Source organism: Trachurus trachurus, assembly GCF_905171665.1.
Source record: "Trachurus trachurus genome assembly, chromosome: 5".
NCBI lineage: Eukaryota > Metazoa > Chordata > Actinopteri > Carangiformes > Carangidae > Trachurus > Trachurus trachurus.
Window position 1 is genome coordinate 8433402 of NC_139896.1, and position 54765 is coordinate 8488166.

Genomic DNA, 54765 nt, shown 5'->3' on the forward strand with positions numbered 1-54765 from the left:
GCAACGATGACTGAAGCTCTTGACATCATATTCATCATCATCATGTGAGACACCATGTTTGATGGCAGAGCAAGCTTGCATTAAGCTCCTTTAAGCAGTTTCAGTCTAATTCCTATTCCTAAGTGTGAGTGACACTGTAGAAGAGGGCTCATACTGGTTTCAGACCATGATCAGAGAAGAAAACGAATACTTGTGAAAACTGGATAAAAATGTGCATTTAATCTACTCTCTCTCTCTATTCCTATAGACCCCTCTGCCTCTGCCACCTGATCCGATTTTCCCCTCCAAAATCCCAAATTCAGTTTAAAATGTGGCACTGATTCAAAGAATACTGAGTCAGTGAAAACCTGATGCTCTTAACAAAAACTTTGAGGCTTGCATTATTTGAAAAAGTTTATGTCACTGCAGAGGGCAAATCTTACCCCACCCACCCCCCACCCAAAAAACAACTACAACCCCAAAACAAATCACATTGTGTGGTGTTAGTGAGGCTATGCAAGACTAATGGGATGTCACTTTCTATCAGATCAGCCTGGCTCATGACCCTGGGTCAAAAAACAAGAAGCTTTACAGGAAACACTGTCTCTTGTGCTTTCACAGCAGCTTTTAAGATTTACTGCCCCACTGTCTATAGGAACATGCTGGTTTTTAACAATCTAAATTGAAAACTGCTGGAGGGGAAAATGATAGTGTGTCACAGGCAGGGAGGTGCCAGCGGTGGCGGGGGCCGTAAAGAGGCAGTGACAGGCTCGCGTGTTGCTGTGGCACCCATCAGGGTAGAAATGATTACCTCAGTTAGGAGAAAACAGAGGAGCGGTGAGCCGAGATTGACACTTGCAGCTTCAAACTATTCAAGCTGAACCAGTTTTTTGAGATAACATATAGGCTATTATGCACTAAAATTAAGTATGCACAGTGATGGTTTGGAGAACTATGACGTAATCATGAATAGAGCAGACAGGGGTTTACTGATCTCTGCTCAGGGTGACAGCGGCGGGAAAAAGAAGGCCATCAGCCAAACCAGTGGTTGAGATGGTTCAAGCGTTTTTGTTTTTGTTTTCTGAGAAATGTCTCTATGATTTCTCCAAAAGTTCACAACATTGGCCCTAATTGGAATGTATATTGACTAAAAAAGTAATGTTATTCAGTCTCAGAACAAATATTTGTGTGTTTTTGGTGTTTGTTTAAAGGGACAACGAGGAGTTTCGAAAAGCAAAGTGTTTTCATACTACATTTACCATGAGCCTCCGCGCGCACGGTGAAATTCTTGGACCGGCGCAAGACGGACGCCTTGCCAAGAATGTTTTCATTCATCAAGAATGAAAGTCAGAGGTTCGAAGGCGATCAGATACCGTCGTAGTTCCGACCATAAACGGCGATACGGCGGCGTTATTATCATGACCCGCCGGGCAGCGTCCGCGAAACCGAAAGTAAGGAAACGCTGGTTGGAATGGAGCCATTAACAAGTGTGTGGGTAGCGTAGATTCATCCACATTAATGTGAGACTTTTTTATAACGAAATACAAACTCCTTGTTGTCCCCTGTCCAATAATTTGTGTCAGTTTAGGGGTCCTTGTTGAACTTTTCAAAAACATGAACACGTGAGAAAATAATGTTATAGCCTAATACACAGTCTTACTGTATTAATGCACAGAAACTAATGAGCACAAGGTGTTTGCAGCAGGTTTGCAGGCTGAAGGATCTCAAGGACAGTCAGGTGAACACCAGTCAGGAAAATCACTGAGGACACCTAGTGGACAGGTGCGGTACGTACAACCATGTCTAGATATTTAAATAGGCTTTATGCACAGCTCCACTACTTCCTGAACTTAGACAAGCTCCTTTATTAATAAATAAAGCCTATTCAGTGTGCTCTACTACTCAGTGCAGTTAACAAGGTCAATTAAACTACAACTTTAAAGTAAAACTGCCGATCAAACTTAAGAGCAAAATGTTTTTTTCCCCAAAATATTTAATACAGCAGCAGTGTTTTCTTTTTTCTCCTTTTCACCACCACCCACAACTTGTTCCCTCTCAATGCTTCATTTGACACTTTTCCAGTGTAAACATATTTTCCTCATATTTGTTTACATATTCAAAAACCTGCTTAAAATTATGGAAGTGGGGCACAGCAGGTTACATCCCACTTCCCTAAAAAATGTCTTTGCTCACATCCTTTCATATAACACCTTAGTTCTGCTTCTGCCAAATTAAGACACAAGGAAGAGGAGCAAACATTTAGTTAAGTGAGATATTTTCCATCCTACACTCTACTTTGTCTGAAACAATGGCTGCACATAGCTGCATCATCCATCAGTTGGTGCTTTAGCAGCTCTGTACGCAAAGATAATGTGGTTTAATGTTCAAACAATACGAATACAGTTCAAGCAGTGTCACAGAAACTAAACCTTTCTCTCTGACAAGCTCATAGAATAAGCAATTCCATTTACTTCTCATTAAAACCTCATTGCTAACTGCCCCATGGACTATAAAACATATACAATAAGAGAATATGTGACAGATTTAAAGGTCATTTAGTTGGACAGCCGCTCTATCAACACACTGTTCCTCCTCCACACAGTCTGCTCAGATCCACTGGGCTGCATTGAACTGCTCTGCTCCGTCTACAGGAACTGAGAGCTGCTTTGTGATCAGCAACAAATATAGAAAATTCATTTGTTCCCCCTCCAACCACACAGCATCAGTCATACAGACAGTCTCGGTCCACTGGGAGTTCATCAGCCTCTTTCGTGGAGGTCTCTACTTCAAGAAAGGTGTAAAAATAATTACACTTTCCCTCCACTTGTGCTGCAAGAGTGTGAAAGTGTGAGAACACTTGACTTTAGCCAAGAGTTGCATAAGAAAATCGAAAAAAACAAACAGAAATTGATGTTTGGTGACAAAGTTAACCTCAGATGAGCGTTAGCATCTGGGCTTACTGTACCCAGCGAGACACAAGCGCTTTGAGGCTACATACTTTCATATTTTCTTCCCTGTCACTTAAATCATTGTTTGAACTATTAATTATAACATTTTCAAACCGCTGCACGGTTGATTTAACGATATCTAATACAAAATCTAAATACAGTCAAGTGCAATACCCAAAACACTGTGGTGGTGCTACAGATAATGTCCAAACCCTCAAAATCTTATTCTCCTATGTAAAGAAACATGCTTGCTTGATACAAGCCCAGACTAAAATCACATCCTAGTGATTTTATCATTTAAAATACATTTAAACAACTAATTAAAATTTGTAATGATCAATAAATTTGCATTTTGAACAGAAACATCACAGTTGCAAAAATCTGCTAGAATGACTCTGATATGAATTTTTACTATCAATAATTCCCATTCAGACCAATTTTTTTTCAGCTAGCATTAGTTAGCAAACATTTTATACAAACTGGAGTTAGTCTCCACATATCAAAATAAACTCCTCCTAACAACCACAGATTCACTTTATCAAGCTTTATATGCATGGATAAAAATCCAGTTGGGTTTGGTCCCTCAATTGATGCAGTAGGTGAATAATGATTTTTAAAAAGTACAAACACACACACACATACTGTACTGTACAGCAAGGATAGTCATGTGTATTATTCAACGCTGACATATATTGACAAATTAGCCACAGAGGATTTGGTCCCCAGCATGTAACCTTGCCAGTGCAGCAAGCAATCTCCTCATCTCGCTCTCCACATAAAATGTCTTCCCACAGTCTGCTGAAGGACATGTCTATTTCATGGGTCAATTCATTTTAATTAGACCACATGCCAATATCACAGGCAAGAGGAGTTGGTATCTGACAGGTTAAAGGAATTCTAATTAAAAGGATAATAATCCTAATTAAGTCTGACTAGACTCAAGGTTCAGATCAAGTTTGAGGTGACTACACAGGAAACACACACACACATGGGATATTAAACATATTCTCTAAGATATGTATCTGGAACATGTTGAATATGTACCAGAGAGCCAATAAAGTTAAACTTCACCACAATCCTCCACACTTTTTGTTCAAAATCACTGTCCCTCCCTTCTCTACACAAATTAGCCCAGTGAGCCAGAGTAAAGGTAATTTGGCCCTGACTGATTTAGATTAATGCTGCGTGTTCTGCTGAACAGCTGCACGCAGTGGACCACTGCTTTACTGGTTCCACTCCCTGACACTCTGCATCTCAATGACACCCAGAGAGCTCACTCAATATTCAACAAATGGCAGCGAGAGACTGCTGCAGCTCGCAGGGACCCATCCCTGTGTGGCTTATTAATAGGGGCGACACAGAGCGCCCTAAGCATACAGTATGTCTTATGATGAATAACCTTTAACTGAAAAAGACAACATTTTAATTGCCGGGATGAGGATGAGTGTCCTTACTTCCTGTACAGGTCCGCTCTTGAATACAAATGCAATGCAGCACATCTTGGCGGTGTCATTGTCTCGCTGCTGTGACGCTGCACTGAAGCTTTCCACTGGAGCAACAGTATCATAATAAGTTAGTTAGTAGTAATAAGTATTTCTGGATTATTAATGCATGCAAGCTTGTTAGAATGAGTTAACTTTGCCCACCTAGGAATAGGGTTGGGCACCGAAAAACGGTTCCAAATAGGAACCGGTTCCTAACGTCCGGTTCCGGAATCGTTAAGAAGCCGTTTGCATTTCGATCCTTTTTATCGGTTCCTAAATGTCCGCACTAGTTTGTTTGTTTTACTCCGCTCGCACTAGTTTGAAGTAATTTGACCCGCGCCGCACCACCGCATCTATTTTCACAACCATCCCCGCCGCTATTAAACGTCAGACAGCGGCTTTTTACTTTGAAAGGGCAGACAGAGGCGCTGTGTTGCCGGTAGCTTGTCAGTGTGGAGCTCGTGAGGAGGAGAGTCACAGAGCAGCGAGTGCAGCAGCCGCGGCCGCCGCCGCCTCTCCCTCTCCCGGTCTGCGAGAGGGAGAGAGCAGAGAGCAGACCCCCCGCTCTGCTCTCAGTGAAACCAACCCCGCTCTGCTGATGCGCCCAGCCGCCGTCTCACCGGTTCCCTCACACCTCCGCCGGCTTTCCCGTCAACATCAGCGCGCCCCTGATAACACACTCTGGACTTCATCATCAGTGTTTTTAATGACCCGCCCCACCGCGCCCCGCACCGCAAATAAAGTAAACATTTCTTGACCCGCACCGCGCGTCACTAGTGTACAGACATGATTATCTTCTTAAACAAAAACAGTTTTTGATTTGTCATCATGACTGCTCCAGTGTTTGTTTTATTTTGTTGCATATACATTCACCTGTTCTGCATCTCTTTGTATGTTAGACTGCTTGCCAAGTGTCAGTTTTATAGTTACAGTTAGAGACCCTCCCTTTTAATTGAATACCAAGTTGGCAAAATCTATTTTTGGAGGCATTTTGGAGGTCTTACAAGCTGTGTAAGATGTATGTTTGAAGTCCAAGCATGCATGCAAAAATGGCCTGTGTGAAGAGTTTGTCAAATAAAAAAATATCCTGTGAAATAAGTTGTGACCTGTTGACCTGCACCTCAAAGAATCGGAATCGAGAATCGTTTAGAACCGGAATCGATATAGAGAATCGGAATCGGAATCGGAATCGCTAAAATCTAAACGATGCCCAACCCTACCTAGGAATAGTCTGACATTTTTGTTTAGTTATGGGGATACAAGACTGACATTTTTGTTTTGGTACTGAAAATAAAATGTGGCAGAGAAAATACAAAACTAGACTGAACTAAAAAAAAAAAAGAAAAAAAAAGGAAATAATAGAATAGAAAGGAATAGCCTACAACTTGTTCTGTTGACACTGAAATAGATAAGTTTGCTTCTTTTTGCCCCCTTTCATTCAGGAGTTGCAATATTGTTACTTTTTTTAGTTCTTTTCTTTTCTTTTTTCGATGAATAAACAAATCAAACAAAACAAAACACTGCCATATAATAGATTTTAAAGCCCCAGTATGTAGGAATTACCCCCATCTAGCGGTGCGGTTGCATATCCGAACGTATTCTTGATGTTGCATTCATGTGAAATCGGGCAGACCTCGGACAGACAACAGACGCAATATTTGATTTTTGCTAATAAAAAGCCAAATAACTTACATACTGGGGCTTTAAGTGAATGCACAAAGTACAATTTACAGTCCATACAACCTAACCTGCAACTCTATGGAACTCAAACCCACTAATCACTGAGCTCCAGTCCCGCATGTTGCAGAGCGACAAAAAAACAATTGATACAGTATGAAAAATGATTTTCTTTATCTGCGATCGATATAAAATTCCCATCACAGCGCTGTGATGCAGAGATTCAGTATCTCAAACTAAATGTGTAATCGCCTCTCTTAAATCGACCTCTCCAGTGAAAGCCGCCTTTCAGTGCATAATTTTATTCTTTTAGTGTTCCCACTTCCTTGGAGCATGAAGGATACCAGATTTAAATTATTCTAGTCCCATAGCCCATGATCCCTTCTTCCAGTGGTAATGGCCATGTCTCCAGGCAGCGTCGTCCCCATTAGTGACACTGATTAACCTTGTGGTATCTGGCTGTTCACTATTTGATGTGGCTGGACAGGCGATGGGTCTGAGAACGGCCCAGCTGAGGAGAGAGGTAGCCTGAGAGGACTTGTTAAAATGTATGAGTCTTATCACATCTTATTGAGGCTACTTCATTTGCTGATTGAAACGAAGATGTACAAGAAAGGAGCTGAATGAGATTCGGTATTGGATTTTCACCTAGGCGTTGACCAGCCTGTCAATTAGATATAATTTGAATGGTGCAGCACAGATTTGTTCTCTCTGCTGCTGGTAGCAGGCACAAGTTCATCTTCAAAACTCAAAGTGCTCTGGGCAAAGAGAAACAGTTTGCTTTGATGGCTAGTTGATGATATGAAAAAATTAAAATTGATAATAAATTGCATCTGCTGTTAAAAGCTAATTCATGCTTCCTCATTGTTCTGACTAATAATTCATCTGTGAACTCAGTTTGTGTTTAATTTTGTCAATAACGGGTCAAACCAGACCGAAAAAGAAAGCCGCAACCATGCAGCAGCTCTGTAAGCCTGTACTAGGCTTTAGGCCCAACCAACAGATTGACTGACAGTCCCATTCCTCGATCCACACTACTAGCATGACTAAAAATGTCACATTCATCATAAACAGCCATTATGAAATGTTAAACAGAAAGTCACATTCTCGTCATATGTCATAATGTCAACTTTACATTACTGCGTTAAATATGGACTGCGTACAGAATAATGCAACATAGCATTAAAGAAGACCTATTTCTACTTGCAAGAGCAGAGGTGAAACACTTTCCCATCTCTTTGATGTGAAATTTACAAAAGAAAGTAAATTTAAATACCAGTTTCATCTGAAGATGTCAAAAAAGTGCATGTGCAGGGTACTGGTAAGTGTAAACATACCAACCCCTTCTGTAACACTGAAACCAAGTGTAGGTGTCTTCATAGTGGTCACGTAGGCTTTTGGTGGTGGGAATCGATTCGGGCCACGTTTGGGCTATGGACCTACAGTCCATTTTAACGAGGGCATGGTTGGTGGAAATGCTCAGAAAATGTTAATAATGCCACCTTAATTGAATAGTATATCCTGGGAAAATGTTTCTCTCTTGAGGCATGTAGTTTCAGATAGAGAAAAGCCTTCATGGCTCGTTGGGGGTTCATCTCCAGAAACTGCCTTAATAATATCAGCCGAGTTTAAACACCAAAAACTGACAAAAAGCAAACAAAAAACACTATTTCCTGTAATATTCAGACGACCAACTTTAAAAGGTAGACGACGTCGACGTCACGTCATTACGTCGCTCAGTGGCGCCAACTTGCAAGATGGATGCGCACACCACAGACTGTACTATTACACTACACAACACAACCTAATACATCCATGAACACAACACAGAAGGCCAGGAATAGTTTTCTTAGTTTTGCAGCCAGTATGAGAAGACAAAGTTTTCTCTGAACAGTCTGGAAGCCCAGAGAAAATTACTTTCAATGCTTTGCCTAGAGGCTGAAATTCACAACCAGGTTATATCTTACTGTCCGAACATGGAGGAGAACTGCTCGGGAAAAAAAAACGGAGGACAGTTTGACAGTGGATTGATGCAACTGTTATTTGTAAAGGATGAGGCTGTCTGCACTTTATGTCGCCCAACGGCAAACTCAAGTCTCAGTACCTGTAAGTATTAATCATAGACTCCCTACCTTGACTCCTGAAGTTTGTCTGTTCTGTTCGTCCATTCCTCGTTTTTTTTAATTCCTTTCGTCCGCAAGAGTCTGTCGTTCATAAAAACCAAAAGAAGTTTCTTTAAAAGTGTCCCAAGTTGTGAATATGAAGTCCATTACAGATTTTGCGACGCCATTAAACTGCTGCAGCCATTGCAGGTGCACGACTGCTAGCAAGACACTTGGTTGCCAGGAGACTGGTAACGGCTCTGATTGGTCAGTTTCTGAGCGAGGAAAGGGGGGGGCGGGGCCTTAAAGAGCCCTCACCTCGTATTCAAAATAGATGCTGATTTATTCTGGACAATGTTATTTGTAGCTTTGAGCTTCTATTGGAAAATATATTATATTTGGCTTTTTAATTCTCAGCATTCAGCATATTTCATAATGAACCTCATTATATTTTTCGCCAAATTTTACATTCATAACTGTAAAAACACGACCTCACGTTCATGTTTTCATCTTCAAAAAACAAAGCTATAACATTGCGCTCCCGGTTTAATGTTTTCATTTTATGACAGAAATATTACTTCTTTTTCCTTACTAATATTGAAATTCATGTAGGCTACTTTTACTTTATTAGGCTATACAGTATGTATTGAACTGTTATACTACTTCCTCTTGTTTGTTTGGAAATGCAGTAGGCTATAACAGCATATAATGTAAAAAGAAAAATTACTAATGAAAATCCACTTCTGTTGTGAAATAAAGATAAAAATGAAAGATAAAATAAAAAGATGACTTTGACATAATGTGTTCTCTTGAAGAAGAAGGGACATGGTTAAATATCCACCAACAACTGGAAGTGAGAGGTTGCAAGGATTTTATGTGGATAGGAAATGAGACGGGCAGGAGAACAGGATTACATATGCTCCAGCTTTGCAGCTTCTTGAATCATGTATACAGTTTAGAGGAGGAGTGGATTAGGTGAGGGTAGCTGGATAAAATAAAAACAAGGTATTATAGAGGAGTGCCAGCTTTGGCAGAGGGATTAGGTGTTTGACGTACATGAGATTCAGGTAAAGGATGTTATAATTATCGTGCAGAAGAATAACAGGAAGCACCACTGTATATTGGCAGTATTGATTGCAGCAAAGGCTGAAGGATAATTGGTTAATTACTTAAAAGTCCACTGCAGTCATGTTGCAAACATTGCAAGTGACTGGATTACTGCAATACACTGCGCTATCAGTGCTTTATATGAAAGTTTGACACTGTATAGAGGCTCATCTTCGAGGAAGCTCTGCTGGCATTTGTTGTGCAATTAATTATCACTAAGTAGCAAAAGAAATTATGACATTGCAGCAGCTTCATTTTCACATTAGTTTAATTTCTTTACTCACTCAGTGGGAGAGTAAAAGTTTGCTCACTTGTGAGATTCTTCCTCCTTCTCCCTCTCATTGTGTCTTTGTTTTACCTTCAAGGTGAAGAGCAACAGGATTCGTGCTCGACTGATGGCGAGAGACAACCGCAGCAGGTACTCACTGTCGGCCCCAGACTCATAAACATTAGACATGCTTGAAAAAAGGGATGATTTTCCTGTCTGACAGCCGACTCGTTCCCTGCACCTGCAAATGAAAAAGAGCCTCATCTCCATGCTGCCAAGTTCAAATAAGACAGTGAAGGTAGATATCATTCTCTGAAGAAACCTTCTAAGGCTTTGTGTTTGGATTCATTTCCCATTGAAAACTTTTTAACTGTTCCAGATGGGAGAAAAATAATAATAATTCAAAGTCAGGCAGCATGATGCAGCCTCTGTAGAACAGACGCGAGTTGAAGATGCAGCAACAGTGATGCTTTAAAAAGAGTTGTCTCGCACTCCATGAATAGTGGATGAAGTGCGCTACTCTCAAACTGTGTTTTTCCTTTTTCCTTTTTCCCTTTTTTTTATAATCCAGGAGGAATCTATGTATAGATGGTGATATCTGACAGGAGGTTTCATCACAAAGGTTTTTAGTCAGTTTTGATACCAAACGCAATACGGAGCTATCATCAGGACTCTTTGACTCCTGGAAAACGTTTGAAACTTAACAATTTCAGTATTTCACGCTGGCTGTTGCAACCTCTTTTTAGGAGATTTCTCAGCTTGGCGACATAATAGTGACTAATGCTGGTTCAGTTGGTAAACTCAGCATTCATAATTACCAGCTCCATCACTGTCGAATAAAACTCGTACCCCGCAACCTCTCGCTGTGGATCAAGCCACAGAGAACAGAAGGAGACAAGTGGCAACAACTTGGGTTAAAAATACCAAAGAGAAAAAAATAGTTTTCAGTTATATTTTCTAAATCCACTAATCCTTTTATATGTCATTTAGGATTAAATAATCCTTACCATCTTAATCATAATAGCACTGATAAAACAAGACTTATTATTTGGCTTAGAAATAACCTTATCTTTAATTGCTCATCAATCACTATTTTCAGAGCGGTGATTGTTTTTCTTTTTCTGGTTGAATACATAATTTATCTTTGTAGATAATTCGGCTCATTCACTCTTGATGAATTGCTTTATAATGATTATGATTAACCATTTTTAGGATTAGTGTACTGTAGGAGCTCTTGGTTTTCCTCGTCTCTAGTTTCCCTTGACGTAGTCCTCCACTTTTCAAAGGTATAATATTCTGATGATTTCACATTCGAACGTTTGCATTATTCAGAGAGGGTCGCGCAACAAGAGATGTTCATTTGGTGTTTGCGTTAATATATCTTAGCCCTTTCCTGTGGTATTTTCTGAGATGCACTAACAGGAATTACATGGTGGGGAATTGAGAGGTGGAAGGTGTTAGCGCTCCTTAATGCCCCGGAGAGCTGGCCTGACTTCTTTTATCTCAAATGAGCAGATCAGAGGACTGCTGATGGATTGCTGTGTGTGTGTGTATGTGTGTGTGTGTGTGTGTGCGCACGCAAGAGAGATTTTCAGCTCTGCTGGGTGTACGCTGGATAACTCGTGTTGTGGATTTGTGCTTGCATACAAATTGGTCTTGCTTTTTATGTACAAGTCGTGGTCTTGAATCTTTTAAGACTGAAGCACAAATATACACCGAGCAAACGTTGAAGAGTGAACTGTCTGGGATATTTTAAGGCTGCATTCAGAAACCAAGTCATGAACAATGTGCAGAAGGCAGCGCTTTTTTTTACCTCATGTAAAGATGAATCCATCTGCTTCTGACAACAGCACAAGTTTTAAAGTGCCTTTGCTTTAAGAAGGAAATACTAGTAGTATCCACTTGTCATGCTTTTCACACCTTTGCACTTTTTGCTGGTCTTAATTGTGCACATAGTTTTTCATTATTGACCTGGCATCGGTCAGTGTTTGGTGCTTGGCACTGTGTGAAACACTGGACTGAAGCTCAGAGGAGGATGATCTATGAAATACTGTAGCAGCTGGATGACGCTGATAACAGCCCAGATAGCAGCTCTGGATAATTGAAAGACAAACAATGAATACATTTTTTTCCTGATAAGATTCAATAACACATCATAAATATTATTTCTATTCTAATCATGATATGTTTTTTGCCCTGTGGCCTCAGTACAGTCTAATATTATATCGCCTTAGATTTCAAAGGTGTCATAAATTCCTGTTGTCACACTCTCACATCGGCAGCTGCTCCGATGACGACAGGTCAACGTGTGATCGAATCGAAGTCTTCATGTGAGAGGATTCAGCAGAGCTCAGGCCGCAGAACGAGCTGTTTGGTATGCAGACAGACACACTGTATTCCAATTGAGGCATCACACTGTGATCCTCAGCCCCTAATCCGTGTTGTTCATGGTCACGACTGCGCAGGAATGTGATCCTCATAGCAACCAAGTGATTAGGGTTTTTTTTTTTTTTTTCCAAACATCTCAGAATTGTATTCTGTGTCACGGACAGACAAACTCTCCATTTTAATTACACTCTGGCTCTTTCCTTTTCTCCCACTTGTCAAGTTCTGGTCTGGTTTATTGCTGTGTTGACACTGCTACCGTATAGTTGTTTCTGTGTCTGTCTCATTCTGTGCTTATCTGTGCATTTCTTTTCTTGCTAAGTCTTCTGAAAGCTGTTGTTCCTTTGATGGCAGCGAGGCAAGAATTGTGCAAATCCATTTTGTAAAGGGATCACAAACAGATGCTCTGTGTCTACACTGGAGACTGTGTGTGTGTGTGTATCTCTCTCTAAACCTTGAGTCTATTGTCTGAAAAAACCTGGAAAGTAAATGATAAATGTTCACAATGAGACGCAGTCAGACTTCACGTTCAAGCTCTTGGGGTTGGAGAAATGGGATCAACCCTGCAACAATACATTATAAATGACACTGTGAATGAGCCGTTGTCTGTTGTCATAAAACTAAATGACGTGCAGGTGGTTCCGTGCATGAAGGCAGATTGGCTCAGCTCAGGTGAGAGGTAAAAGCAGGAAGTCCTTTTCCTCTGGTGCTCAGGTTTATATTTTCTCTATATTTCCACTCCTGTCCTCTATAAAGTCAGGCAGATTCATATTCACTCCATTTTCACTCGGAGCATAATCTAATTGTTATTTTAAAAGCTGTAAAATATGACTGTGAGGCTGGAGCCGCGGCCAGAATGGGCACAGGAGACTTATGTTACGGCGGTGGAGGGTGGGGGTGGGGGGATGTGGAGCTTTTACACTTTTATGAGCAAACCTGCGAAGTGTCACAGTGGCTGAAGGCTGGTGAAGCTCAACCCTGTCTGACCCCGATACAGTGTCGCCCCCCTGGGATTTATGAAACTTTATACTCTGTTCATGAGCGCAGATCAGATCTGGGCTTTGCCTCACAGAGGAGATATTGTGTATTATGTTTCCTGGTGCTCACACTACAATAGAGGAAACTTAAAGGATTGGAAACTTTTAGGGGTCGTCTAAGGCAATCGTGTAAATCACAGTAGAGCTGTGATTAATGTTTTTAGTCACACTTAATGCTTTTCCTGCTACAACAACTCAAAACATCCTCTTAAGTAAAGTAACTGCAGTAGTTATTGTGATTATACTCAAGTCAGTAAATTGTATTATGATATTAGATGAGTCTATATGCAATTTAAAGGTCCAGTGTGTAATACAGTGTGGGGGTAAAGCGTTCAGATTCTAGTTTGCAGCGCTCACTCACTCGCTCGCACTCGCCCCTCCCGTCGGCAAAGTGACGGTGGCCTCCGAGGACAAAAAAACGTGTTTACCAGGACTGGGACGACTGGGAGTATTTCAGGAGCATGGGGCGATGAGGTGAAGATCTAAACAGATTTACGATATGTCTGCTGTTTTCTACTCCTTTCTACTCTCTCTATCGTTATAAAAGAAGAATTATAAGGCTACGAAAACCAAACAAATTTTATTTTTATACACTTAGGTTAATATATTCATTTTTTCATTTGACCAGTGAGTCCACTAGTCCACCAAAACATTTTTTCCACTGTTTTCTTTGGAAAATGAGGCCAATCCCTTTACCAGAAAACAACTATTATTGCTTCATTTTCAAATATACAGTATACTTCACTGTGGTCACTTAAAGAAAAAAAGTAAAGAGTTAAGGTTTTGTATAATAACAGGGCAGGTCACTGAGCGCCGGTGCTGCTCAGTGACCTGTGGGACGTCTGGGGTCAGTGACTTGAGTTTTGTCCGTGTTGAACTGTGAGACGCCCTTTTTTGTAAATCCTCCTCTGGACAGATAACCTTTTGTGTTTAGGAACAAATATGTGGAGCAGAGTTTAAACCCACTGAACTCAGGCTGATATTTAGTCCTTTTATTTAATAGTGTTTATTTAAAAGGGATGATGTTTGTTCCAAGTTTGTTCCATTACAAAACATTAAACTAATGTGTTGCACAGTTTATAGCTGCTAATTTTCAGCTCTTGCTCAGTCGTGCTTTTGAATATTTTACGATGCAATTAAAATATTCAATTCTCATTATCATAAAATCACAATATGAAAGTTGGATAGAATATGATATTGAAACGACAACAGCAAAAACAAAACAAAAGATCCCTCTGCCAGTTATCATTCAGTGTTTTTTTAAATTATTGTTGTTTGAGCTTTAATTACAGAGATATATTACACTGGTCCAACAACCTTAAAATTCAAAGCCTGATCTATGAATATATCTCAATAAAAATGCATATTAATGTTGGATTTGACTTCTTGATTTGCAGTAAATAGGAAATCACCATCAGCTGTGCCTTTGTTTCATAGCTCCATATAATTTTTTAGAGATTGTCCACAGACGGTTTCTCCAACGCCACAGTGCTGCATCGTGTGACGAGTCGACCCTTGTTTCTAGCAGTAATTGGACAGAGGATGAGGTTTCCCTCGGTGCACTGACGTTCTCTTCACTATCTCACCACTACAGTATAGTATACACACCAGTCACTCTGAGGCTTAATATAACCTTCAAAGAGCACTTTCCTCAGTCTGGATATATCCTTCAATGAGCTTCACAGCTTGATCACTTTCTCCTCTATCTCATGTGTTTGTCAATGTTTGCACTCCCTCCACCATTTGTTACTATTGTCTCAGCAGCTGCTTTCCTCTCCCTCCCCATCTCTCTCCCTCTTTCTCTCTCCCTACCTTCCTCCCCAGCGCCTCATCAATCTCTATTCTGCAGGACTATCTCTGAATCTGCTCCAGTGCTTCTTCCCCTCTCCTCCTCTGGCCTCTCTCCACACTTTCACCACAGCACAGCACTCTGGTGTTCCCTCGAGGAAACCCACTTGAAGTGATGTTTTATTACAACTTCCAGCTGGCAGACTTTCCCGCAGCTGCTCTTTCCTGACAACATTTAGCCCATGTAAGGACCAACGTTTTATATATTTTCTGTGGCGATATTTCATCTTTTAAAATTACATTTTTATGCATTTCTATGCAACAGCGCCTCAAATCTAGTCTAATTCAACTATTGTATTTTTAATGTAACATTTTTACGTTTAAGTCAAGTTTCTGTTGAACATGAATGTGATTATTCTTTTAATTATTGGAACAAATATATAATTAAAAACACAAAGTACGTCCTCACTTTATTTAGAAACAGGGCTGATGGAAAACTGCCTTAATGCTTGAGAGGATCACAGAGTGACATTTAACTTTCCCCATTCACATTCACAGCAAGTCACATACTGCAGAATAAGAAAATGTACTGATATTGTAATTGTAATATTATATAATAACGATAATAAGGTCATGTAAAGGTTTTCCAAGAGAGAAGTAACATGGCCTTAACTTTATGCAACGTTAAGATAATGTTCTGTCGGCACGATTTCAATTACTGCATTCAATTAATTTAGTAAGCCTAAGGCAAAATACACTTGAGGTATAAAGTTTACAGTGACAAATGGATATATTATTTTATTTTGCTTCTTGTTAACATTAGAAAAAAGTGAATGCAGTGCATGTTTGCAGGGGCTGTAGCATTCACATCACACCAGCTTTAACATAAAAAGATTAGTTTCACCCCTCAAAATACGTGTCACGTACATTTCTACCCATAACTTTACCACCAACATCCACATTATTCCTGTGTTTAATCTAAACAGAGGTCTTCCCGGGGTCAGAGAGGAAGAGGAGGAGGAGGAGGAGGAGGGTGTGCCTCTGCCTTTTCTGTGCGATGGATTAGCAGCAGTGGCAGGTCATTACATACCTGGAAGCTGTGGCTAATCACAGCGTCGTCAGAGCAGCAGGCCTCCTGAAATGATCACCTCTGTTTTACCTTTCAACCCTCATCTGTACTAACGGCGTTGTCACAGCCGTGGCATTTTTATGGCCACCTATACCACACTCCCAATGCAAACACTGTGACAAGGTGTGTGCTTAACTCAAGGGTTGTAAGATTCTTGCATAATAAGGCCCATAAATTGAGCGCACAAGGACAGGGGGAAGTGAGAGCAAATCTTTCAAGCACAAAAAAAAAGAAGAAAAAGAAGAAAACGATCTTGCTTCTGCAGGAAAAGCGAAAGGTGCATAGCTGAGCAACGTAACATGATGATGGGATTATAATGTATAGCATTTAATGCTTCTTGGCATCCTGTAAAGCTGCTCTCCCTGTGCAAGGCTAAGTCTGCAAACTGGTAGTGTCAATAAGAGAGCGCCGCAATTTAGATATACACAAACATTTTCCATTGAACTACTTGTATGTATAATACAAACATACTGCGCCTGCTCAAATGCATTCTGCCCGTTTTCATTGTGAGAGATTCACTTACAGTAAACATGGGGTAAATATTGAATCATAAGTGCCAGTGTAATTACTTTGTGATTCATCTCAGGCTTCTTGTGTGAAGAGGCTTTAATATTATGGTCTAATTAGTGTCCGTTGCTGGGGCGTGCTTCTGGTTCAGGTCACCATGTTTGCTGTATAGAAAAAACATCATGTCATGGTGAAAACGTCAAACCGTTTATGTCATTGAACAAGATTCATATAGCTTACACAAAATCATGTACTGTACTGAGTTTTATTATGATGCAAGTTAATTAAATGAAATATCAACATGTTCAATATAAATGTGAATAAAGGCTTTTTGGCTAAAATAAAGTAAATGTATAAGTTAGATATTGTGCACCTTTTATCAACAAACAAAATTTCAGCGTCAGCTCAGAATGAAATTACATGGATCTATTAAAGGAGAGCAAATATTAAAGGGATAGTTCACCCAAAATTCAAATTTCACTCATTATCTACTCACCCTCATGTCGATTAAGGGCTGGGAGAAGTTTCAGAGTCCTCCGTGTCTTCTCTGAGTTACAGCGAGGCTCCGTGCAGCACTGCATGTCCATATGACGGTTGCGAACGGGGCTCACTTTTCTTCGTCCAAAAAGACACACCAGAAAACATCCAAATACCTCCATACTGCTCGTCTGTAATGTCCCTCTTGTATTGAAGCCCCGACATGAGAAATTGTTCTGAAAAAAATTAAATAAGTCTATCTTTCAAGCTTGTTTGTAGCGGAAGCTCCTCTTCCTGGTCCGTCCAAATCTCGCGCGATTTGCGCCGGCGTCAGTGCGATTACTGACGCCAAAACGACCGGATCGCTTACTTCTGCTTTAATTTTTTTCGGAACAATTTCTCATGTTGGGGCTTCAATACAAGAGGGACATTACAGACGAGCACAATGGAGGTATTTGGATGTTTTTTGGTGTGTCTTTTTGGACTAAGAAAAGTGAGCTCCATTCGCAACCGTCAAATGGACATGCAGTGCTGCACGGAGCCCCGCTGTAACTCCGAGAAGGCACGGAGGACTCTGAAACTTCTCCCAGCCCTTAGTCGACATGAGGGTGAGTAGATAATGAGTGAAATTTGAATTTTGGGTGAACTATCCCTTTAATATTTGCTCTCTGTTAAGATGAGTTCAGTGGATCTTTATTCATGATACTCTTCACTGCTTTTCTACAGTAGCTGCTTTGGGGAAGGAATTAAAGACATTTTGGTCGGAATCAGTTTTATGATGAAGGATGAGAGAAGAAAACAGGGTTCAGGTCAGACGTGGTGAGAGTGAAGCTTTCAGCTACCGTATATATGAGCCTAATAAGTTCCCCTGGGCTGAGTTTACTTTCTACTAAGACATCTTAGAGAGGCTTTTGAAAGTTTTCCTAATGAATTTAATACTTTCAAGTCCTAATGCATTATTTATCTTTAGGGGTCATGCACGGGTACGAATCTTTTACCTGTAAATGAAAGCAAAGATGTGTTTTTCTCTGGTCTTATAGGTTGTAACAATCCCACGCTGAAATTTCATCAAAACATTTATATTTCTTCTATGCATTATGAAGTTTTACCGCCTGCTCTCTGCTCTCCTTCTGTCGAGTCCCAGCGGTTCCACTTAGCACATATTGCACCATTTATTTTCATTATACTCTGACATTGTGGCTACAGCCTAAAACCAGCAGCTCATCATCTCACTGCTTTCGTTTGTTTTTGTTCTCGGTGGGCCGCAAAACTTTCCAACAAGTCTCCGCTGATTTATTGCTCCTTGATGTTTTCTTTTTCGGAGAGTCACAACATGCCATTTTGAATAGTAATAATGATAATTAAAAAAAAAAACATCTTTAGCATGTCAAAGGAATAGTATCAGTGTTAAGCTTTAATTACACATAGCTTTATTAATTAATTATATTAACTGCTGCAAAGATAAGCAGCAAGCAAAGATAGTCTTTGTCCTTGAAGAATTGTTTTTACGTCACTTTAAAGTTTATACATTTGGTTTTTTATGACCAGGGTATGCATGAAACGAACTGAGCTCCAAACGAATCTTACAATCTGACAATGAATTATTCATCCAATCTCCCCAAGGCGTGCATGTAATCCTGCATGTATGAGTATGATTTCTTGCTCAGTATGAATGAAATGTAGGTTTTTCAGTTAATGCACTGCAGCAGTCTGCAGCTGCATTGTACCTGGAGAGCCGAGCCCAAACCCACAGAAAAACTCTGAAGCAGCGTTTACAGTCAGGGACCGTCCTCAATGCAGCGCTGTTCGACTGAAACCACTTCTACTCTTCACACTGGGCTCTGTTACTGCCCAGTGTTTCCAGATCTGAGGAAAGAATTGACCAGTTGCCCAAAGAAGTGATCATTCAAAGTGATCATACAGTAGTTTAGGAACCAAAGGTATACCTGTAATGCATAAATAAAAATATAACAAAATATAACAAATATAACAGTATTGCCTCTCACCCATCATTTCACGACTGACAGTGAAGCTGAGTGACAACAACCGGGAGTCGCTACAATTATGTGGATAGACGGTTACTGCAGAATCGGTTGTCTTTGTGTCACTTTGCATCAAAGCATCTGAGCGAGTGCCTCAGAGCAGCAGCCATCGTACAACTCCTCCTGTGTAAGTGTGTGATAGGTTATCACCAGGTGCAGGACTCTGCTCTTCATCTTTATATTTTCCACATGTCGTGTTAGATATACTGAGGTCTAACTGAGAGCTTTATCTGCTTTAGTGTAAACTGCCTGATGTTAGCATGTCCACCTTATGACAGATAAGACTACACAGACACAAATACACACATAACATCGTATATATGATATATGACGTTACCACTCTGTTGATTGCTTTCTCGCCAGCTTCGTTGTAAACAAATGCACATTGCCAGGAGGAGGGTTAGCAAAACAGCACCTCTGGACCCCTGTTCCTTCCAAGGATGAGGCCATAGGTTAAGGATAATAGAGCCAGAGCCTTTATGTCTTTTGCTTTTGTCTTTGTCAGACGCGTTAGTGAACCTGCTTCACAATGAACTGATTTAAAGCTGCAGACTGTTTTAGAGTCCCATCACAGATTTTTAAGCTGTGTTACTGGACACTTCCTGTTAACACGTTCCCCCCAGTTTTTCTTTTTTTTTTTTTTTTATCCAAACAAGATTTTTCATTACAGCTCTTAATCTTTTTACTGGTGATTTCACTGGGAGAGTTTCATGTGAGTTCAAGGAGAAGCACCAACATCCTTGTGTCCTCTGGAAAAGCAGACGGCACCAACAGACCTCTTTCTCTCTCTCTCTCCCTCTCCCTCTCTCTCTCCAGTCATCAAATGACCACAGTGGTTATCATCGGCAGCTAAGGAGCTCAGCCAGAGAAATTACAAAACCATCGACTTTCAGACTTGGAACAAAACAGCTTGGCTGTCAACAGCCCCCCCTCTGTGCCTGAGTCTGCGTTTTATCATCACTATAAAGTTGGAGCCGTACCGATCGCCTCTCTGCCCTGCTGTTAAGCTGATTTTTTTTTTTTTACAGCTTGACACTCTGCACCAGAGCTCTTGTTGTTCATAAGACACATGAATTCGCCAGAGGGGCACATGCCTGTTCGTTGGGTGAGTTTGGCAAGGCTGCACTTGAAACTGTAATAAAAACCCATCTGTTAGAGGCTGAAGCTGAGCCAGTGAACGTGTGTTCTTGTGCTGAAGTGTCTGGGTGCGTTAGTGTAGGGCAGGCTATGTGTGTGTGTGTGTACACACTTGAGGATTTGGCTGACGGTATCAAAGGGGGATTGTGATTTTCAGATGTTTTTTTTTTTTCTTCTAAAATCAGAAGCACACTATTTCAGTTTAGACACAAACACACACACACAGCTACTGAAAATACAGACAGGAAAAAAAAAAACACACAGACACGATCCATGTCATCCTCACACAGACACACACACACTGTTGAGCTGCGTACCCAATGCATTTCAGCAACTGTGAACGCTCAGTGTCGAACCTCTCATTTCCTTTTGGCAATGTATAATAGTGTTGTCATGACAACAGGGTATAGTGATGGAATTAAGTAGCTGCGCACACAAGCAAACGCAAAATTGATTGACTCTGCATAATGCGCCCCGAATCTCCCTCTCTCCCTCTCTCCCTCTCTCTCTCTCTCTCTCTCTCTGCTGATGAACACAGGAGGAGTCTCATCTGAGAACAAACACACTGCAGGATCATCTCACACATTCTGGAAATCCCATCATCTTACAAATGAAGTAATACATATTTTTTCAGTTTGCCAGGGCCAGGTGGACTCAGCGACGACACCTTTTACATTTCTTTTCTGCAGCAGGAAGATTTTATTTATTTTATTTTTTGTGAAATTCGAGATTTAATACATTTTACCCATCTTGATAATGTGTGACAGCGACAAAAGGTGTTGCCACCACAGTACCTGGACTTATTTCCCATGGTAATCTCTCTCGCACCGAGGACAGGTTGTTTCAGAAGGGAAATTGAATGTTATTTTCAGTCATGTACTGCACGTTCACATGATTTAAACGCGGCAGTGAAGTGCTCTATATACAGCAAATGCATAAAGATAGTCAGGCAGTACAACGTGTCAGTGTGGTAAAATGTTATCAAAGGCCTCACATGTCACAGAGCTGCTGCTGCTGCTGCTGCTGCTGCTGCTGCTGCTGCTGCTGCTGCTGCTGCTGCTGCTGCTGCTGCTGCTGCTGCTGCTGCTGCTGCAGAAGACGGGTTTGCTTTACATTTGCTGGTTCGAGTTGGACAAGAAACATCTTCCCCAAGCCGGGGGGATTTTCAAGTACAAGCTCAGGTGCAGAAATCCATTGTTTCTTTTTTTTCCCCTGACATATGAAGGGATAATAAGTGAAAACACAGCATCAAGGATTGTTTTAAAGATGGACACTCACCATCAAAAACAGGCCTATGAGGAACCTGCTAGAGTGAATAATTGTACAATTTTACTGCCACTACTACTCAAGGGCATTATAAATTCTCCAGGATATTGTATGAGAAGAAAATCCATTATAATCTAGTGGGGAATTTACTTAATAGGCCTACTGAAGAATTTATAACTTCATGTGACAGTACTAATAATTTTTTTTTCCTTGACCGTGTGTTGATATTGATATTAATGTAGCTTTACTGTCTGTAGGGTAAATATGAAGCTGCAGCCTCAGGTTGGTTTGTCCAAGTTAGACCGAAGACCATGAGACCAGGAGGACACAGCTGGATGGCCTCCTGCGTCCACAGCTGGAAATAGAAAAATCAGATTGACCATTCAAACCAAAGACTTTGCTAATGGGAACACTTAAAAGCTGGGATTGTGTTGGCATTGGATGTTTCGAAGATGCTAGATTGGGGTTACTCATACAGTAAGAACAACTTAAAACCAAACATTGACCAGATGTTGTCCTCTGGTGACACAATGTCACAACCAAACCTTAAAAATTACTACTATTATAATGTTTATATAATTCTCACTCAATCTGAGTTAGTTACAATTTTGCTAGAGTTGATATTTAACTCTTTAATACTGTTACATTACAAACACTTACATTGTTATAATGAAAGTGCATTTTTAACTCCAATCATTTTCACCAGTAGTTACCTGATATTCACACAATTAAGTGTGTTTTCACCTCCAAACTAAGTTAATCTCTTTCACTGGTAGAGCCTTGCAGTTTTTACAAACTTTTTCTTCCATTTTTAGACTCGAGGCATAATATCAATTAATTTACAATACAAGTGTTTACCATCATTTTAACCACATGTACTCCCTCATTAAAATCTGTGAACTCTTTTTGACTCATTAAGACTGCAAAAAGCACAATAACAATCTCATTAAATCCTCTTTACTGTGTCTTTACACACAAACATTGACATTTGGCAAGAAAAAAACAAACTATCACTTTATTAATCCTTTTATTGTATGAATGTGAAACCTATTTACGAAGAAAAAAAGCAGGCAATGCAAAGATTTTGTGACAACAGGGTCCATGGGTTTTTATGTAGAACCTAATATATTGATATTTTAAGAATAACGCATCTAGGTGATGAGTTCATAAACATCTAAAAATGGGTCAGCACACAGCAGATGTAAAATGTTTGGGGCTCTTGTGTGTGATGAAAACACTGGTCACTGAGGCGGCCACTGGGAAACTGAAGTGGATCCGACCCTGCAGACAAAAAAATTGGTAGAAGATTAAAGAGCAGTTGACTGCAATCTGTACCCCACTGTGTTGAAATGCCAAGGGCTGCTGAGAGTGAGCACACACGCACAAGATTGCATCACCTCCTGAGCCACAAGCCTGCACTAATGAGGGAGAGTGCATTAACACTTCACCATTAAATAGCCAGAATAGATCTTGCTTGTCCAGCTCCCCATAGACTGACAGGCTCCGAGTCCACAGAGGGAGAAACTGACGTGATCATCACACCGCGTAGCTACTGTATGGCTGTTGAATCCTTTGGTTATATAGAGAAATTATAAAGGGAATCTAGATTGTGTTTGTATAATCACACAATATCTGATAATAATGATTATTAATTGTCACACTAATTTTATTGCTTCACATCTCTTCACCTAAACCCTCCTGTTGTCCTTCTGGGTCAAATTGACCCAATCTGTTCCCTTCCTCCATCCTTCCTTCTTTCCTTCCTTCCTTCCTTCCTTCCTTCCTTCCTTCCTTCCTTCCTTCCTTCCTTCCTTCCTTCCTTCCTTCCTTCCTTCCTTCCTTCCTTCCTTCCTTCCTTCCCTCTTTCCACAATCCTTTTTCCCTTCCTTCCTTCCTTCCTTCTTTCCTTCCTTCGTCCGTCCTTCTGCTTCCTTCCTTGACCTAATCTGTTCCTTCCCTCCATATTTCTTTCCTTCCTTTTCCCCTTCCTTCAGTCCTTCCTTCCTTTGTTCCCTTCGTCCTTACTTCTTCTTCCTTCCTTTTTGACCCAATCTGTTCCCTCCCTCCATCTATCGTACCTTCCTATTTCCCTTCCTTCTTTCCTCCCATCTCTCACTTCGTCCTTCCTTCCTTCCCTTTGTCCTTCTTTCCTTCCTTCCTTCTTTCCCTTTGTCCTTCCTGCCTGCCTTCCTTCCTTTTTCCCTTCCTTCCTTCCTTCTTTCCTTCTTTCCCTTTGTCCTTCCTGCCTTCTTTTCTTCCTTCCTTCCCTTCATCCTTCTTTCCTTCCTTCCTTTTTTCCCTTCATCCTTCCTTCCTCCCTTCCTTCTTTCCTCCTATCTCTCACTTCGTCCTTCCTTCCTTCCCTTTGTCCTTCTTTCCTTCCTTCCTTCTTTCCCTTCGTCCTTCCTGCCTGCCTTCCTTCCCTTTTCCCTTCCTTCCTTCCTTCCTTCCTTCCCTTCGTCTTTCTTTCCTTCCTTCCTTTTTTCCCTTCCTTCCTTCCTTCCTTCCTTCCTTCCTTCCTTCCTTCCTTCCTTCCTTCCTTCCTTCCTTCCTTCCTTCCTTCCTTCCTTCCTTTTTCCCCTTCATCCTTCCTTCCTTCCTTCCTTCTTTCCCTTTGTCCTTCCTTCCTTGACCCAGAAGGACAACAGGGTTAATATTCAGCTCTGTTTCATTCACATTCACTCATCACCACAACACCCTGATCCATCTTTATTCATTGCATGTTTCTCTGTCAAGCCACATTAGCCTCACAGGGAAGGAAGGCGGTAAACGGAGAGGTGGTTAATGTGCCGCACCTGCCGCCGCTGCTGCCAGGATGCTAGTTGACATCTTTCACCTCCTCAGCGGCAAAGCCAGTTAAAAATCATACCAGAAATGAGCAGCAAAGATTTACTGGAGCGCGAAGGTCTATCTATCTGTCCTCTGTTTCTTGCCATCATATAATTTTTCCAGGGGGCCGGTCGGTCGGTCGGTCGGTCGGTTGGTTTGTGAGATGACAGGTCGAGACAGAGGAGAGAGGCCGGTCAGCGATCCGCCTGACTGGAACCTGATGAATCCCGTGGAGTGTGAAAACACTTTCCTCCTGTTGAGAAACCAGTGTCACGGCGTAATGTTCATGAAGGATCTTGTGTTGGGCAAATGACACGACGGCATCAGTCGGTGCTGCAGATAGAAGATGGGTTTGAACATTTATGGCCCGCCGGTTTTGGCAGCTGTAAAATGAGGAACCATTTCTCAACCACACACCGAGTCCTCCTGTGTATGTGATGCCTTTCATTTTTCAAAAATTGTTGTATAAATGTTTTCCACTGCAGAACATCCTGCAGTGTCGAACCAAGGCTGTTATTGTTGCATATGAAGTAGTAGAGCAACAGGAGAGGGATTAGCACAAGAACGCTTTAGTTAAATGTCTTCAAAATCAAAGCGTATCTTCTTCCCTGTTGGTACGTTTGATGCACAGCGACTCCTGAGGCTCCACAGAGGTTCATCCCTCTGAAGACGAAGGTTTCAACTCGGCTTTCTCCTCCACTTGACTCCCACTTCTCACAGCATGCAGGCCCTATGCTCATCTTCACCACGGTCGTGCAACATTTTCCCCAACATCTGACTCACAAAACAGCCATGCTTTTAGAGGTAACACCTGCCCCCGTCTACTAGTACAGTACATGCTTTAAAAAAAAGGCTCGGCCTCTGCAAAGAAGATGTGCCCGAGGAGTCGGACGTGTGCGCCGTGTGTAGTTAAATCAACCAAGAATTATGTAAAAGATTGAAAACAGCCTTGAAGAACAATAATGGCCACAAGTGTGAGCAGCTGCACCCACATTTTAAGACCTCACCTTGTGCATTAAATCCGCAGTTATATGCGCTTCCAAAGCTCGGAGCTCGATTTTATTATTCATGAAGTCCTGAGATCTCTGCCCCCTCAAGAGCCCAAAGAGATATTGTTATTTGATGTAGTAAACAGAGCACTGGAGAGTGCAGAGTGGCCATTGCTACACACACATTTCCTTAGCCTTTGGAGAATAACATTACATTAGACGTCTCACAGTTAAAAAAAAAAACTAAGGTTAAAGGTTATAGACAGAAATTATGTAATCATGCAAGGCTACAACTCACATGACCCCTGGGGGCATCGGGGAACATGAACTAGTCTGTGATTCCTCAAGATGCAACATGAAAAAGAATAAATATGTAGGAAATACAAAGACAAACAAACAGAGGAAGAAGAATGAAGCAGCCAGATAAGACAGTACGACTAAACTTGTCATTTTGTTTTTGCTTAATCCATCCAGACTGAGTTTATATCGGTGCCAACTTTCTTGTTTGGTGGGAAGGGGAGGGGGGGTGGGGCTTGAACTAATCAGTAGTCAGTCGAAAACAAACAGAGCACAGAAGAACAACACAAAACAGCAACAGTCTGTACACTGTTAAAAACAGTTGCGTTCAAAAGCAGAGAGATTGTTCGTCATATTTTCAAACTATAGCCCAAATTACCAATTATGTTGAGTTTGAGTTTATGTTAATTAAATTGTTCCTGGTCGATTCAGCAGAGAAAATATGTTGAGTAATTGCAGTTTAGATGCAGTGGCTTGTTGTTGCCCTTTAAGACTTTATAAACAAAAAGGTACCAGTGCAACAGATCTGACCTTTTTTATATAAAATGTAGAGATGTGAAGCAGCTTAATCAGTTGGAGGAGGTAAAGGAATATTATTATTTCTTCACTCACAAATGTATATAACTACACCAGGCTCATTCACACCTGTTGCTGTTTCCATACATAACAGCTCTGAACGCCTACACTGCCATTTAAATGTAATATTTACAGTGATTCAGACATGTTACATCCTCTACATGTCTAACAACCACACACATGTATAGCTACATGCATGGTATGTTTGTTTGTACAGTCTACTCTGTACCCTGTAAATGACCAGTGCACTGAACACAACATAGCTACTGTATGTGAACCCTGAGGCGAGATCATTCAGCCTAAATTAATTAAGCCCTCCCACCCCCTCCCCTTTGCTTTTTTCTAACTGACTCATTTGTATGATGACAGTCCAATGATGTCCAGGGAGAATATTAAAAATGGATGAATATTTAAATGATTTATCTCAGCACTTCATATGAAAAGTGCTGCAACATCTCTGCATGCGCTGCTGCAATTTGCATCATCTGATCTTTGTCTATAGGGAACATAATGATAATGGAAATCATCCCCAAAGGGATTTTTTTTCTGCTAAGGCCACATAATGGTTACTTAATAAGATGATGCACGAAATCAGCCTCCCTGTTTCTATAAACACACATTTAAATAAAAATACAAAGAAAGAGTATTCTTGGTTTATTGTCGTGTTTGAGCGTGACTATTGTGTGCTGCACTGCACTCTCTCTGCTGATTGCATCAGTTTGCTGTGATGGAGGAGCTGCTCTGCTCTGCTCTGTTCTTCTGTCTGAAAAAAGCAGCAGGTAAAAGAAGCGTCTGAATGTGTCAAAGAGAAACTTAATAAATAATGGATGTCATGAAGAAGCTTCAGTGGAAGCTGTCGGCTTTGAAATCCACTCCCTGGTTGAGTCACACTCCCAGTTCGCTCCTTTCATTTTACATTTAACGGGCCCTGGTGCTGTATAACCATCATCTCCACACACACACATAGACACACACACACAGAGATACCTCATGGGGCTGGGGCTGTCTGAGGCGGTTAGTGCTGGGGAGGTGCTGAGCTCGGAGCTATATACCAGGCAGGTGTTGTGTCCGTCTTTGGGGCTCACGTCTGCATACATCAGCTTCAATTTCACCCTCAGCTCTCTGGGTTTGAGAGCCCGTGGTTGACGTCCACACAGGAAGGCAGCAGCAGCAGCAGACAGCAGCACCAGCCAAGAGGAGGAGGGAAAAAAGAATAAACAGCTGCATGCATGAGCCTCTCTTACTCTCTTTCTCTCTTTTGGACGTGGGGTTTCTCAAAGCCCTCGAAGGTTAACTGGTTTTTCTTTTGTAGTTGTGTGGTGATCTCTCTCTCTCTCTCTCTCATGTGGATGGGAGGAGGAGCTGCGGATGCCCCAAAAAAAAAAAATGTTTAAACCCCCTAAACAAAAACTGTAATTTATCCAATATTGCTGACACCAACAAAACAGCAGCAGGTGCCATGGAATCAAAGACCTCATTAAAAGCCGGAGCAAACAAATTGATTTCACAGCCCCTCAGTAGTTCACAATAACATATTTTTTTTTAATGTGCTCAGACTTTAATTTTCAACAAAAAATATTCTTCACCCCCCCGCCCCCTTCCTCCTCCCACTAGAAAATCTTAAATGCATGCTGTGAGCTCCACATGTCAGGCTGCTGCTGCACAGAGAGATCAAAGTCAGCAGCAGGATGAATGGCTAATAATTCATAATTAATCACATACTCAAAGTAAAAAAAAAACAAATGCATATGCAGGCTTAGTCTCTGAATTAAACTCTGTGACATAACTTGACCTCTCTATATCTTATAATCATTTTCTTACCATGTGTTTTTTTTTTTTTATAGATGGCTAAAGGGAGATGAAAGAAAAGAGAAAACGCATAGATGTGAGAGAATTGCTTGAAATGTAAAAACCTTCCTCTGTGCAGCGCCTGGAGGTAATGAATGTTGTGATGAGATCCTTTATAAATAAAACTGAACTGAAAATTGAATCGCTACAGCATGATGTGCAAAGTTACCATGGAATTGCAATTTGTGCTCATTATGCAGTGGTGCAAAACGTATGTAAAAATGTAAACGTTTGCAGACACGAGGAGAGAGAGAGAGAGTGAGAGAAAGAGAGACAGCAGAGAATATAGTATGAGTCCGTCGTCCTTCAGCTATAATGTGAATCTTCTGGCTGTCAAACTGGGAGAGAAAGAACATTGGCTAAAGGCCACTTGTCCTCTCACGGAGCCCAGATCGTCGTGTTCACATTGTCAGAGCTGGGCAGCTCAACACACAAGACTCCAATCTACCCCACCACTGTCTGCTGGTGTGAAGGTGAATCTAAATATACATACACACTCAGACACATGCAGCAGATATGAGTGGGTGGGTGCAGGTGGGTTTGGATTTTTATGAGTTTATGAAGTTTCTGTATAAGGCTCTGTGGCAAAAAAAAACCCATTGAAATGCAACATTATACACTGCCACCACTTGGATTTAACTAAGCTATAGGTAAGAGCCTCCCATTGGATAATTACTGCATGGATGATTATGTTTCAGCTGGCAACAACTTATTTAATACATGCATTTGATGCAGTCTCATTTCCTGAACAACCATGTCGGAAGACACATCCTGTGGTTGTGGAGAAGATGTTAATCTGTTTCATAAGGGTCAAATTATTGGCATCAAGCAAATAAAACATCCAATAAGATTGCTGAGACTAAAATTGGGTTAAGCATTATTAAAAACTGGAAGGACAGTGGGGAACCATCATCTTCAAGGAAGAAATGTGATCCAATGTGACCACAGAGTCCAGACCTGAACCCCATTGAGAATCTTTGAAAAATTAATGCAACTCTCTATGGAAATAAATGTGACATTGCAGAAGCTGAAAACTGAAATGATGCCACAGCAAATGCATGCCGTAATCAAAGCTAAAGGCGGTCCATCAAAATGTTAGAGTGTGTGTGACTTTTTATTTTGGACAGGCAGTGTGTCCTAATATAATAACAATTTTAATTTCCAGGACGATTAGACTCCAAACACCTGGGACACCAACAATCCTTTTTATTTCCATACTGTTATTATAGTGGTCAGCAGTATTCAGTTTATTACAGCTATTGTACATTTTTAATCACACAGCAGTTGTCTTAGATAACAGCTGCTCATGTCATACTCGTGATGTATTTGTAGATCAAGTTTATTACAAGTAGCTGCTTGTTAGATTAGCATAGCATAAGACTGAAAACAAAGGAGGAAATGGTGAAAAGCCGTTCTCCATCTGTCAGAGTGTCTCATAAAGTCTGAGAAATCATAGTGTAAAAGTCGTGATTACTGATTTTGCACAAGATCATTTCATGGCCAGGACCAGCTAAACCGAGTCACAGCTCCTCGCCAAGAAATAGTACCGGGGGCGCCTGACAGGATTTGTGCTAAGCTAAACTAAAACACTTTCTCTTACAACTTTCAACAAGAAACTGAATGGGTTCATTTCTCATGTTGCAACAAGTCCTTTAATTTAAACTATAGGTCCTAGTCTCTAAAGGGAAAACTACGGTGGCCCTAAGGGCTCAACAAACTGCAACCTCAGTCACAAAGGCAACAAACAAACCTGAAACAAACATACAACAAATTCAGAAAACAGCTTTAGGCTACCTATCAATTTTACCAGGAACGTGCTGCAAATAGGCCAACTCACAATAGTAGCTACATGTGTTTGCAGGGACACTAAAAAGTGACTTTCAAATATCTGAATCATGTGATATTGGCGGCGTTACAATAAACAAAACAAACACCTTATTTTCCCTAACACCTTCCTCACGATTCCTCACTTTTTTTTGCGTCCACAGAAACAATTCAGCTTCTGTGTCGTCAAAATGATGAAGCTGTTTTCTGTCTGTGAAGATTCTCAGTCATCCAGGTCGTCTACTTGTGAAGGCAGCTGGTTTTTCGCCTCTCATCCAACAAGCTGTTTCAGTTCTGAAAACCAGTGTGGAAAATGTGGGACTGTGTTTGATTGACTATAGCCATCATGTGAGTGCTAGTGATGATGACGGCTATAGTCAACGACTCTCAGGAAATGTCTTGAAAAATCAAAAGAAATCCAGTTGCCTTCAACTTCTTCAGCACTTAACAAAGTTGTTTTCTCCATTTGTGGCACGTTTGTGTTTTTGCAAGTGTTTTCTCACACTGCAGTGCATTGAGCCTCCAGGGCCACTGTAAGAAACACTTGGAGAATGTATGTGATGATACTTAGCCTAGTCTCTTGTAGGCTACATAGACCTGTAGCCATGTTTTAAAGGGATAGTTCACCCAAAATTCAAATTTCATGCATGTCCATATGATGGTTGCGAACGGACACCACTTTTCTTCGTCCAAAAAGACACACCAGCTCCCAGTGTTGCTCTGCTGGAATCCCGTGCGATTTGCGGAGCCGTGAACTGGGTGTCACTGTCAATGCAAATCGCGCGAGATTGGGACGGACCAGGAAGAGCAGTGCTGGGAGCTTCCGCTACAATCAAGCTTAAAACATAGACTTATTTAATTTTTTTCGGAACAATTTCTCATGTTTGGGGCTTCAATACAAGAGGGACATTACAGACGAGCACTATGGAGGTATTTGGATGTTTTTTGGTGTGTCTTTTTGGACGAAGAAACGTGAGCTCTGTTCGCAACTGTCATATGGACATGCAGTGCTGTGCCGAGCCCCGCTGTAACTCAGAGAAGGCACGGAGGACTCTGAAACTTCTCCCAGCCCTTAGTCCACATGAGGGTGAGTAGATAATGAGTGAAATTTCAATTTTGGGTGAACTATCCCTTCAAAAGACTTGCCACATGTGGAACATATACAATCTATTTAAATCATTTATAAGACAGTTTATATCTGTGGCCACCTTCCTCCATAACAGTTGCGCAACCATCAAAGTTAAATTGACACTATCACCGCCCATGTGAGATCACTCCGCGTCTAATTGACTCTAGTGTGTGTGTATGTGCCGCCGCGCCACCTGTCTCTCTACGCTGCTTCGCCGTCCGCCTCCGCCTCCTCCGGCCGCATCATCACCTCCTCCTTCTCCTCCTCCTCCTGCAGATCCGAGCGGAGCAGCAGCAGCAGCAGCAGCAGCAGCTTCATCACCATCATCTCTCCGGCTCCAGCTGCATGTGTGCGAGGTGCTGCCCGCCGCCCAGCGCCCTGTGTGGATCTGGGGATCTTTCATCGATGCTCTCCTCCACCTAATGTGACAATTTCTTTTTTTTAACCAGTGACAGAGAAAGAGAAAGAGAGACAGACAGACCGGCTGAAGCCACGATGGGAGCTTTTGGAGTGTTAGTGGGGATTTTACAGTACGCGGGACTTTACATTCAACTTAACGCAGCTCTGAACGTCGGCCACGGCGAGGTGGACAACCTGGTCTCTGGTAATGGTGAGTTACCAAACACACACACACACACACACACCCTCAACCCCGTGTGTTTGTGTGTTTGTGTGGTGGTTTGAGCCTGAATGGAAGAGGAGGCGGATGATGATGATATGTTCTCCACTCTGGGTGGGGTTCAGTGAAGATTGTGCAGATAATCTGACTGTTTGTTTGTAGGTTTTATCTGTATTATTTTGAATATTAACTTTTATCATGTTTGAATGTTTTTATATGAGAATGGCCGAGGGGGAAATAGAGCAACTTTAATTCTGCCTGATATTGACAAATCACTTTTAATAACTTGTTCAGAGCTTCTTACTCCACATGCAGACTGAACCTATTCTGTTTGACTTAAGGGGAATTTTAAATCAGCGCACAATGAGCTTGTAGCTGCCGACTGTCTGAGGTGTCGGTGTTTAATGTTTCTGCATAAAATCATTTTAAGGGAGAAGAAAAACTGATGTGAAACTAACATAGTGTCTATATTCTAATCTAATCAGAGCTGCAGCTTCACTATGAACTAAATGCTGCTAGAGGGATCAGGATAGACATTTAAATCTGCTGTTATTTCACCTGCAGCAGGTGAAAGTATCCTGATATTAGAATAAGTAAAACTATTATGTTTTATTGACCTTATGAACTCAACTGTTACCCCAAGGCCCAGTTCATAACCAGCTCCAATATTTGAGAGTATTAATTGATCTAAGTCATCAGCTCTTAATTGTGGCACAATATTCAGATGATGTAGGCTAATAACAGAAATATTTAATTAACACTTTTTGGGGGCTTTTTCGTCTTAATTTAATAGTCCCCAGTTGAAATCAAACTGGGAATATTGCGATTACCTAATTATTGTTACCTAGTAGCTGTGTATGTGAAGTTGCAGATCATTATGGTTCAGTAAATAAGTAAAACTGCATCAAAAGTGAATGTTACATCAACAGTTTCTCAGCTGTTACAATAAACACAGTTTTACCTGAGGAGTTTATGATAAGAAGCGGGCCAGGGAGGAGGAGGAGGAGGAGGAGCTCTAGTAGACATGAAAAAGCAACTTGTATGGTAACACGAGCCAAGGTGAACCATAAAAAAAAAATAAATAAATAAAAAGCACAAGGGCACGTGCCTCCAGTGTTCTTGAGACAAATTACATCTCCTGTAGTCGAAGGGAGCGAGGGGCTTTTTATGGAGGTGGTGGGTGAAGGCAGGTGTTGGACGCCTTGTTCCTGTAGTTTATCATGATTCATGTTCACACACCTGGGTGTTGAAAAACAAGACTCTGTGGGGTTGGTGCCTGACCGCACTCGAATACTGTATCTCCCTCTGCTGCTGCTGCTTTCTACTTGTTTATGTGTTTATTTGTGAGGATCCCCATCATCCCCATTATCTGTAGCTCTAGAGCACCACTAGTCTTACATACATTTACAATCACGGCATGAACAAGACAAGACAAGACGACAAAAATTTACATTAAATCTTTACAATAGGTATGAATCATCATCCTAAATCAAAAAACTTATAGAAGATGCTCCAATGCACAGTGGAGGAAAATCAAATCAAAGTGGAAACAAAAAGAAAACCTTCAGTACATAAGCCTACATGAAATATGTGTAGCCTATGCGCATGTGTGCATGCGTGTGTGCATGTGTATGTGCGCATATGTTATCTTACAGGTATGAAATTCCAAAATGTTTTTTTTATTTGCTTTTTAAATATTGATTTGTGCATAAGTTTGATTATTGGCAGTGGTAAGGGGTGCCTCTGTTAGTAGTACACTAACAATGCACTGAAAGAGGAGCTCTATGAAACATGCAGTAAAAGTGTTTTTGTTTAATTAAACCAGTGGCTGTCATCATGCAGAACCATGATGTTATAGTGTCTATACTAGTCTGATAATGATAGCTGGAGTAGAGACAGTTTGATGCTGTACAGGTCGTCCTCATCCTTTATACAGTACGTGTTTGTTTGCTCAAGTCAAGTGATCAGACGGCTGCTGCTGAAAATAACTTTTATTTTTAGCTCAGATTAACGTCCAACAGTCCAACTGTTTCACGTGGGAGAGGGAGAAAAAAAAAGCAAATTATTTGTACCAGTGTCAGTGTTTTGTTTTTTGTTTTTTCTTAAACCATAATTGACAGTTTTACCTACTACTAATTTCACCCTCCCTGCAGCGGCACCAATGGATTTACTGTTAACTAATTTGATTCGATAATCACTTCATCACGGTGTCTCACTCACTGTCCCCCGAGTCCTTCCCTGCATAGCATGTTAGCTTTAGTTTGATTACTATAGATGAGTGCAGCCGGTCCAAATGGATTGACTGTCTTGGGGCAGGTTAGAAAATCAATCAGTAGCATTTTCTCCGTAGGGAGTTAATTAGACTTGGCTATAATCGCCGTGCCCTGTTTCCCACTCTACTGTGACTCAGACTGGACGTGAACATGAAGAGGAAGAGGAAGGAGAAATGCCTCGGGGGTGTGGAGCCGTCAATTTTTTCACTTTCAAACAACAGCACCTCCAGTAGCAGGAAGGAAAAAAAACAGAATAGAGAGTTGTGTTACCCCTTTGTGTGGTTAAATCCTCCTCAGAAGATCTGGTTCTTGTATGAATTGGTCAAACCGAGAGGAGCAGAGAGGCTGCATGCTCTGCTCTGAAGAGTGCTTGTTAGATTCAGTCCTGGCTCATTTGTTCCAGATCTGGTTTGTCCCCGTTTTCCCTCTTGAGCTGAAGTGGAGATTGTGTGTCACCTGCGATGGAAAAAAAAACATGAGACATGACATGCATTGATTGCACACACAAACAATCACTGCTGCCATTGTGTCAAAGCGTGACTCTCCAGAAGGGAATTTGATGACTTCCTGTTCCTTTTTAGTAGATGACATACTGTATAATAGAAAGCGATGAAGACAATGATGGTGATGATGATGGATCCACATGTGGTTTCATCATAGATTCCCCAAACCTTTTTCCATTTTTTCCATTTCATTTCCAGTGCAGGCCCCCGTTCTCAGCAGCATCGGTGCTCATCCTGTTATCCATCGCGAGCATACCGGCGCTTTCACAGTGTGGGAGCGTGTACCAATTCATTAGACTTCCAAAGTGCCGGGGATCCTCTGCCAGTCCTCTCCTCCTTGGTGTCCCCTTAATGAGGATGGCCAGCCCAGGCAGTTTGCATTGGCTTTCAATTTAATGGAGCTCTGACTGTGCAGGAAGGAGGGGGGAGATGGTGGTGGTGGATGGTGGTGGTGGTGGGGGGCAACAGATTGTACAGTCATGCTGTCACAGTGGAGGGTGCTGGCAGAGGCTCGGTGGGAGAGAGAGAGAGAGAGGATGGTTGATGCGACGCTCACCTCGAGAGGCAGGTAGATTTTAACATGTCATGTTCATCGAGGGGGGCGGTGAAAAAACACAACGATCTGCCTGTGAAACGAGAAATACTGTAAAATCACATTTTCTAAAGAGATGAATTCGCATTTGAACATCTTGATTAAATTCGGTTTCCAGATGCATTCATTGTTGATTAACTCTTTCAGAAAACATTAATTTTTGCTGAAGGTTTATCTAATTAAAAAGAGCAACCAAAACAACAAACGCTTCCTTTGGACGACTTGGGCTGCCTGTAACGGGCTGATTATTATTTTCTACTATTAGCAATTAATAACTGATTAATATTTTCACATCTTAGAGGCTGGAAGATTTAATAGTTTACAGCATGAACCGGCTTTTTAAAATTTGCTCTGCACCAACCAGAGCGAGGACGATTGTCTGCTGCTTTTGTTTTGGGACTGAAGAAAGAAAAATATCAGAGAAGTTAGAAAACCACAGGCGGAGACGACAGCGTTCCCAAACTGTGGCATCTTTGTGGGGAGTCTTATCTTTATTAGAGCTTTAAAGAGGAACTATACTATATATAAGGGTTTTTACCTTAATTTAACAGCTTTGAGTTATTGTAATGGTTAAATGACTTGTTTCGGGGAGAATGGAGGCTCTTTGACTGTGTCTTGCAAGATCAGGGCCTCCGACTCCCAGATCTCGTCTCTCGACAAACATGGACTGCTTAACGGCGCTACGGCACAAATCCGTAATCTCTTGTTTGTGACAGATAAGACTAGCTACAGAAATAAACACATCGTAAAACTTATAATACCTCGGTAGATATCGCTCCATGGATTGCCTTCTCGCCGGCTATGTTGAATACAAATGCATATGGCTGGGGCAGGGTGGAGAATGGTTAGCTGTGAGTTTATTCAACAGCGTTGTTAAAGGGATACTTCACCCAAAATCGATAATTCACCAATTTTCTATACTCACCGTCATGCCAAGGAAGGGTTTGGAGAACTTTCTGAGTCATCAAAAACGCTTTAGGAGTTCCAGGGGGGGTTCGGCTGGCAACAGACTTTCATATAATGGCGGCGGATAGAGCTCATTTTTGAATCGTCCACAACACACACTATTAAACAGCCAGATACCTCCATACTGCTCGTCTGTACTGACCCAAGTGTCCTGAAGCCGCCACATGAAAAAGTTGTTCGGAAATTTTTTTTTTTTATCTCTGTTTTTAGCCTTGTTGTAGCAGTAGCTCCCAGTGGCTCTGTTGATGTTTGTGCGCATGTTCTTCCATGTTTACGTCATACATCCAATGGTTGACAATGACAAACGGACCTGTAGGCGGAGCTCTGTAGAGAAAAAAAGCGACCAAAACAGCCAAAAAGTGACCAGATTTGCATAGATTCCTCAACAGAAACAAGACGCCACACAACAAGTCTGTTTGCTGTATCTGTGTCATCAGCCTGCGCCTATAGGAGACCAGCAGCAGCAGCAGGTCTTGACTCTGTTGACTCCAATGACAGAAGTAAATGTGAGCACAGTTTATGGTTGATTCTTTCGCCCCCATAGTCAGTGAAGTAAATATTGGACTCATTTTTCACAAGCCACATCTCTTCTGAACATTTTGACATGAAAATGGCAAATTTAATTAGAAGACCTGTCTCTGTCTCAACAACACATTCTCGCAAGATTTGGCACAGATCTCCTAGGTAACGTGAACCAACGTTTTCAAACACCTGCGCCAAGGCATTTTCGTAATGCTAAATATGATTGTTATGACTGTACCAATATTTAATGTAGCTCACTTTCCTCTACCGACAACTTTTATCCATCCACACGTTCACAGCACAAGGAGCAGCAGGTACAGTACACAGCTTGTTTTGAGCCATCTTGTCATAGTGAAGTATCTTTGGTTCCCTTTAATATTCAAGGTGCAGTGATTGTAAACCGTTCTCTTGGTTTTTGAACGAGGAGGAAGGTGGATCGACTGGTTGTCTATTTATTTATGTATTGGTTTATTTCATAGGGACAGTGCACCACTAATCAACAGAGTTAAAAGAAAAACTGTAAGTGGGCCAGAGTTAGCCAACAAGGCTAGTTTTCGTCCGTTGTCCCTGGCCAGATGTTAAAGGCAACCTAAAAGCCAAAAAAAGGGGCAACAATTAAGTACTTTCAAAATACAACTTACCTAACAATCTACCTAGTAAAAGCTAATTTCTGAGCTCACTAAGACCCATTTGAATTGAAATATTATCTTGTCATTACATTTCGTTAAACTGCATCGCCACAAAGGTAAAACTGAAACCCTGACTACTTCAGCCGTCCCATCTCATGAAAACACACGTCACTTACAGTAAAGGTCCTCAAGGACGACTCACAGGAACAGGACATAATGTTGTCGGTCGTCTCGGGGGAGTCCAGATGGAGTACAGTGGGCATTCTCGAAAAAAAAAGAAGAAAAAATGCCTCGGAGCTCGGGCCATGTGTTGTCATCAACACGTGCGACTGTGTGTTGTGTTGCCTCACACTTGGGGGGGGGGAGCAAAAAAAAAAATAGCCTCCGAGTCCCGCGTCCCAAGGGCCATGAAAAATTCACTCCGCAGGCCCAGAGTTGTCTGCGGCAACAGGCGGACAGCTGCTGGCTTGATTACCAGCTCCATTCTTATTTCATTATTTCACCGTCCACCTTGAATTCAGGTTGAAGGTCTCTCAGCAAGTAAATATTTCCCAAAGGAGACTGCTGAGTGTTTGCCCCTGAATCAAATACAGCGTTATTGACTTTCTGGCAAAAAAACGAAACGACTCACTTTGTTTGCCATCGTTGTGTTTAGTTGTGTTGGGGTTTTTTTTTGTTATTCCTCCCCGCACACATTTGTTTATTATAGTTTTTCACTACTTGTACAGTAACTGTGTTGTGCAGAAGTCCCCTGACACTGTAAGTCAGGGTGAACATTATCAACATTAATGAAATTGACTTCACTGGGCTGTAAAATAGAGTAAAATAGATTAAAATAGATTAAAATAAAATAAAATATCATCTTTGGCACTGGGTGAAAATTGAGCAAATGTGTTTCTAAACCAATGCAAAAGTTGCAGCTCCTCATGCACGAGCTCTCCCCATCCGGTTGGTTACCCACATGCAGGATTAAAGCTTTTTAAGATCAAGATAAATATCTGCAGCAGGTCTTTTTATTACAGGAGTTTCCTGTTGTTTCATCCACTGTTCCCTCAGGGCTTCCCCGATTATTAAAGCCATTCATCAAATTAGTGAAATACCTCCTCCCACAGGGACCCTGTTCACGGGCTATTTACATGCACCTTGGTGGAAGTTACGACGTTAAGCTGGATTTTTATGTCTGGGTATTTACTGTGTCTGATTTCTTCTTCCCTCTCTCGATGAATCATTTCTTCTCCCGGGCGCCCTGCGGATCTCTGACTCAAATAGAGGTATTGAGTTAATGAACCTGAGCTGTCCCTGTGAGGTGGCACCTTTTCAGATGAAAAATGTTTGCACTTAACTTAGAGGAGGATGTCCACATTTCTCCCCAGGTACCAGGGCATCATTTCAAACGGCTATTTCTGTCTTATTCTCTCAATACCTTTAGACGACTGTAAGGTACAAACCAGAGTTTATAGTGAAGTCCCAGATTTCTTCTGTTGTAAATACATGCACGTTTTGAATCTATTATTTCCACTAGCGCCACTCGGCTTGATTGACTTTTTTTTTTGCTTTTCCACTAGGGATAGCACCTGTTAGATGGTAATTTTTTTGGTAACACCTCAGCTGAGGTTTCAAGCAAGTCGAGCCAATACTAAAAGGTGATGTCAACCGACTGCCGGTCACTGATTGGCACAGAGAATAATAACCACTATTTTTAAAAACACACCAGCAACAGCGTCCACTGATCTATAATGAGACTGTTGTTATTCTTTCACACAATTTAAACGGCTGCTGTGTGGAAAACCACAGCATGGTCCGTCAACAAGGTTAATTTTAAAGGGGAACTATGCAAGTCTGCAACCCTCCTCTCAGCCATGTGCATTTGTTTACAACGAAGCCAGCGAAAAATCATTACATGGAGCGGTGGATAATGTTAAATAACATGTACGATGTTACGACATGTATATCTGTGTAGTCTTAACCGTCATAAACAAAAGATTACAGAGCACGCTGTGTTGCGGTGTGCACAGACGAGAGCTGGGAGGCCAGGTACTGCACTAATGTTGCAAGGTTGGTTTTCAGCCGTGAGACGCCAGGTGAAGACAGAGAGCCTCCATTCTCACTCGTAACAAGTTACAAGTCATGTAGTTAACTATCACAATTACTCCGGAGCTTTTTAATTAAGGTAAAAATGTAGCAAAACCATGGGAGAAATCCTGTTTAGTTTCTCTTTAAACGTATTCATACTATTACAGTAGCTGAGCCTTGCCTCTGTTGCTTTGTATTGGCAAGAAGCTACATTTCCCGAAATGGGAGAAAGGGAATATGATATACTGGGACATTATACTGTAAGTGAGGCCATATACATGTATTGCGATTTTTTTTTTCCCCAAAAGTCTATTTTTGGAGAAACTCATAGTATAAAGAACACACACAATGTTTTCTGCACAAACAAATACAGTTCATATGAATGCATTCAGACTCACAACAAGTATACTACTGTGTATACTGTATATATATATAAAAAAAACTTAATCAACAAATTAATTAACATCTGCCTCAATCAGGAAAAAAACTCAAAAAAGTGCATATAGGAAGGATCAAATAAACATAAAGAAATGCTATTTTCAAACAGTGTTATTAATATAACACATGGTCGCTGACAACATCCAACATTACACTACAGTATTTTTCATGCAACACAAAACCACTGTCACCATGCAAACTACTGATAAAATATTGATAAAGCACTTTAGATCATCAATACAGTATCCGGTCATAAAATACTGCGATATTTTACAGTAGTGTATCGATATTTCCTCACTAGCTCCCAGTGTTTGTACCGACTCTGTCCATCGACTTCTCTTGTGTTGTGTTTCTTGCTCCAGGTGTTTGGTTCCTTCGGACACAGGCTGATCAGGTCTGGGCCGTTAGCGTCGCCACACTGAACCACTGGGTGACATGTTTTATACATGACACTGACCAACAGTGTTGGTGTGGTGTGTCTCCAGAATAACCCCACATATGTTGTTGTGGTTTAGCTGCATATGTTAAACTAGAGCGCCATATGTGTGCAGATGTTTGTTTCCCCATCAGTGACAGTGACTTCTCCCAGCTGCTTTACTGTACTGTACTGTAGGTCATTATTTAGTCCTTAAGGAGTGGAGAGATGCTGTATATATTTGTGATGAGGAAGGAACATCTTTGACCTTGGGAAAGTGTTGATAGACGCCGGACCGACTCACTGTTGGGTTCGGTCTCATGTGATTTGGGTACAACAAGCTTCACTTTTTAATGGTCAGACAAAAAAAAAACGACCAAAAAGCTCACAGGGTGGGTGACAAGTTTATGCCTCCCTGACTCTGACTCTTTCTCTTGCACACACACACACACACACACACACACATGGACATGGAAGATATGGATGCCACCCTCGCCTCTCGCCCATGCTAATAAGCCCTCGGTAATTTAGTCATCCTCAACCAGCTCCAGCTCCGACCACAGCGAGGTTGAATCCCTCTGCACCTGCCTGGTACCTGACATGAAAATATATTTAGGAGGGGGGGAAGGGGGGGGGTCCCTGTTGGGCCCGAGCATGCGTGCACATGCATTTATTTATATATTTACCTCCTCCACAAGGCGCTGCTTTCTTTCATTATTTTCCTCCCTTTTCATTTTTAATGAGTCGTTGCAGGATATAGCGGGTTGGCTCCTCGCGGTCTCGCCTCTATCATCGCTCCCCGAGCAAATATATAGTGTAAAAAATGCCAAGGAAGGCCGTTTTAAAAAATGCATGTACTGTACTTGCATCTTCAAAACAAAGGTCCCCCAGCTCAGCTGCCTCGGCTGGAGGACGCCTCTGACAGTGTATACCGCCTTTATGAAAATCTATACTTAGAAAAGGCCAAGCCAAGCAAACTCATTGTGAGCCGGCTCTATAGCGGTATAAATCAAACAAACCGGCGAGCTGCTTCACGTTTCCCTAGAAGTCAATATTCACCTCATACAACCACATGTTTTCACCCCCCTCTCTCTCTCTCTGCCAGTTTGGGCATTGAAATTTAGGAGCAGAGTCAGCTTTTGTGTTGATTTAGCGTTTTCCACCAAGGTTATTATGGGATTGATCTCCGGTGATGCCGCTCTGCCGTGATTAAAAGCCAGGAAACAGTTGGACGTCGTCTGCTGAGCACTCACACTGCGAGCGCGTGTTTGTCAACAAGTCGTGTCTCACGGGCAGCGAGAAGATGCTGCATCGCGAACAGAAAGTCAATTCGACAACAACGACCGGGTCGATAAAGCTGTGAGGAGGAAGAGGAGGAGGAGGAGGAGGAGGAAGGTGGGGCGTTTATTTGGGAACAGCGTGGTGAAGGTGTTGGTCATTTTTTGGGATGTGTAGATGAAACTTAAGGAGAGTATCTGTTGTAAAGGTTAGAGCATTTTTGGAGTTGTGGCATTTTCTGTGTGTTACCTGAAGGATCAATCAATTATTAACTATCAACCGCCAAGTCGCTTTTGGTGTGAACGCACGGTAATTCAACATTTTCATATTTTAAAACAGCAATTATAATAAAAATTTAATGAATTATTTGATTGATTAAATATTAATTCTCAATAAATGGTTTAAATTTTAAAGTAGTTTTACAAAAACAACATACAGTCAATAAGTATGGATTTTAAAAGTGTATTTAAAGGGACTACGAGGACTTTTGGAAAGCAAAGTGTTTTCACACTACATTTCCCATGAGCCTCTGCGCACGCACGCACTGTGAAATTCTTGGACCGGCGCAAGATGGACAAAAGCGAAAACATTTGCCAAGAATGTTTTCATTAATCAAGAATGAAAGTCAGAGTTTGAAGACGATCAGATACCATCGTAGTTCCGACTATAAACTGCGATTCGGTGGCGTTATTCCCATGACCAACGCAAATGTTAATCCTTTTTCCATTTTTTTCTGAGATACAGTATGTACATGTAGGCTACAGATCAGTTGTGATGGGTGTTACTCCACAGTCGAGGGGAAACTATGTTGAGTTTGGTGAATAAAACACATGTAACACAGTTTCTGACAGTGAGTTCTGTTGCTTTGGTTCAAACAGGAACGAAGGGAAATTTCATTTTTACACAGAGATTCAGTTCAAGTCATATTTTCTCTCTATTAGAACAAATTGTCTTCAGCTCCAGTTCTCTGTAGAGTTTATTGTCGTTATTAACCAAACGTCTCTGCAGTCAGTGTGGCGCCAGTCTTGGTATAATAAACGCTCTTCAGAGATGTTCATTATGTTGCAAAGTTGTAGAAATAAACAGTTAAATCAGAGCAGAGACAGATTTTAACCCAGATGTCAAATACTCACAGAATTTATTATAGAGTTATGAAAATAAGAGTGATTACATGTTTTAAAAATCTACATTTCCATATAATAATGGGTTTAGAATCAGATTAGAAGCAGATCTGCTGCTTAAATAGTAATGTTTTACTGAATAATACAACACCTGGATGTATCTCAAGGCCGAGAGCATGAATGATGTAGTGAAAAGGTTTTTTTTTTCTGCCATGACATAAAAAGCAATAAAAGCTCTGATGCATACTTGAGACAGAAACCCTGAAAGTTTCATTGTTAATATGTCAAAGTCCCATCAGAAGAAACTTAAACAGAAAAAAAAGGAAGAACCCACATCCATTAGTGAAGACAGGCATATTATATAACTCCATATTTGAGCTCGGAGACAGATGGGCCACAGGGTTACTGCCGACTGTAATTTATCACAGGGGATGATTGACCTTGTGTCATCTTGAAATCATAGTGAAGACATTTTCCTTCCAGCTTCAAGTCAAAAAGTCACAGATAAAATCACAGGATGTATTTTCATTTTCTTCAAATTGTTACCTAGAGAGATAACGGTGAACTTTCTTTACAAAATGTGGGATCAAAAATGTGACAAAGTTTTGCAAAGCCTGAGGTGATTCACAACGACTCATTTGGCCGAAGCTTTTTACAATAATTAAGCTCATCAATAAGTGCACCAGAAGTTCATATAAGTGCTCGTTAGGAGAGGAGGTGTGGACAACCTGACTCTGAGGTAGCTTAATCCAACCTCAGGGAACCACAGATGAGATCAATCTGGACTAAAGTGATCAATGAGGAACCCAGGAGTAGAACGACCTTTTATTTCCAAGAATCTCCTGTCTTTATCTCTCCTTTTCCTAAAACACTGACACTTACTGTGATTTTTTTTGGAGCATTTTCCTAGAGCGAACCCCCTGCACTTATCAAATGAATTTAGTTCTGACATTTAATATTTACCTGAAGGTTAATACAACTCTGAAGCATCCTGATGGATACAAGCGTCTGTCAAATGTTTAAATGTAAATGTAAAGAAACATGATAAACTTACGCAACTGCAAAAAAAAAGAAAAAAGCTGCAATTTTCTACCAGTGTTATGTTTAATTGACCGAGAATTATTTGGATTACACCCTCATTAGCAGGCTGGAGGAGGTGGGTTTTGTTGTACCTGCAGGAGGGACAAGTGTTGTATCAATCGCTAATGAAAATTTAGCTAATTTAATGATTGCTCATTAATCACGCTTCCTCTCTTCTTTTCTCTCTTCTCTCTCGGCCTGGTGACACCACACGTCTCCACTTTAAATCAAAAACTCTCTGCAGATTCATATAATTTCCTCTTTTTTTGTCACTTACGTTTCACCAATGCCAAATGTATAGAAAGACAACAGTGCTGGGACCGTTAATATACGCGATATGTTGCATCAGAAGCTCTGTACTTGGTCCAAACCATGCACTTCAGACTCATGGATAAACCGATTAGACTTTAAGATCAAAGGTCAAGCTCATTCTGACCTCACAAAAACTCATTTATGGCCACAATTCAAGGATTCATTAAGTTATTATAATAAATTAAAAAAATACACCTAAGAACTCATTAATTGCAGCAGAGAGATAAAAACTGCAAAGCTGTTGATGAATTAATATCTCACAAATGTCTTTTCATCTCTCTCTCTCTCTCTGCTGTGTCGACATTACATTTTTTGTTAAATAAGTTTAATGCATGAGGGGCTCAAAGAGAATAACAATCATTACATTTCATCTGTGTGAAGAAAGAAACACAGAAGTAAAAAACTGCGGATGTATGACTTTTTTTTTTTTTTTTTTAATGCTTCCATAATGTATTTTAATTTTCCATCTGTTGGGGAGAAGAGTTTTCACTTTGTGCTTTGATTCCTTTTTTTGAATTGTTGTGGTTCACTGTGCTTTTGTTGTGTGGTTGAAAGACATTGATCCACCTGTGTGTGTGAGTATGTGTGTGTGTGTGTGTTGCAGAAAAGTAATTGTCGAGGTTTTTTTCCTGCCTCCAACACTTACTGTAAAGACACCTTGTGCATTCATTCATTACGGTTCATTTGTGAGAGGCAAATGTTTCACCAACAAGCACTTCACATCCACACGGTTACAGTACATAAATGCATATATAGCACTGTGTGTGTGTGTGCGTGTGCATGCTGTGTACAAGCCATAGGGCACCACACACACACACACACACATGCTGGGTAAGTCTCCCAGGATGCTGAACACCTGCCAACGCCATTGGGCAAAGCTCCAGGAGATGTAGTGAGCCACTCTGAGTGTGTTGGAAGTTTCTCTTTATGCTTCAGAGCCAGCAGACAGAGACTGCCCACTCAGCGAGAGAGGAGGAAGAGAGGAGGGAAAGTGAATGAAAGGGAGGGAGGTGAGAGTAAGAGGCTTGAGTGAAAGAAATGAGGTATAAGGATATAGAAGTGGGAATGAAAGTGCAATAGAAAAAAAAGAGAGAGAGAAAGACGCAGGGGTAAAAAAAAAATACAGAGTGTTTTCAACAACAAGAGGGAGAGATTTATGGGAAATGTTTCTGAGCTGGTGAGAGGGAGAGACAGAAAGAAAAAAAGAGCTAAGAGAGGATTTAAACAAGAGAAAGAAAATTGAGTGGAGAAAAAAAAGGATGCGTTTGCAGAATCGGGGGTCTTATTGGCTGGCTGGCTGTGGGAAACGTATGGGGAAGTGCAGGAATTACCTTGCAGCTATAAGCCAGAGTCGGTCCTGCAGTATAGCTGTGGACTCCCGAGTATATGTCAGGACTCCCTCCCTGTGCTGCTCTCTCCTTCACTTGACTTTGACTTCACACACTGGTTTCAAATGACCACGGAGACTCAGCGATCTGCATTAACTCCACTCTCCCTCATACTATAGCTACTTTGATTTGAAGTTGCATGAACATTGTGTCTGGTACTGTATATATTTCTTGGAATATAATTATATACTGTGCATATTATGGCTGGTTATTGGCAAGATGTGAAGATATGATGCATATCCTGAAGGGAGGTGTCTGTATGATTTAGTGCAATATGCTGGGATATATTAGGAAAGGTGATATATTGCATTTTTTTTACTTTGTTAGTCTATTTTTAGAAATAAAACTAATATAAAGATCATACAATGGTATATGCACAACAAGTACGTCTTATTTTCATGCATTCTCTGAACAACTCAGATTATCTACTTTATAACACCTTGATGGACCAAGAAAACAGCAGTGGTGGACAGAGAGTGATATACTGTACAGAAGATCCTTTGTACCTGCACTCATCACATCAGGCTTTTTAAATCTTCTGCAAATGGTCGATGAGCTGCCAGACAAATAAATTTCCCTTTTGGGGATTAATAAAGTAATTTGTATTCATATTCAGAGCAGTTGCATCTGCATTTATATTTTACACTTCCTATTACATCCTTCAAAATAGTAATAAAAAAAAACATAGGAGGCTCAAATACGACACTAAATCACTGTCACCATGTAAGACAACAGATGCACCAATTAGTAGCAACTTTCAAAACAGTAGGTTCTTGGTTTCAGATGTTTTGCAGCTTGAATGACAACTATATGATTTTATCAGCTGTAGCTAACTGCACAATCAAGCTATCATGAGAGATGGTTGAAAACAGTGTCCATCTTATATTATGAAAGTGGTTTGTATAACTGATATTGTCCCAGAGTACATAATCAGTGGCTAAGGTTCCAGATGTAGAAGACATTTAATTGAAAAGACGCCATACTTTTGTTTCACAGGTGGTTTGTCCTAAAAGTTTAATATAGAACAGATTAATAGGAGGAAGAAGATTCTTATTTCACTTGAATTTAACCAGAGTTTAGCTGCTTAACAGACTGTAGCTGTGGTCCGATTGAGAGGCTGGATCTTTCAGAGGACGCAGCCTACAGTACGTGGTCTGCAGAGACAACAGCTTGGGAGGAGGAATCTCTGACGGCCGCGTAAATGTGACGGTCTAGCCAGCGTCCAAATGCAATCACTTGGACAAGATTAGCTAAACTTAACCTCCTAGATGAGATAGTTACCTTTCACCTTGTTAACAGCTGTTGAATCCATTTCTCACACTTTTGGTTTCCTTTGAAACTCTTTTTATTCTTCTCTCTGTTCGGTCTCGGCCTCGAGTTCATGTACGTCCAAATCCTGACAGGTCTGTTCTGCAGAGTGAAGCTGCTAAACTACAATTAGACAGTTTTTGTTGAGGGTTTTTTAAGGGGCAGTCAGCTGATCTTCCCCTGAGATTAATAAACTCTGCATTACTTTAATCTATTAAGTAAAATTATATGTTTTTTCACACCACCCTCACTGACTTACTTTTTAGCCGTGCACTCGACATACATCTTTTCTTTTTTTTTTGTCTGCAGGAACACAGTCTCTTCAAAGTGACAGATGTTGCTGTCTGCTCTCTGCCGTCGTGTCGGCTGTTGATACTGTATCTTGAGGACACACACACACAAAAAGTGCCAACACCTGCATCAAATACTAAAGAAAACTCATGATTGAAACGCCACCCGTTGTTGTGTTTCGCTCACATATTTTATGCAGAGCGAAGTTCTCTGCTATTCCAGGCTGCAGCTCTGGCACCATATGTTCAAAACACATTATTACAAGACGTAATGATGAGTAGTCACACCTTCTTGTCATCAGACATTCAAGAGACGCATTGTTACTCATGAATAATAAGATACAAAGCGGAAGATAAGAAGTGAGCAAAGACTAAAGAGATGACTAAATCATAATGTGAAAGTTTTTTTTTTTTTCAATTTACTCATGCAGCGCCTTTTAAAACACTCAAGTCTGACTCCTTTTTCAAACGTAACATTAAAACTGTTACAGGAACAAAAATGATTGCATGAAAGTACAAAGAAAATCTCCTTTCTCAGAAATATAAAACACAGAAAGACATCAAATCCACATTTTTACCTCCCACTTCTTCCTTTACAGAGTTTGTGCTAATCAGTTGATTGAGTCTCCGGACTTAAAGAAATAATTGGCTGCTTAAAAACTAAAGCACAGCCTGTGTCGTGGCTTCTAAAATAACTCCTTTTGCATGTTTTTTTAAATTTTTTTTAAGGTTATAGGTGGTTACATTAGAGTTTCATTTCTGAATCCTTTATGCTAAATGCTAAATGCTTGCTATTTTTGAATCTCCTGGCCCGGCTCGGTACAGATTGGATTGCTTTGTTATCCTGACGTGCTGATTTTCCTGCCATCAGGAAAGCCACACATCATCAGATGAAAGTGAATCATTACGCCAGCTGTGATTACAGTCTGCAACTGGCATCGGAGGAATAGTTTAGCGCCACAGGAAATTGTCCCAGAAAATGCGTCCCACAGTGCAGCAGAGACACAGGGAATCAGTGCAGGAGCATTTAATGTCGGTTTGTTTTTTTGTTTTTCTGTCTCCACAGAACTGCACAGAAATCAGGAATCATCCCCAGCTTCATTGTCTAGTTATCTTTTGTGTCTTTCTGTTTTTGCTGTCTTAGAGGGCTGGTACGATCTGGTGATAGTTTGGCAATTTAAAATGAAACAGTCGTATCAGTAAAATGACTGTTTTTCTATTTGTTTCACCTTTGGCTTTTTGTTTTTCAATCCAGCACAGTGGAACCAAAACAGCAATCCTCGTAATTTGTAGATGATAAAACAAGACTCAATGATATGATTACATATTTAAATGAAGTCCTGTGCTGTCTGTAATATGTAGAAATAATGTTCTTTTACTTACGTGGCACATAAAAGATGAATATACATAATATATAACATTGTGCTTGCATGAACTCAGTCTGTATATCATAACTGTGATATAGACCTTATGTGCTTCACTGTAATCTTCATTTTGTACCATTAGCAACTACAGTAAATCAGTGTCTTTTTATACATATTTGGAGAAATCATTAAGTTCTATTTTAGAGTCTTAAAGGGATAGTTCAACATTTTGGCAAATTGGCCCATTGCCATAATCCCTATAGTTTTAGGAGTAGGTTCGTTACCTTTAATTGTCGATGCAAGCTATTTTTAGAACGGCGGAGCTGCTCAGAGCTACGCTACGGAGGCTCATGGGATTTCTTGGTTTCCCTCATCAAACTCATCAAATACACAATCCAACAACTCCAAAACGCTCTCGTGGACAAGTTGTGACCTGCACATTCACCACGCTATGAGATAATAACAGAACGTTACGAGACAGAGTTGTTTTCGAGGTAAATTCATGCAAAACAGCTGATGTGCGCTCTCGTCAGGGGCAGTTTTTCAGCAAGCAGTCTCCGCATTTGCCTCGAAAACAACTCTGTCTCGTAACGCTCCGTTATTATCTCATAGCGTGGTGAATGTGCAGGTCACAACTTGTCCACCAGAGTGTTTTGAAGTTGCTGGATTGTGTATTTGATGAGTTTGATGAGGGAAACCGAGAAATCCCATTAGCCTCCGTAGCGTAGCTCTGAGCAGCTCACGGCTCTGCTCCGCTGTTCTAAAAATAGCTTGCACCTACAATTAAAGGTAACGAACCTACTGCTATGACTATAGGGATTATGGCAATGGGCCAGTTTCCCCAAAATGTTGAACTATTCCTCTAACTGCATCTTCAATCATCAATATATGGAGTTGAGAAGACCACCATATTGTGGCTGAGAGCTCCAGAAAAAGGTTAAAAATGAACTATATGTTCTCACCTAACACCCTGCTGTTTCACTCTAATAGTCACTCTCACCACAGCGTCAGTGTCTTTCTACTCCTCCATACTGTATCTTAGCTTCAGGCCATGTGTTGTATATAGCGCCTCCCTCTCTCTCTCTCTCTCACTTGTAGCTGACAGGTCTGACAGTTGTGCACTCTCTGTTCTTGTTGAGGTCTGCGTCCTTACATGAGAACCCAGGAAGAGAAGTGTGTTATCTTGCCCTTGTTATCCATCAACATCTTCATCTGGATTCAGTCGTCTGAAAGATGGAGATGGAGCCGGAGCGCAGAGGAAGACGGGATGTGACAGAGACGTGTCCTTATCTCACCTGTTATTTTTCAATCAGAGGAGAATTTGCATAATAGAGGGAAGCTGGAGAAGAAAGGGAAGAGGAGGAGTTATCCTCATGCGGCTTGAGTTTGCTCCTACAACAAATGCTGCCTATACTCATACGTTATAGACCTTCATGTGGCCATGACAAAACCATGTGCACATAATCAGGAAAATACATTTTAAATCCTAAGTATGGAGACGCTCTGCCTGGATTGTACCTGCAGCTGAAGAGTTGAACATGTACAAGCTTTTAAATGCTTTTAAAAAGACGACTGCTGTGTCTTAACGCACATTTGCAGGTTTTTTCATTCTGTTTGTATGTAACACTCTGCATAATAAGTGAAAATCTGTGTTATTGCTGCAAAACGTATCGCTACAGTAAGTCAACAGTCTGGACTCTTTTCATCTCCTCTCGCTGGAGCCTTTCCCCCACTTTTCCATCTATCTCTCTCAGCTCTTTCTTCTCACTTCACCTCTGCCCTCATCCTTCTTTTTTCTCGTTCCCTCTCTTTCCTCTTCCTCGACCGGTCTCTCTGTACGGCTCCATCCCTACATTTTTCGTCTTCCTCCTGACAAATGAGGCCGCTGCCCGGCCGCCGGCAGCGGTGCATCAAGGGCACAGCTCCTGAGGGCCCAGTCAGTCAAACCACACCAAAGCTCAAATCTCAACCCATTCCTCTATTCTCAGTCCTTTTTTTATTCCTCCACTTTTTCCTCCTATCTTCGTCTTCATCCCCAGGGATCGGCTCTGTACTGAGCACTCGGCCGAGTCGACGTCAATTACTGATACGGTGACTAACTTCTCTCTTTGCTCACCTGGTCTAAAGACTCTCGGTTCATCTGAAAACCCTTTTGGAGGATTTGTCTTGATGGACGGTTACTAGAGGAGAGATATTACCCACAGACAGAGCTGACATTTTATTCTGTGATCACACTTCAATTGCAACAAGGGGCTTCAAATGAATCATTTCACTGTTTTACTTAAGAGTTGGTTTCACATCTATCACATCTTTCATGCATGAGTGAGTGGATAATGAGAGGGAGAAAACTGGGAACTGGTTCTAGGAGCAGAAGGTGGCATATTAAAAACCTGGAATAATACAAATTACATGAACATTATGCTTCACAGGAACATTGTTAGAGCTCAATAATGCTGTATTTAGTGGGGTTGGTCCATTGAATTTTGCTGTTGCAGGAACATAAACACCTCATTTACATTAGTGGGGATTTTTTTTTAACAATCATCTATTCTTCATCAAGGTTTTTGTATCTTTGAACTTAGTGTTTTGTTGCCTGTGCTCAGAAAAAAAGTAGTGAGCACAGCAAAAGTTTTTAGCAACTGCATAACCAGATATTTCTCTACTGAGTTGGCTGCAAAACGTAAGCTAAAAAAATAAAAATAAATAAATATTGGACCTGACCTTCTGAAAAACAAGCTAAACACAGCATCCCTCTGCTCATAGTGCACGCTGAGTCAGATGAGCTGTGATGCATAATGTGCTGCAGAGTTGACCTATTATTGTCCATTATGGGAAAACTTATCCATAGGGAATCGGGTCCTCGATGTAGGTGGTTTTGGTCGTGTGTGTGTGTGTGTGTGTGGGTTTGCAACAACTCCCTTTATCTTTATATCTGTACAACATTCACCTCTCAGGATTATACAGTGTTGAGTTTATCTTCTATTTTCTTTACACTGCCCTGGGAAATAAAACAAATGGTCACGCTCTCTCTCTGCTAAAGGTCTCGCTTCCTCGTACTTGTGGAGAAAGATGATGATGAAGAAAGCTGGTCATCGTCAAGTAACCTGGGCAACGCGACCATTTAAAGTACTGTAGTGCTGCTTTTCTTTGTTAAATTTCTTTGTGCTATATTTAGCCTGTTCCCAACACCTTACATGTGTGTCACGCAGGTTTTCTCTCTTGTGCCGAAGTGCGATGCAGCAAAGTCACCTCACCTGTGAAATGTTGTCTCAGAGATAATACAAATCTAGAGGATTTGGGTTTTCTGTCACTGTGGGGATATGATATCTTAAACCCAACATTTCCCTCAACTTCTTCTTATCTCTTTTATTTTTCTTTCTTGCAGCTCTTTTCACAGAGGTGCCACACGACATCACGACGCAGAGCGGTGAGGATGTAGAGATGGCCTGTTCCTTCCGCGGGGCCGGATCTCCATCCTACTCCCTGGAGATCCAGTGGTGGTACATCAAGGACCACAGAAACTGGCAAGACAAGTCAGCCCAGATCACCAATAATGTGAGGAGAGAAAACAGGTTTCATGCTGTTTTTGTTGAATGTATTCATGCAGACGTACTGTACTTGTATTTACATAGGCCTACTTCTACAGTTGTCAAAGGAAAGCACCACTAACTCAACTTAGAGACAGAAATATAAATGCACATATTTAAAGAGATAGTTAAACATTTTGGCAAATTGGCCCATTGCCATAATCACTATCGTATAGCAATAGGTTCGTTACCTTTATTTGTCGGTGCAAGCTATTTTTAGAACGGAGGAGCAGAGCCACGAGCTGCTCAGAGCTACACTACGGAGGCTCATGGGATTACTTGGTTTCCCTCATCAAACTCATCAAATACACAATCCAACAACTCCAAAACGCTCTGGTGGACAAGCTGTGACCTGCACATTCACCACGCTGAGAGATAATAATGGAATATTACGAGACCGAGTTGTTTTCGAGGCAAATGCAGAGGCCGCTTGCCAAAAAACTGCCCCCGACGGGAACGTGCATCAGCTGTTTTGCATGAATTTACCTCTAAAACAACTCTGTCTCGTAATGTTCTGTGATTATCTCATAGCGTGGTGAATGTGCAGGTCACAACTTGTCAATGAGAGTGTTTTGGAGTTGTTGGATTGTGTATTTGATGAGTTTGATGAGGGAAACCAAGAAATCCCATGAGCCTCTGCTAATGTCGCTGTCCATATTGATGTTTTTAGTCAACATTAACAGGACAATAGAAATGAAAGTGAAACTATTTTTCTTTATCACTGAGATACTTCTGCTCATAGTTCATACTTAAACTTTTACTTCTTTTTTTTTAAACTGTTCAGTAGACTTATAAACAACCTCGTCCCCCAGTTTAACAGTTTTTTAGTTTTGGTATTTCTGTTTATTTGGACATAACTGAAGCTAAAGCTCATTGTACACCACCAGGCAGAGGGAAATGCGATATTAGCCATGGCAGAAATCCTCTAGCACGGAAAACGGAGGGATAATTGCTGATTAGCATTTGCCAGCACTGGGGGAACAGGTTGACTCTCTCCCATCATGGGGGAACTCGAGCTCCCATGTTGTGCCTCTAGACACTATAATTGGCACTGAGAAAGAAATAGATTTTCAAATTCTGTCTGCTCCATGCATAATTCATACCTATGCCCAAAAGAATACCTCTGTGCCTCTGCATACACATTCACAGACACACTCTCCTGCTCAGAGGCCTACAGTATACGTGTTCAGAGATGCAGAGTGTGTGCTCGTCGTACACACAAACACACACACACACACACACACGTTTGAGCATGCACATGTAAGCATGCGTATGTACAAACACATAAACACAGATAAAGCTGCAGCTACCAGAGAAAAAATGAAAGATCAGGAATCCGTGGCAATTTTGTCGTCAAAACACTGTAATATTCAGCTGCTGTGAGTCGTTACGTGCAGCTTTTTTGTTGTTGTGGTTGTTGCTAATGCATTATCATCACCTACATTTCTGTGCAGGTTGTTCCCCTCGAGGAGACGTCCAGAGATGCCACCAAAATTAGTGTAAGTTTGTCAACGAGCACCAAGCAAAGTCAAAAAAATGAGTATGTGCTTTTGCATGATTTATTTACATTCATGAGCAGATGCAACAGTAAATCTTAAACACAACAAAGTAAAGACACAAATGTCCTACCCATAATATGGCCCAAACACAAAAAAACAGATTACTTCAATCAAAAAAAAGATTTTCAATCGAATAATAACTCACTTCAATCACAGAAAAACCTTTTTTAATCAAAGAAAAAAAGTGTTCAAATGCAATTTGTTAGGTGTCAAATATACTGTATATAACACTTTTTCTTCTTTGATTGAAAATGTTGTTTTTTGATTGGAGGGAAGTTTTCTTTTGATTGAATTTTCTTTTCTTTGTTTGATTAAATAATAAAGACACAAATCTACCTTGGCAAGGTTTTAGCTGAAAATGATTTACAGATGTGTTTTCCACCATCTATTGTGTTTTCTTTCTTTCTTTTTGCCTCCATCAGGTGGTGAAAGTCGCCGGGAGCAACATCTCCCACAAGCTGCGTCTCTCCAGCGTCAAACCGTCAGACGAGGGCACGTACGAGTGTCGCGTCATCGACTTCAGCGGCTCTGTGGGGCAGCAGCACCACCGGGTTTCCGCCTTCCTCCACGTGGAGCCCGGGGTCACCGCCAGGGGTCAGGGGCTGGACGGCGTCCGGCTGCCGGAGCCAGGGAACCGGTCGCAGGGGCAACAGGGGCAACAGGGGCAACACCCTCACCCCCACCCCCACCCCCAGCAGGAGGCAGAGGGCAGGGAGCTGAAGAGGAGCTCGGCTGGCAGCAACACTGACTGTAACGAGAGCTGTGTGCTGTAGAGTGGTCTGTCTGTCTGCATGAAGGACGGTCATCAACACACAGCTACTGCAGAGCTGATGAGGTGTCAGTCGGTAATGGACCCTTTGAGTTTCATAGGTTCATTTGTCTTTATCTTTAATATTTACGCTGTTTTGGATGCCGATGCTGTTGAATGCAAATAAAGGATACAGTTTTATATGGTAACACTTTACTTGAATAGGTATTCATAAGATTGACATAACACTGTCATAACCATGACATAACAGCTGTCATAAACATCAATGAATACTTATGACAGCTGTCGTTATGTAAGTGTCATTCGGTAAGTTATGTCACTTTTAATGCAAAGTTGACATTGTTTGAGATGTTTTTCAAATCAAATCAAATCAATCAAATCAAAATAAACTTTAACGTCCCCGGAGGGAAAATTGTCTTGGACAATCAATGCTGTACATCCTGCATATAGATTTTAAAACCATACACCATTTCACACGCTCACACACACAACCAACAGAGATCACTTACAGACAGTACGACTAAGTTCATAGTTCATACAAAGTAATAAATAATTATTGTAATAAATAATTATTGCACTTTCTCCTATATTGCATCTTGCCTCAGTATTGCCACAGTCTCTGGGTCAAAATTGCACCTTTTGTACAGTATGTGTGGACTCCACCATCAGCATCAATTTAAAGGTGCCGAAGGAATAGTAGGCTATATGTATCTATTTTGTTCTGACAACTTGACATAAAGACAATTTAAACTGCCATAGCAGACCTAATTGCCAAACTTTTAAAAAGTATGTCAAGTTCTCATAACAAGGAACATCTCAAATAATGTCAACTTTGCATCAAAAGTGACATAACT

General features: G+C 41.1%; 1 protein-coding gene across 1 annotated transcript; it reads left to right on the forward strand.

Annotated features, from left to right (window-relative positions):
* Positions 1-31320: 31320 nt before the first annotated feature.
* vstm2lb (V-set and transmembrane domain containing 2 like b) lies at positions 31321-53915 on the forward strand (the record flags this gene model as incomplete). Its single annotated transcript, XM_083972499.1, has 4 exons — positions 31321-31435; positions 51382-51551; positions 53038-53082; positions 53565-53915. The coding sequence occupies 4 exons, from the start codon at positions 31321-31323 to the stop codon at positions 53913-53915; spliced, it is 681 nt and encodes a 226-aa protein (XP_083828625.1).
* Positions 53916-54765: the final 850 nt, after the last annotated feature.